Raw genomic sequence first — 70355 nt, 5'->3', positions numbered from 1 at the left:
ACAGCCATAAATCACATTGTTATTCATGAATAATTCCATTAGATGTATTATTTAATGGTGTAAGGTTAGGAAATCCTCTCTCACTCCTCTGGTCTGTGGCTCCCTGAGACCCTCCTGCCATGAAATTATAGGATCAGAGTGACTGGGGTTGGAAGGAACCCTAAAGTTTTGTTTGAAATGCTTTTTTTGTGTCTCACAGATGCAGTTTGACTTCTCCCTCTGCATTTATCACTCCAACATGAAAACAAACGTCACAATAGGACACAAAATGAACAACAGGCACAAGCTGAGATGTCTAAGGTAGAATGAGAGCACTTTATTTCCAAACTCCAGTATTTATAGACTTTCAAAAGTGACCATGGATTGGAGGATGAAGCTGCCACCTCTCCAGCCACAGTGGTCAAACCAACAGTCCATCAATTCTGCCTTCCGCCAGGAAGGAATGCAAAACAATTATTATTCACACTAAAAGTGTGTGAGAAACTCCATTACAAAAAATATAAACATCAGAAGGCTTGGAGGAACTGAGGGGAACCGGGTGACAAACAAACGCCCGCAGCTCTCTGGGTGACACAGGGAATATCTGTGGCTGCCCTACAGAGCTCCCTCAGCTGGCCCTGAGCTCACCAACCTGAATCTCTGAATCTCTGCTCCCACCAGCCCTCCCTGCTGCTCCCGAGCACCTCAGCTCAGCCCAGGTGCGGGTGGTACAGGGGACACCACCCTGGCAATGAACAACCCAAGGGATTCACTTGCTGCTGTCAGAAATTTATTTCCCTCTGTTTTCCTGAAATGAGAAAATTTAGGAAATTAAGAGGAAAAAAAAAAAAAAAAAGACTCTGCCCTAGGAAACAAATCTCTGATAGGAAAAAAGAAGGAAAAATGGAAGTTATCTCTTAATGAATAGAGAAGCCTTATTACTGCAGCCCGTTACAACTTCAAGGTCTGCAGCAGGAACTTCTCCAAGGGAGATAAATATCCCATTAAAGCAGCCCTACATCCCAGAACTCCTGCATTTTAAAAGCACCCTGGAGGCCACAACTTGCACAGTTCTCTCTGCAACTTCTGCTCTCTTCTGAAGCTCTGTCTCAAACAGAAAGAGTCTTTCTAGTCAGGCTTGTTGTGGCTTCAACACAGGCTCCAAATTTTGGCAGAAAAGGCAAATTCTGAGGGATGAGGGTGGGGGTTTGCTGCAGAGAGGGAACATTGGATCTGTTCATGTGAGTCCTGCTGGAGTTTCGTGTTTGTGACGGTGCTCACAGGGGTCTGAGGATGAGGGAAGAGAGGAGGATCTGACTCCATGTTTCACAAGGCTGATTTCTTATTTTATGATATATATTACATTAAAACTACACCAAAAGAACAGAAGAAAGGATTTCATCAGAAGGCTGGCTAAGGTAAGAATAGAAAAAGAAAGAAAGAATAACAAAGATTTGTGGCTCGGCTCTCTGTCCGAGCCAGCTGACTGTGATTGGCCATTAATCAGAAACAACCACACCAGACCAATCCCAGCTGCACCTGTTGCATCCCACAGCAGCAGATAACCACTGTTTGCATTTTGTTCCTGAGGCCTCCCAGCTTCTCAGGAGGAAAAATCCTAAGGAAAGGATTTTCCATAAAAGGTGTCTGTGACAAATAAATTCCCAAACCCATCAAAGCCTGCACTCCTGAAAATATCTTCATTAAATTTCCCTGCATTTCATTAACTATCCATGCACTGTAGGCAGCACAGAGCCCTTTTATCCCTTTTTTAATGGCACTGAAGTGTTAGGACTGTCCCTAACCCTGGGCAGTGCAGGGACCCAGGCTCTCCCACCCTTCTGCTGGGGGTTCCTGTGCTCCCTGTGCCGGGCAATTGGGGCAATTGGGGCAATTGGGGCAATTGGGGCAATTGGGGCAATTGGGGATGAGCAGCAGCCCAGGCCCTGCAGCCTCTCCATGGCCTCACTGGATCTTGGCTCCTGCTCTGCTCCCTGCTGGAAACTGGATGGAATGCTGTTCATGGTGCAGATTTCAGGAGATTTGGGGCCATGAGGTACTTCAGGGGCCCTAAAAAGAGTTTCTCCCCTTTAACCCTCAGCCTGCACTGAGGTTACCACTCAGAACTCCTTGGTTTCTTCAGGAACCCAGATTTTCATCCACTTTTACCAAGCAGGATCCCAGCAGTGCATCTTGTTTACAGACTCTGCTTTTCCTCAAAGAGCTCCAGAGCTTAATCTTGCTTTTCATCCCAAGCTGCAGCAGGGTCCCCAGAGATTCATTAGTGGCACCAAGGAGGCTTTTCCAGCACCTGCTGCTGCTGAAGGAGGCTGGGGAATTTATTTTCCAGTCCTGCCCAGGGTCCAAGCTCGCTGGCACCGCCTCAGAGATGCAGAGCTGCAGTTCTGAGGATTAAATTCTGGGGATTGGACTCTGTTTTGTTTACTCTTGCTTTATCAATCCCAAAAGTTGTTTGAAATCTCAACACGGTTCACTGTTAATCACCACTGAAGCTTTTCTGCCACCAGCTGGGAAATTCCTTATCACCAGATGACACCTTTTCCTCCTTTTTTAACTTTTATTTTTCTTTCTTGTGTGTTTCCAGGATTGGTTTCTCATGGAGTTTGCAGTGGCAGGGTCACATCACACATTTCTGGGGGCACCAGGGGTGTCCCTGGCAGCACACACAGACAAACCCTTCCCACCTCATCCCTGTCCAGCCCCAAATCACAGATCCCCAAAATCTGTGGGTTGGAAAGGACCCTAAATCCTTTATCATTATCATTTTCCTTCCATCCTTTTGGGATGTTCTCCATTAAGAACCTCTGATTGTCCTCTGTCAGAACTCAGTGCATCCCTCCGGGTGTCCAGAGGTGCCGGGGGGCTCAGAGACCCAGAGCACCTGGGGATGTGATTGTGGCCCCTGGAGCAAGGTACCAGCTTTGTATGGGGACCTGAAAGTCACAGAAGTTTAAATAGTAAAATAATAAAATGATCACAGGTGAAAATGTAGGTTTTGGGATTTTTGGAATGGGGGTTATGGGGACAAGATGGAGGGACTTGGGCATGTCCAGCCTTTCTTCTTGTTCTTCTTGTTCTCCATTTTCTGCAGTGCTGTTGGCACTTTGGGGTTGGTTTAGAGTAGAAGTGCACTGTCTAACACAGGTGATGAGTATTGGGAATTAAGTGTAAATATGTTATAGGTAGTTTGTAGTATAAAAGAACAACACAGAGTGCCTGTGGCTGCCCTGCTGAGCAGATCTGGGCTGGGCAGAGAGAAAATTTTATAGATAAGAATTAATAAACAACCTCAACACCGACAAGTGAGGAGCCCAGACTCGTTCTTCAGCTGTGCAGGCTGAAGCAGAGACACCCTGCACATCCGGGGCAGCAATTATCAACCAAAACCCGAGAGTCCTCCTCATAAAATCTGATGTCCTGTCACGAAATCAGAGAATCCCAGCCTGGTTTGGGAGGGAGGGACCCCAAACCCCCCAGTGCCACCCCAGCCATGGCAGGGACACCTCCCACTGTCCCAGGTGCTCCAGCCCCAGTGTCCAGCCTGGCCTTGGGCACTGCCAGGGATGCAGGGGCAGCCACAGCTGCTCTGGATAATCTGCCAGGGCCTCCCCATTTTCCCCTGGTTTGGGGTGAGGAGCATTTACACCCCACAGGAGCAGCAGCAAACCTGAGCACCAGAACATCTCGACCGTAATTAACCTTTTAATTAACATATCCACAACAAATTTACTGCAGAACTCGAAGGCATGTGAAGCACAGCTGTGCTGGCTGGGGGCTGGACGTGATTATTTTGGAGAACAGAAAGCTCAGCTCCCCCTCAACAGATTTGCAGCAATTAAATCTCCACCACTGGCACTTATTTTACATTTCTTATCTCAGGAAATTACTTTTTTTGACCAGTTGAGCTCCTGCTGCTTCTCAGCTGGCCCTGGAATGAAAGTGCAGCAATGTTGTTTGAATCACAAAGCTAAAAGCCACAATCTGGGTTGAATATTCAGGGAGAGGTTGAGTTCCCCAGCTCAGGGGTGTTCCAGGGGCTGGAGCATCCCCAGGGATGGAGATTTCACATATTCCCCATGTGCATCCCTGGATTTCTGAGCCAAAAATCCCCAGAGAATCCCAGGTGGTTCCAAGCACTGCATGGACTCACCCTCAATAGCAAATTCGGGGACGTGGCAGCTCCCCAAAACACCCCAGCCCCACTCCCAGCAGATGCAAATCTCCAATTTACATCAAACACACAAAAGTAATAAAATCCTGACACTTCTGTGCCTCCATCCTCACTTTTTCCCATCCCTGGAAGCGGGCTCCGCCTTTCCAACCCAAATGAAACCAGGGTCTGACAAATTCTCATGTTTAAGTAGATGTTTACTCCAAATTCCCTGTCCTCCTTTCACCTCCTCCCCAGGACCATCCCCTCAGTGCACAGAGTCTGATGTTCCTCTTTTCCTCCCCTTTTAACTCTAAATCATTCCCTCTGGACTCCCACAACTCAGAAATAACAGGAACCAGATGCTGCTTTCTGGTTTTCCTTTCAATTTCCAAATTACTTCTAAATTGTGACCTTGCCTACCAAGATTTTGCCTAAAGCAAGGTTTTATTGCTGTGTTATCAACGGCAGAAAATAAACCCCTCACATTGGGAAAAAGAAACAGACCTTTAATTAACTGTAATGATGGTTCTGGGGGCCATTATCACACATTCCAGCTGCAATAAAAAGCTTTTAAGAGGGTTGACAACAAGTTCAGCCCTTATTCCTCCTCCTTCCCAGCACCCAGGCTGAAGGGAGGAGGAAAACTCGAAAAGGGAAATTTGGAATGTCTCAGTTGGTTGTGCCACAGAAATGTCCTCAAAGTTCTCCCTGCAGCTTTTATCCACTTTAAAATGAAAGAATATCCAATTATTGTTAATTTTGTTTACATCCAAGAGTTTGGTACCATCCCACCTATTCCCAGCTCTGTTGTTTTTCCAGGCACAGAGCAGCAGGAGTTAAGCACAGGAAAAATCCAAATTTCCTCCTGGTGGCAAAGGAATTTCCTGAATTTTCTATTCCATCACCAAGTCTGCAAACCAGAATTGGAGCCAACGTTTCTCCAGGCTGCAGTTCCACCACAGGAAATGGATTTAAATGCCACACCTGGGAATTTGGGTTTTGCATTTAAAGACGCTGTGGTTTGGAATATTGATGCATTTCTCCGATTTCCCTTGGCTTTCCCAAGCAGTAATTGTTCCTCATGTACTTTTCTAATCCAATGATGTCTGCAGTCATTCCAGGTGGGGATGGAGGGATTTATCCCAGCAATACATTCAGCACAGGGCAGGACATGTGGCATCATTGCTGCCACCCCAGCTGCAAACTCCACCCTCAACTATTCCTAATTTGCATCCAAACCTTCCGAAGCAGAGGGAAAGAAATGAGATTTTCAGTGCTCCAGGATGGCTCTGACATCAGTAAGGAGCAAACCCTGCTACTCTGGAAATTAATGTTCTCATTCTGGTTTTGTCTGAGGGATTTTGTCCCAGGGGTTCCAGGATTTGTGTTTCAGGGATCCCATGGTTTTTGTCTCAGGAATTTCAGGGTTTTTGTCTCTGAGATCCCAGGGGTTTTTTCCCAGGGGTCCCAGGGTTTTTGTCTCAGGGTTTTTGTCTCAGGAATTTCAGGGTTTTTGTCTCACAGATCTCAGGGGTTTTGTCTCATGGATCCCAGGTTTTTATCTCAGGGATCCCAGGGATTTTGTCCCAGAGATTTTGTCTCAGGATTTTTGTCTCAGGGATCTCAGGGTTTCTGCCCCAGGGATCTCAGGGTTTCTGTCTCACGGTTTTTGTCCCAGGGATGTTCATGGATCTCGGGAGCTGCAGTTCCCCTCAGCACAGGGGCAGCCTCGTTCTCCCCTAGAAATTAAAAGCAATGAAGGCCCAGCAGAGCAGGAGGGGTTTGTGTGCCCTGGGAAGGAGAGAGCTCAGTCCTTCTGAGCAGGAATGGGAAGTAAATAGAGCTGGAATTGAATCTCTGGGACTTTGAGGCAAATGAGGCTCCTCTCCCTGCCCAGCAGCGTTCCCTGAGTGAATCCCTCCTGCTCCAAGCAAACCCTGCAGGGAGAGCCATGGGGGTCTCTAATCTGCAATATCCTGGGGTTTCCACACTCCTCCACCAGGCCTGGTCAATGTTCCCACCCCCAAATGAGAAATTCCCCCTTTCTGAGCCCTCTGATCAGAGCTCCCCTGGACAATCTGGTTCGTGCCCACCATCCATCTTCCCTCCAGATGAGAAACTGCTCATCAGCCCAGCTCCAAAATCAGATCTGCTGCTCCCAGGGCCAGGGAGGGAGCCAGATCACTGCTGATGGGGCCCTGGGTCCAGTTACAGGAGCCCTGGAGAGGGGAAATGATGGAGAGATGAGAAACCAAAGAGCACTGGAGGGGTGCACTGAGGAGGAGACAATTACAGGGACCAGGATCGATGATCGTTGAGGAGGAGGAAGTTTAAGCCGTGAAACAAAGACACATTTAGAGAATTTTTAGAGAAAAATAATTTAATTAATTTAGAGAAATTTAATTTAATTCGATTTTCCTGTCTTCTAATGATTGGCAATACCTACAGAGCCTTTGGTGGGTGTCCTTCCAGCTAAGGACGAAGGATGGGAAGGAAATGGAAAAGAGAAAGAGCTGAAATCCCAGCAGGGTGGGGTCAAGCACTGGGGACAGGAGACCCCTTTGGAACACCAGCCCCACCAGTGGTGCCAGCTCACAGCACTGGGCAAGGCTGGCACTGACTTCTCCAGATTTATTCCCCTTTTCCATTAGAAAAAGGGTGAATTCAAGCAGAGAAGATGAACTCAGGCCTCCAAAATCCAGAGGTGAAAGTGCTCAGGTCAGTGACAATTCCAGCACTCCTGTTAGGATCAGAACTGATGGGATGGGGATTATTTCCTGATATTTCCCTTTTCAGACACAGCCTGTCCTTTGTTCCGGCGTTTTCCCTGCAGCTGAAACCAAATTCTTGCCTTTGGCTGCTCCTGCAAGGTGAGAAACGCCTTTGGATCTCACCTTGGGCTGCCAGGGGTGCAGGGACTGGGAACTGCAGCAGGGCAGGGGCGAAGCAAAGCTGCACTTCAAGGCAGCCAGAACTGAGAGCAGAAACAAAGGGAAACTGAATCAAAGCTGCCCCTCAAGAATCAGGCCTGGGAAAAAAAAATAAAAATAAAATAAAATTAAATAAAATAGGTGCTTTCAAGCCTGACTAAAAATAGCTCGCTCAAATTTTTCTGTAATGCCTTCAAAGATAGGGAGTGACAGGAGAAATGAGAAATCAGCCTGGCTGTGCTCAAAGCACAGCCTGGGAGGTCGAGGGGAGCATCACCCCAAACAAATCAGCACACAGCAATATCTCCTGCCACACCTCAGCTGCACAGGTGGTTATTCCTTCCCTAATATAACACCTCCAGTTTGGATAGCAACCACAAACTGGTTATTCCCCTCCTCAATCCCCATCCAGCCACAAGCTGGCTCTTTCTTCATGCTCCCCAGGGGTGCTGGGAGCTCTGTTTGCTGCGGCAATTTCACTTTTGCTGCTCTATTTAGAGTTTTAAACCCCGTGCACTCCTTTTAAGTCTCTCCTTCCTTTTATTCCCTCTGCTTTGTTGTTGGTTTATTATTGCAGGTTCAGCCTTGTCACATCCACCTTTTATTCCTCTGTCTCATAAAGTTTTGATTGTGCCGTTGTAGCTGAGAACTTTTCCTCCCTCGTGCTTTGGAAAACTGCATTTCAGGAGTTTATTCAATGTGGGATATGATAGAACCATTCCTGCCAGGGCCGCCACCAACCTGTGTCCCACGTGCCACATTTACACGGCTTGGGAATCCCCACAGGGACAGGGACATCCAGCACTTGCCATGAAGGATCTGCCCTAAAATCCAACTTAAACCTGCTCTGATGGTTTTCTTCATGGAAATCTGAATGATTTCTTCATGGAAAGGGTCGTCAGACACTGGAAGGAGCTCCCCAGGTTGGTGGTGGAGGTGCCCAGGGAATCCCTGGAGGTGGCACTCAGGGCTCTGGGCTGGGGACAAGGTGGGGATGTGTCACCCTGTTTTTTTAACATTTTCTAAGCCTTCTGATGTTGACATTCTTGTAAGGAACTTTCTCACACACTTTCTGTAAATAACTCATTGTTTTGCATTCTTTTATGGAGGAGGAGAAATCTGATGGGCTGTTGGTTTGTCCAGCGTCACTGGAGAGGTGGCACTGTCACCCTCCAATCTAGGGTCACTTTTGGACATCTATAAATGTTGGAGTCAGAAAATAAACTTCCCTTTTTTCTTCACCTTGAGAGCAGCAGTGTGAGCTTGTGTTCTTTGGTGTCCTACAGTGACAGGGACGGGCACAGCTGGGACGGGATGGTCCTGGGGGGCTTTTCCCACCTCACTGTGGGACTTTTCCAGCCCCTCCTGGAAGGTGTCCCAGGGTGTGGGATGAGATGCTCTTGGAGGTTCCTTCCATCCTAAACCTTTCTGGGGCTCTGTGTTGATTTTGGCCTGCAGGACCAAAATAAAGGAGTTTAAAAGGTGAGCAACCCACCTCTCTCCATGCTCTTTCCTTATCTACAGCAGCATTTGTGTCTCTCTCAATCCATCACTTGAGTTCCTTCACCCTGCAGCATTCCAGGCCTGCAGGAATTCCAATTCTGTGGTTCTGACACCTCCTGGGTCCCTCCCTTGGGCACATTCCCCCAGAGCAGCCCCCACAAACAGCCTGAGGGTCTCTGGCCCCCTTCCCACCTGCACACCCCTCCCTTGGGAAGGATGGAAGTTTGACAGGAAAGTCTCACAGATGTGTGTGCTTGGCAGAAAGATTTTTAAATGTAGAGTCTGATGGAGGAATAGAGATAAAAGCAAGTTTTGGTATAGAAGAAAAGAATTGCTGAGCCAGTCTCGCTGGATAACCAAGGAGGCAAAGGCTGTGTTGGTTAGAAGGGGTTTTATGGCTTAGAGCAAAGGATAATCCCATCCCCAAACAAGGAGATGTTTTTACCAAGCACAAAGAGAGCACAGGCAAACAAGTCAGCAAACTGTGCAAGTAGAAAAAAGGTCTCAGAATTTTCCACTGCAAGAAAACTGAAAAACAACTTCTAGCTGAAACTGTAATGTACTGACTGTTAGTGACTGGAGAACAGCGACATGAATATGGTAATTACAGCAGTTATGATGGGCTATAGGTAAAAGTTAAGGTATAGATTGGTTCTGCTGTATGAAAATGCTCAGCAAAGAAAGTATATAATAGATTTATATATATTTGTAATTATATGCATTATAAAATAATGTAACCTAAACTAAGGGTGTCCAGGCCTGCCTGCAGCTGGAGCTGACAGCTGTGGGCACAGCTCTGTCACCCACCACCCTGGACTGATGTAACACCTTGGATGGAATAAACTGCATTTTGTATGCATAAACTGCATTTTGTATACAATAAACTGCATTCTGTATACAATAGACTGCATTCTGTGTACAATAATCTGCATTTTGTATACAATAAACTGTATTTTGTATACCATAAACTGCAGGTTGTATACAATAAGCTGCATTTTGTACACAATAAACTGCATTCTGTACACAATAAACTGCAGGTTGTATACAATAAACTGCATTCTTTATACAATAAACTGCATTCTTTATACAATAAACTGCATTCTGTATACAATAAACTGCATTTTTTATACAATAATCTGCATTTTGTACACAATAAACTGCATTTTGAAGAGCAGCCTGGAGTCCCACATCCCTCCTTTGGGCTCTTAGCCCTGTTTTGGCTCCCTGAGCACCCAGCTCCCTGCAGCCCTGTCTCAGCCTCCTGTGCTCATTTGCATCCCTGCTAATCAGCCCAGCCTGCTCCTCGGGCTGCGGGAGATGTACAACATTAATCAGTTGATTGTTATTAACCCAGTTACATTGTAGCTGTGCATTAATGCTGCTCCAGCCCTAAATCCAGCCTCTAATCAGGCATTACAACACACAGCTCATGGTGTGAGCTTGGCAATAATCCTGTTATTGGGGGATCGGGGCGTTGGTATCGGGACTTTGTGGGATTTCTGCACATTTCAGGGGTGGGCAGAGGGGGTTGGGGTCAGCACTGGGCGTTTAATGGAAAAGGCTGCTCAGGATTTAACATCTCCCCAAAAATCCCAACAAACCTCATACACAACATGCACAGAGGAGAGAAAATCACCAATCCCTCAGCATTTTCCATGTCCAGGACAGAAAATCACCATTCACTCATCATTCCACATCCAGGACAGAAAATCACCCTTCACTCATCACTTCATACCCAGGACAGGACAGAAAATCACCATTCCCTCAGCATTTGAACATCCAGGACAGAAAAATCACCATTCCCTCAGAATTTTTATACCCAAGAGAGAAACTCACCATTCCCTTAGAGCTTCATACACAGGACAGAAATTCACCATTCCCTCAGCACTTCTGTACCCAGGACAGAACAGAAAATCACCACTCCCTCAGCACTTTCCATGGCCACACCAGAACCAGCAGATCCCAGACCGGGTCAGGTTGGATTAGTGTGCCCAGATTGGCACAGGGTGTGCCCAGATTGGCACAGGATGTGCCCAGATGCTCTGGAATGTTCCCCATGGAGCAAAGCCCCCAGCCCTTTTTGGGATGAGATGCTCTTGGAGGCTCCTTCCATCCCAAACCCTCCTTGGGCCCTGTGCTGATTGTGGCCTGCGGGACCAAAGTAAAGGAGTTTAAAGGTGAGCAATCCAGCTCTGCCCATGCTCCTTCCTTGTTTACAGCAGGATTTGTGTCTCTGTGTGTCCATCACTTGATGCCTTTGCCCTTGATCAGTCCAGCTCTGCAGGAGCCCCTCAGAGAAGTGTTTCCCTTTCCCTGCCCACCTGCCCAGGTGTTTGCAGGGAATCCCCTCCCTTGCCATGCAATGCTGCAAACAGGAGGCTCACCTGTAATTTACAGCCAGAATGAAGCACTGCACCATCAGTTAAAATTAAATCCGCTCCATCCTGGCAGGAAATCGATGGCCCACACAAATAAACAGCAGCCTGGGAAGCAGAGCCCTGGCCAGGGAGATTTCCAGGATTGCCTGGGAGCACAGCCCTGCCCCCTTGGAAAACACATAATTGCAGTCATTAGCCCATTATTTGCAAAATTGTTGTAAACACGTTAATAATTAATCGGTATCTGCAGCGTGCCCTCATCAATGTGTGGTTATTAAATCCATTCATGATTCCAAGACGTTCATGGGGATATTTTGCAAATCCTTTTTCCAAGTGTAGCAGAATTATTTTTTCTATATTTTTGTGGTTTTGCAGCAGCTATATTTTTTACCAAAAATAATAATAAAAAGAAGACAAAGCATATAAAGATAATTTCTCTGTAAAATGCCTTTTAATGCATCACTGCTCATTTCCTCAAAGTCATTTTTTCGGGGACTAAGGATGTCTGGTAGCAAAAAAAATTATTTGTGATCAGACTCAGCATCGTGCAAAGCCTGATTGGAGCTGCAGGTGATAAAATGGAAACTGAAATATTTAAAGCAGACTCTCCCAAATCAGGCTGCTCCCATAAATGAGCTTTGTGGGATGTCTACAGGAGGGGAAAAAATAAAAAAAGGAATTAAAAACAGGGCTGACAGTTTCAGTGTGCCTTCCCTTCAGCCTGTGAGGAATGAAGCCAGAAATGCATCCCTGGGCTGCAGCTGGAGGTGCCAGGAGCTGCCAGCAGCTGTGGGGGCTCAGAGCCAGGCTCTGCTGAGCCATGAACACAGATTCACAAATTCATAAATTCACAAATCCAGAAATCCACAAATTCACAAATTCACAAATTGGATTTGGGCTGGGCACCCCAGAGAGGGGCAGGGAACTGCCAGGAGCCAGGGGAGAGAGGGGTGCCCAGGAAAATCTTTATTTGTGGGCACCTGCCACTGTAGGAGACAAATAATACAATGTGGACTCGCTGCTCTTTTCAAGGTAAAAAGAGAGTTTTTAATTTCTGACTCCAACATTTATAGATTTCCAAGAGTGGCAGTGGATTGGAGGGTGACAGTGCCACCTCTCCAGTGACACTGGGCAAACCAACAGCCCACCAAATTTCTCCTCCTCCATAAAAGAATGCAAAACAATGAGTTATTTACAGAAAGCGTATGAGAAAGTTCCTTACAAGAATGTCAACATCAGAACATTAGAAAATATTAAAAAATCAGGATAACAGCACCCTGTGCCAGGCTCCCAGCCTCCTGGGGAACAATCCCTCCCCAAATCCTGCGGCAGTGGAGCTCTGCACTCCATCCATGCCCTGGGAAATCCTGCATCCTCATCTGGGAGAGCACAGAGAAACCCTCCCTGGATGGAAAAATGAGATTTCCCTGTCAGCACACAGCCCAGCCCCAGCAGAGCCCATTCCAGCTGGAAATCTTATCCAGAGATAAAAATTGGGGTTTTGCAGAGCTCCTGGGAACAAAAAGGATGGGAGATGCTGGAACTTAAAATGCTGGAACTTAGAATGCTGCCCATAAAATGGGAGAAATAATTCAGAGACACCCTAAAGCCAGCTTGGCTTGCTGAGGGAAGCAGGGAAATGCTGTGCCAGGGCTGGAGGAGCCTTTCCAGGAGGAAATGCCCAGAAATGCCCCAGAAATGCCCTGGGTTCTGGCAGGATGCTGGGAATCCACAGCCCCGCGGCCCTGCAGGCCCCAGGCTGATTGCAGGCCCTGTGATTTCCCAGGATATCGGATTTTCCTCTGGCTACAGCCAGGCCTGCTCCATGAACCAGTTTGTCCCTCGGAGCATTAATTGTTTAACATCAGACCCTAACGAGCTTTCAGCACCAAACCCAGCATTCCTCTGCCCCCAGCAGAAAAATCCCATTTACAGGAAAAGCTCAGGGCCAGCAGCCAGCTCTGAGGACTGAAATTGGGTTTCCTTCAGCCACTCATTTCCTGAGCCTCCCGAACACGGGCCACGAGGGCATTTTTGTCATTTTTCTGCCCCTTTCTGCTGTGCTTGGCCAAAGCATCTCCCACCCAGGCAGGCTCGGCCCTGCCCCTGCACCATGCTGGAATCGCTTCCCTCTGCTCTGCTGCCCTGTCAGCACCAGAGCAAATTACCAACCTTAGATGAAGATCTGCAGGCCACAACAGTTTAAGTAGAATATTAGTGAAGTTATCACGGGGTGGAAAAGTAGATTTTGGGGTTTTTGATATGGGGGTTCAGGGGGCAAGATGGAGGGAACTGGGCATGTCCTGCCTTTCTTCCTCTTCTTCTTGCCCTCCTTCTTCTGCTGTGATGGTGGCACTTTTGGATTGGTTTAGAGTAGAAGCTCACTGTCTGACATGGGTGATGGGTATTGGGAACTAGCTGTAAACATTGCACGTATTTTTTAGTATAAAGACATAACACTGCCCTGGGGGCAGGCAGAGTGCCTGGAACTGTCCTGCTGGATGGACCTCAGCAGGGCAGGAGAAAGAATTTTATAGATAAGAAACAAGAAACAACCCTGAGACCAAGAACTGAAGAGCCCTGACTCCTTCTTTGAGCACCGGGCTGGGAAAAGAGATTTTCCAACTTTTCTTGGGTTCACTCTAACAAGCTAATGATCCCGACAGTGCACCAAACTCTTTTAGGCATTTTAAATCATCTAAACCCTGAATTAAAGCCTCTGCCCCAGCTGGGAGCTCTCCTGGCTGTGCAGGCTCAGCTCACCCCACAGGATTTCAGCCAGGTGCTGGGTTGGTGACATCCAGCTCCGCATTCCTCAGAGGGGAAAGACAAACAATGCAGAGCAGCATTTGCTGGAGGGATTTGATTGTTTTAATTGGATATTTCCAGCCTTAAAGATTCAATGGTTCTAACTCCTTTTGTCCTGAGATATTAAAGTAGCTTTCATAGAACTCCAGCCTGCTTTGGGTGGGGAGAGACGTAAAAATTCATCCCATCCCATGGCAGGGACCCCTCCCACTGTCCCAGGTGCTCCAGCCCCAGTGTCCAGCCTGGCCTTGGGCACTGCCAGGGGTCCAGGGGCAGCCACAGCTGCTCTGGGCACAATTCCCAGTTCCCAAAATCCCACCTAAACCTGCTCATTTGAAGCCCTTCCCCTTTCCAACCTGGAAATCCCAAGGTAACCCAGGTCCCACCATGGCACAGAGCTCTGGCACAAACCCTGATTTACCCCCAGAGCTGAGCAGGGCAGGATCCTGTGCTCCAGCCCCGCGTTCCTGCTGCACTCTTTGCTGTTCCCCAAGGGCTGTCGTGGTTTATTTGTGCTCTGAAGATGAAGGTGGAGGTTTCAGTGATGGGAAGCCACATCCTCCCTCCCTTTGAGCTGCTCCTGTCCCCTGCTGTCCCCCAGCATCCCAGCTGCTTCCCCATGCACACCCAGCTCTTCCCCGGAGCTGGGAAAACTTTTCAGGTGCAGCTCTTGCATTTGGCACAAACCATTTGGGGCAGGCAAAGCTGTTTAAAAATTCAAATGAGGTTTTCAAATGGCGTTTGAGCTCAGGAGTTCGGAAACATTTCCTGAAACACAGGAGCTGGTTGCAGAGAGACTGGAAATGAATTCCGGATGAAAGTGAAGCGGGAGGAGAAAAAAGACCCCTTTTAACACAAAACATGTTTTGAAAATTACCATTTCAGGGCATGAATCCGTGTTGCATTTGATCTGGAGTTAATGAGGTCTGCTCAGGTACCCAGCTGCCACAGAGCCGTGCAATCCCAGGATCATTCAGGCTGGAAAACAGCTCCAGATCAGCTGGGCCTGGTCTCACCTTGTCCCAGCCCTGAGCTCCGGGTGCCACCTCCAGGGATTCCCTGGGCACCCCCAGGGATGGGCACTGAACCCTCCCTGGGCAAGGAGGGCTGCAAACAGCGCCTGAGCAGCAGGGAAAGAGCCCAGAAATGCCAACGGGGGCGGCTGGAGGAGCTCCCTCCCTGCTGGAGCCTGGGGCTGTCCAGCTGCAGCCCATTCCCTGTTCCCTGGGCACAGACACGCCCAGGGCTGGGCACACAGCCTGTGCTCCCAGCAGAACCAGGGACAGGATAAGTTCCTGGAGGAGTTTATCAAGGAATTTATCAAGGAATTTAACAAGGATGAATTCCTGAGCTGGCTGTGCCGCCCCTGGGCTGGGCTGGGGTGGCACCAGGAGATGTTTGGGGCACAGAAGGTCCCTGTGCCAGCCTGGACATCCTCTCAAAGGATAACAAAGTTCTGGAATGTTCTGCCCAGGGAGGTGGTGGGGTCCCCATCCCTGGGTGTGTTTAACAAAGCCTGGATGTGGCACTGGGTGCCAGGGTTTAGTTGGGGCGTTTGGCTGGGTTGGACTCCGTGATCCTGGAGGTCTCTTCACCTCAAGGGCTGAATTCACTCTCTGTTCTCCCCCTGAACAGACCAGGTGCAGTGGTTCTGTCGAATCCACCCTCTCCCAGTTCCCATTATCCCAGGTTGTTCCCAGCCCCTCCAGCCTGGCCTGGGGCAGATCCATTCCTGCAGTTTGGAAACCTTGGGGCAGAGGATCTCCCTTCCACCAGCCCCTGCATCCTCTCCCGGAGCTTCCTACAAGAACTCTCAGTTCCCATCCTCAGTAAAAACAGAGATACCGTGGTGCCCAAATTTGTTTGATAATTGCATTTTCTCATTACCCTCCCATCATCCCGGGTGCCAGCAGTGTCCAGGCTGTTTGCACTCGCTGTGACACTGGCAGAGGATAACGGAGATGGCACAGCCCACCCCAGAGCCGTGCTGCAGCTCCTCCCCGACCCTGGCATCCATCCCAGAATCTGCTTTGCTGGGTGCTCCCAGGGGCTCAGGCTGTGCTCAGGACGGGGACACCGCTCTGGTGACACTGAATGCTCCCCACCACAGCACAGCCACCAAAGCCACAACATCAAATAATTCTCCCATTTGGAAGGACTTTCCCAAGGAGCACAGCTACAAACAGCCAGGTACAGGAGGTTCTGTGCATCCCTGGGCGTTGCCAAAGCCACATCATTAAATAATTCTCCCATTTGGAAGGATTTTCCTAAGGAAGACAGCTACAGACAGCCAGGTTTGTAGGACAGGAGGTTCTGCGCATCCCTGGGCGTTGCCAAAGCCACATCATTAAATAATTCTCCCGTTTGGAAGGACTTTCCCAAGGAGCACAGCTACAGACAGCCAGGTTTGTAGGACAGGAGGTTCTGCGCATCCCCGGGTGCTGCAAAGCCGCGAGCGCAGCTCTGCCTCTCCACATCCCTCAGAGCCATGGAGCGCCAGACTGGTTTGGCTTGGAAGGGACCTCCCAGCTCATCTCATTGCAGCCCTGCCACGGGCAGGGAGCCCTAAAAATCCCTAAAAACCCACTTTAAAAATGCTGTGTGCAGCCCCACCTCCGGGTTCAGATATAAAAGGGAGTTTGAGTGACTCAGTCCAGGCGAGCTTTGCCCTCTGCAGGTGTAGGAAATCCTTTCCCACCGTGTTTTCCCACTGAACAGCACCTCTGCTTCCAGCAGCGATGGCATTGACAGGAATTACAGAGAGCACAGGCGGGAGAGCTGCTCCCAACTCCCCGAAAATTCCTCCCGTGCACAGAAGGCTCCATCTAGTGTCACACGGGCGTATTCCCGGGGAAAAAGAGGGGAAAAAGAAGGAAAGGCGGGGGGAAAGGCACTTGGTAATAATTGCTGTGGGTTTGTAAGCTGCCCTGGCAAAAAAAAAAAAAAAGAAATCAAGCAAAAAAAAGTATTTTCCTACCGTGCTTTGCTGCCCACAGACGGTGAATGCCAGATCTTCCATCATGGCTTTGGAAAAGGGGGGGACAGGACACAAGGAATGGCTCCCAGTGCCAGAGGGCAGGGCTGGATGGGATATTGGGAGTTGGGAATTGTTCCCTGGCAGGGCTGGGTGGGATATTGGGAATTGGGAATTGTTCCCTGGCAGGGCTGGGTGGGATATTGGGAATTGGGAATTGTTCCCTGGCAGGGATGGGATGGGATGGGAGATTGGGAATTGTTCCCTGGCAGGGCTGGATGGGAGATTGGGAATTGGGAATTGTTCCCTGGCAGGGCTGGATGGGATATTGGGAATTGGGAATTGTTCCCTGGCAGGGTGGGCAGCCCTGGCACAGGTGCCCAGAGCAGCTGTGGCTGCCCCTGGATCCCTGGCAGTGCCCAAGGCCAGGCTGGACACTGGGGCTGGAGCACCTGGGACAGTGGGAGGTGTCCCTGCCATGGCAGGGTGGCACTGGGGGGATTTGGGGTCCCTCCCACCCAAACCATTCTGGGATTCTCTGATGGCTCACCCTGATCCATGAATTCTGCTGCCATCATTAACCACCCCAGGATCTGCGCTGTGACCAACCAGGCCCCACATCCAGGAGGGATCTGAGCCCCCTCGGGGGCAGAGCTGGCACTGCCAGGCTCAGGCTCTCAGTGAGGGCTCAGCCCAGGCACCGAGGGCAGAAGTGCCAGCCTGGTTCTGCCAGAGCCCGAAACCCCTGAGGGTCTGAGGCCTCCTGACAGCTCCAGCCTGCCCAGGGGGAGCATTCCCAGTTTAACCCAAACCTTCCCAGCGGCAGGAAAGCCTCGGCTCTGCCCTTCCTTCAGAGGCACCTGTGGCACCCCTGGGGTTCAGAGCTGCTCCCTGGGGCACTCACACTGAACAGCAACCACAGCTGCTATTGCCATCATCACCATCATCATTATACTACTACTATTGTTATTACTATTATGATTACTATTATTATTATTACTATTATTACTATTATTCCCAAGCTTTTAATCTGAGAAATGGCTGAAAAGTCCAGGTTTGCCTTGGGAACAGTAACCAATGAATTTAAATTGAAAGTTTAAAATTAATTAACAAAGCCCAACAAAGCCACGTTGGACAGCTCCTGTGAGATTTGGGGGGTGTTGGGCTCAGGAGCCCCAGCCCTGTGGCCCCTCCTCTTATCCCTGTTTCCCACCCACCCCACAGCATTCCCTGCCCCGTTATTCCCTGTTATCCCACCCCACAGCTTTCCCTGCCCCGTTATTCCCTGTTATCCCACCCCACAGCCTTTCCTGCCCTATTATCCTGTTATCCCACCCCACAGCATTCCCTGCCCCGTTATTCCCTGTTATCCCACCCCACAGCTTTCCCTGCCCCGTTATTCCCTGTTATCCCACCCCACAGCCTTCCCTGCCCCGTTATTCCCTGTTATCTCACCCTGCAGCATTCCCAGCCTGATTTCCCTCCTTATCCCACCTCATCCTCCCCCTTATCCCCCCGAGCTCCCCCTCAGCGTTCCCAGCCCCAGTATCCCGTTATTCCCATTATCCCAGGGCCGTCCCTGCTGCGGCATCCCCAGCCCCGTGTCCCACCATCCCGTCCTGTGGCATCCCCAGCTCTGCTCCTGTGCCCTGCCACCATCCCATTGTCCCGGGGCAGCATCCCCAGCCCTGTTATCCCATTGTCCCATTATCCTGGGGCCTTCATTCCCAGTCCCATTATCCCACTGTCCCGTTATCCTGACACAGCATTCCCAGCCCTGTTATCCCGAGGCAGCATGCCCAGCTGTGTTATCCCATTATCCCATGGCATCATCCCCAGCCTCATCCCCAGCTCCACTATCCCTCTGTCCCACTCTCTATCCCATTCTCCCGCTATCCCATTATCCCACTCACCCGTTATCTTTCTATCCTTCTACCCCACTGTCCCTCTATCCCACTCTCCTCTTATCCCTCTGTCCCATTGTCCCTCTGTCCTTTTCTCCCTCTATCCCTCTCTCCTGTTCTCCTATTAACTCTCTGTGTCGTTGTCTCTCTACCCCATTATCCCGTTATCCCTCTGTCCCTCTATCCCGCTACACCGTTATCCCTCTGTCCCGTTATCCCTCTGTCCCTCCGTCCCGTTATCCCTCTGTCCCTCTGTCCCGTTATCCCTCCGTCCCTCTATCCCGCTACACCGTTATCCCTCTGTCCCTCCGTCCCGTTATCCCTCTGTCCCTCCGTCCCTCTGTCCCGTTATCCCTCTGTCCCTCCGTCCCTCTGTCCCGTTATCCCTCTGTCCCTCCGTCCCTCGGTCCCGCTCCGCGGTGCCAGCACCGCCCCGTGGCCATGCCCGGTGCTGCCGCCGCCAGGAAAATGCCCGGGATTGGTTTTCCCCATTAAATACCCCCTCATTAAAATAATGAACTAACCCCAATTTCCCCATTAAATACCCCCTCATTAAAATAATGAACTAACCCCAATTTCCCCATTAAATACCCCCTCATTAAAATCATGAACTAACCCAAATTTCCCCATTAAATACCCCCTCATTAAAATCATGAACTAACCTAAATCTACCCATTAAATACTCCCTGATTAAAATCCTTAACTAACCCAAATTTCTCCTCGGCCAGGCAGAAGCCCTCAATCAATCTTCACACGCGGCCAGGTTAATTTTTAATTTAAATCCCAGGTATTGATACTTCCCTCTCAAACCTGGAATTTTTCAAGGAGGTTGGAAGGAATTTCTTATCCCAGCACTGAGGAGGTGACAGAGGTGACAGATACCTGCCAGAAAAAGTTATTTCATATATTTAGGAGCACAGAGGGTTTAATCACTGGCTGTTCCTCTCTTCCTTAGGAATATTTGGGTTTTTTTTCCTAATATCCCAACATTAAATTGCAGGGAAAAAAAATAATCCAGCTGAAATGTTGGGACAAACAAGGGAAATATTGCAAAATGAGGAGGGAAATACAGACAAGGCACCCACAGCTTCCCTGGGCACCCTGTGCCAGGGAACAACTCCTTCCCAATATCCCACACTGGAATAAATAAAAATACAAATTATTAGGAATCAACTGCTATTCCCTGCTGCTCTGCTGCACGTCTGTAAATCCATTAACAGGACTCCATAAACCCCAAATAAATTCCACTACACTGAATTCTGAAGGAAAACGAAATAGCATTTGGTATTTAGTATTTAATTAAAGCTTCTAACTCCTTATTTCACCACAGGGGTGCTACGTTTTGCTGTAATAAATTATTTTCTTCCTACTGACAACTACCTGAATGCATTTGCAATTCACTTAAGAGGATTAATTAAGGCTTGTTTTCATGACAAGGATTTTTTAAAGCAATTAAAATCGGGTTTAAAGTTATAACACATATTTGATAGCAATTATTAAAACTAATCCTAGGAAATTAAATATCCATCCCTAGGAATCCTGTAACACGTGGAAGGACCTGCTTCCCTGCAGCCAAGCTCCTCCAGGTTGGGATAAGCTTACCACTGGGTTAGGTTTAGTTCTAAGACTTGGATCACATTTAGGATTGAGGGGAAAAGCCCCAAAGCTGCTCCCCAAGCCTCCCAAGCTTGAGGTTTCCAAACGGTGTTTGAGCTCAGGAATTGGGAAACATTTCCTGAACCACAGGAGCTGGTTCCCATGGCCAAGCTGTGCCCGAAGGCTGCACCTCACCTGCAGCGTTTCCAGGCACACCTGGGAACGCCAGTCCTGCTCCTCCAAGGAGAGATTCCTGCCAGGGTTCGGGGCTTTGGGATTTACCAGGGACTGATCCCGAATGCAGTGCCCTGATCCAGCAGCGCAGGAGCCCTGGAGCAGCCCAGGAAAGCTCTCCTGTCCCCGCAGGATCCCTGAGTGTGGCACCCAGGACATTGCTCCGGCTGCCCCGGGGGACTCCAGACCCTGGCACAGACTCACAGACACACCTGTGCCTTGGATTTCAGCCCCTGGAAACAATTCCCAACTTTGTGTGAGGAGGTACAGGCCACAGGGGTTTGAGTAGAATGACAGTGAATTTGTCACAGGGTGAAAATGTAGAATTTTGGGGATTTAGAATGGGGGTTCAAGATGGAGGAATCTGGGTGTGTCCTGTCCTCCTCCTTCTCCTTGTCCTCCATGTTCTGCTGTGATGGTGGCACCTCTGGATTGGTTTAGAGCACAGACAGACTGTCTAACATAGGGGATAGGGATTGGGAAATTATTGTAAATAATGTACAGGCAGCTTTTAGTATAAAAAGCTAACACCAGCCTGAGGGTGTGGAAAAAGTAGGGTTTTGGAAAAGTACAATTTTGGGGTTCTAGAATGGGGGTTCAAAGGCAAGATGGAGGAATCTGGGTGTATTCTGTCCTTCTTCTTCTTCTTGTCCTCCATCTTCTGCTGTGATGGTGGCACCTCTGGATTTGTTCAGAGTAGAGACAGACTGTATGACATAGGGGATAGGGATTGGGAAACCATTGTAAATAAAGTACAGGCAGTTCTTATTACAAAAAGCCAACACCACCCCATGGGCAGGGACTGTGCCTCAAACCAACCTGCTGGACAGATCTCAGCAGGTCAGAGAGAGAATGGAATAGATAAAGGAAAATAAACAACCTTGAAAAGCAGAACTGAGGAATCTCAGCTTCTTCTTCGGCCATGGGGCTGGGAAAAAAGAGACTTTGTAATACCTGGGGTCATCTCCACCTGAAACCTGACAATTCACCAGCATTTCCAAAACCACTGAAACCTTCCCAAAACCCCCCATGTTAGTGACTGAGCACCCCAAATCAGCAATTAGTGTGCCCACTTAACGAGCCTGCAGAGGACAGAGCTGCAGGTCATTAATAACTCCCTAAAGCTGTGCTGGCTCAAGGCTCCCAAAGTGTTCTTCTTGTTCATTAGACATGGAAACAATTAATGGGGGCAGGAAAAGATATTGCTTCATTAATATTCCCCTAAAGAGAGCTGAGCCCAAAAAAAAAGCAAGTTCCAATTTCACCTGAAATAATTCTGGGATGGACAGGGGTGAAAATAAAGAAACCCCAACACCACAGATCCTGGAGCACTGAATTTTAATTGACCTTTTTGTGTCCCCAGTGAAACCATTTTCACAGAGAGAATATTTGTGTTTATTTCCTGTCTGCTTCTCCTCCTGATGCTCCTCAGGGTGCAGTTGTCTATGGCTCCAGGAGAATCTCTAAGTGTTCCAGGCTGTTCCAGGGATTTCTCTCCCCATCAATTCTCCCCCTTCAGCACAGGCAGCAGCTCCCCACTTTCCTTCAGCTCCTGAAAGACACAAAGGGTGTGTTGGGATGACCCAAGGGGATTCCAGCAGGAAATATTCCCTGACAGCCTCAGAGAGCTCCCTCCTGGGCAACACTCGGAGATTTAGAAAGGATTTATAAATCCTTTCTTCACTAAATGTAGTGAAAAAGACAAATCAGTGGACAATCACACCTTGAAAGCTCTGCCTGGTGTCCCTGATCTCCTGCCAGGTGGAATTCCAGACATTCCAGGCACAGAACTCCCCAACGCCCCAAAGGAGGAACTCACCAGCCATGGGTGGGTTTTGTTTTCCCACCCCAAACCCCAACAAGAAACTGAAACTCCTCAGGATCCGAGCCTGCCCTGCCCATGCTGGGGACTGGAGTTCCCACTGCAGGGCTGGCAGCTGCCTCGGGAGCAGCAGGACACAAGGTGCAATGTTCTTCTTGTGCCACCTTGCAATCAACAGCTCCAGTTCAATACCCACACTGTGCTGCATTCAAAAATGACATTTAAACCACTGACAGCAATCACCCAACCCATACAAGTCATGAACTCAAACAGCCCAAGGATGCAAAGAGAGAAATTACATTGAAATAGCAGAAAAAAGGATTTTACAGCATCTCACAATGCCCAAGACTCCCCTTCCTGAGCACTGAAAAAAATCCCACGCTTCTTAAATTATCTATTGATTTAACCCCTACACTTGCTAAATAAACAAATAAAATTAAACTCTAAATTAAGTTAATCTATATAATATAAACAAAATTAATCTATATAATCAAAGCAATCCCTACACTTGTTAAATAAACAGAATTAATGATGTACCTTAGGTTAAATTAATCTATATAAATAGAATTAATCCATATAATTATAGTAATTTATATAATCTATATAATTTAAGTATAATTTATATAGATTAATATAAATTAATCTATATAAATAGAATTAATCCATATAGTTAATCTACATAAATAAAATTAATCTACAGAATTTAGGTTAAAATAGTATCTATAAATTAAATTATTATTTATATAATAATTTCAATAATAAATTTATATAAGAATTGAAGCAAACCCTACACTTGTTAACTGATTAAAAATTTTGATACTTTAAGTAAAATGAATCTATATAATTGAAGTAAAGTTAATTTATATAAATAAAATAAAGCTATACAATTGAAGTAAAATTAATCTTTGTAAATAAAATTAATCCATATACTTTAAGTAACATTAATCTATATAAATAAAATTAATCTATGTAATTGAAGTAAAATTAATCTTTGTAAATAAAATTAATCTATGTAATTGAGGCAATCCCTCACACTTCTTAAATAAATCAAACAAATCTATAATTTCAGTAGTCCCAGGATTTTCAGAATTAAATGGGATTTATTGATTGGGCATCCCCAGGAGTCCCAGAGTCTGAGGAATTGGCTCTGAACCATCCAGGAATGGGCTCAGGAGGATTTGGGAACTCTGGGGCTGCTCCAACAACTCCCAGAAAATTTCCTTTTCCCCAGGAATGTTTCCTGGTAAAAAACCAACATCAAGAGAAAATTAAGGATGAGAAAAATGCAAAAAAAGAGGTGAAAATGAGCTTTCTCCAGTCACTCATTGGAGAACTAAAGCTCCTTTCCCTGGAAAAGCATCCTGGGGTGGTTGCAGGGGTTCAGTGGGGGACAGGCAGGAAAATTCCAATAAATGGAATTTTTAAATCCAATAAATGGAGTTTTTATTGCAAATAAAACCAGCTCCTACCTTGACAATGTCCAGCCCCCCCACCAGCTCCCCCTTGACGTAGAGCTGGGGGTACGTGGGCCAGTTGGAGAAGGACTTCAGCCCCTGGCGCACCTGGCAACCAAACAGCAATTAATTAATTCACTGATTCATTAATTAATGCTGGCCAAATCAAAGCTGGGAACCAAACAGGAATTAATGCTGGCCAAATCAGACATGGGAAATCAAACAGGAATTAATGCTGGCCAAATCAAATCTGAGAATCAAACAGGAATTAATGCTGGCCAAATCAGACATGGGAAATCAAACAGGAATTAATGCTGGCCAAATCAGACATGGGAATCAAATGGGAATTATTGGGAATGCCGGCAAAATCAAAGCTGGGAAATCAAACAGGAATTAATGCTGGCCAAATCAAATCTGAGAATCAAACAGGAATTAATGCTGGCCAAATCAAATCTGGGAATCAAATGGGAATTATTGGGAATGCCGGCAAAATCAAATCTGCGAAATCAAACAGGAATTAATGCTGGCCAAATCAAAGCTGGGAAATCAAACAGGAATTAATTCTGGTCAAGTCAAATCTGGGAAATCAAACAGGAATTAATTCTGGTCAAGTGAAATCTGGGAAATCAAATCAGGAATTATTGGGGAATTCTGGCCAAATCAAATCTGGGAAATCAAATCAGGAATTATTTGGAATGCTGGCCAAATCAAATCTGGGAAATCAAACAAGAGTTATTGGGAATTCTGGCCAAATCAAACAGGAATTATTGGGAATTCTGGCCAAATCAAATCTGGGAATCAAACAGGAATTATTGGGAATTCTGGCCAAATCAAACAGGAATTATTGGGAATGCTGGCCCTGGAAAGGCAGCAGGGAATGGGTCCCCAGGGAAGGGCAGCTGCTGTTACCTCCTCGTCCTCCAGGATGTCAAAGGTCTCGTAGTCCACGCTGGGGAGAGGGAAAAAATGGGATATTCATTAAAAAAATGGGATATTCACGTTATTCACACTGCAGCTGGGAAGAAATGCTCAAAAAGCAACACAGCCCTGCAACATTTGTAAAGAAACTCAAAATTCTCACAAAAACGGCAAAAATTACCCCCAAAAATATCTAAAATCTCAAGGTTTTTTAAAAATCCATATAATGCTGGAAAAACCCCTCAAAGTTCTCCAAAAAATCCTCAAAATTATCAAAAACTCCTCAATGTTGTCAAAAATCCTTCAGAATTCTTAAAAAAACCCTCAAAGTTCTAAAAACTCAAGATTTTTTTAAAACCCTAAAAATTTTCAAAACCCCTCAAAATTCTCACAAAAAGTCCTCAAAATACCCAAAAAAACCCCTCAATCTTGAAAAAATACTCAAAATCTTAAAAAAAACCCTCAAAATTCTCACAAAAAGACTTCAAAATTTTAAAGAGCCCTCAAAAATTCCTCTAAATTCTAACGGAACTCTTCAAAATTCTCAAAAAAAACCTCTTACAAATCTTGAAGGAACCCTCAAAATTCTTTAAAAACTCCTCAGTAATCTCAAAAAGCCCCAATAAAATTCTCAGATAACCCTTGAACTGCTTGAAATCCTCTTGAAAAATAAAAACTTAAATTTGAGGAATAATTCCACTCACATTTTCTAACACATTTTCCATAAAATGCAGTTTTTACCCCAAAACTGCCCCCCAAACTCAAACCCCATTACCTACCCAGTGTTATTCATGATTTCTATGATTTGCTTGCTGAAGCCACATTTTGCCATCTAAAACATAAAACACAGATATTAAATGTCTCTGCTTTTTTAAATCCATGGAATTCCAGCTGCACTGCAGCAATTCCCGATTTTTTGCTGGATGAGCCACTCCCTAATCCCTTTTCCATCCTTTACCTCCTGATTTTTATGGATTTATGGAATAAATATGGCATCAATGCCTGGATTCACCATAATAAACAAGAACAGCAACTTGTCATATTTATTATCATTAGAATTAATTTAATTATAATTAATTTAACTGCAATTAAATTCATTAAAATTAGAATTGTAATGAATTAATAATTCATATCCAGTGCAAACTCTTAACATGAGGACAAAAAACACACAGCAATTTTTAGATATTACTAGGCATTATAGATATGTATTATATAAGGTACCTAAGATATCAGATATATCTATTATAATATCCAAGCATTAGCTATTTCTATCAATATTTATATTAATAGATATTAATATCTAATAGTTAGATAATATTCAGTAATAATAAAAACTAGGGGTTGTTCTGTGGCTTATAGAAGCATCAGATAAAAAGATAAGTAACTATTGCAGCAAGACTGATTTGAATTAAGGAAGGACAAGGTAAAAATTCAGTTTTTATTTTCTGAAAATAAATATAAAATAAAATAAATAAATAAAGAAATAAAATAGTAAATAAAGAAATAAAAATATTTCTTTTTATTTTAACATTCCATGTTACCTGTTTGTTTCCCTTCATGAAGAGCATCACAGGAGCTTTGTTTATCAAGGATTTAAGCCTGGAAAAAGACATAAAATACCTTGGTTATCACCCCAAAGAAAACGCAGAATTGGGAATGAAAACTCAAACTGATAAATCTCCAAGAATTCCACCCTGGGATGGGAATGCACTCCCAGCAGGAACCCATCCCACACGGAGCAGGCTGGGGAAAATGGCACTTAACCCTCCCCAGAGGTGCTGCTGCTCCTAAAAACATCTCATGGACAACTTTAACCTGAACAAAACCCAAAGGGAACTTTAAACCTTTTGGGAAGCAGAGGATGTTTCCCGTTCCCTTCCTCCCCTCAAAAGTTTGTGCCAAGCAAAACAATTCTGTGTAAATGGGGTCACTGCCTGTGCAAACTTTCATCAATAACTGACCAAAAAATGTTTAATTTCTTAACAAACTCCTTAAAAAGCACAGGAAGGGGCTAAAAGGCTTTAAAAGTACATTTTTGAAGGCCACCAAAAGTAAGTTTTTAAAGATGAGCCCATCTCATCTTTATCTCCAATTTAATCTCTGCTGAAAGCATTAATTGAGGTTTGTGGCCTCAGTGAAACAATCTCAAAGTAAAGTAACTCAAGCCTCAGGACAAATTTGGAAGGAATTAATAAATCCCTAGAACTTACAATGGTGGGATTATTATTTATCTCCACTTTTACATGGGATTTATTAATTTATTTCTGCATTGCACTGAGCAGGGAGAAGAACCAGGCAGGGATTCCCTCCAGTGACACCAGAGTTGGGAAATCTGTAGCAAATAAAGCCAGAAAAGGCTTAAAAAGATGATTTTCCCAGTTATTTTTAAAGAATAAATTCCTAAAGAGAGACAAGAAGGAATCTATATCTATATATCCCACTATAGATACAGATATATAAATATATAAGTAGATGTATATAGATATATAAATATACAAGTAGATATATATATAGATGTATAAATAGAAATATGGAAATATAGAAATAGAGATATGTGTTTATAAATATATACACAGATATAGAAATATAGAAATTCAGAAATATAGATACAGAAATATAAAGGCATATCTATAAATATATAGATACATTTAGATATATAAATAGATATAGATATATAAATGCATAAATAGATATACATATAGATAGATATATATCAATATATAAATAGATTCTTGCTATAAGCAGAAATTACACCACAAATATAAGTAAAAATTCTTGGGCTTAAATATGCAAACCCCAAAAGACATTGAAAAACTGCAAGAATTCTGTAAGTAAATACATTCTTGAGGCACTTCTGATAAAGCAGGAATTCACAGAGGGTTTCCCCTTATGAGCATAGAAAAAAAGTCAAAATTGTAATAATTCCCCCACCTGTCCTCCAGCTTCTGGCCCTTCGGGCAGATTGTGTCCAGCTCTCCTGACGCCTCGAGCTCCTGGGGAAATTGGGAGAAAAAAGCAAAACTGAGTTGGAAAAAGCCGGACAAGGCCATTTCTGGCAGGCCAACGAGGAGGGAGGTTGAGCTGTGTCACCTTGACGATGTCCAGGCCCCCGATGAGCTCGCCCCTGACGTAGAGCTGGGGGTAGGTGGGCCAGTTGGAGAAGGACTTGAGCCCCTGGCGCACCTCCTCGTCAGAGAAGATGTCAAAGCTGCTGAAGGCCACGCCGTGCTTCTGCAGGATCTCCACTATCTGCCTGCTGAAGCCTGCAGGGGAGTTCCATGGGCTCTCAGCACGGCTGGGCTCACCTGGCAAACAGCTGGCAAACAGCTGGGCTCACCTGGCAAACAGCTGGGCTCACCCTGGCAAACAGCTGGCAAACAGCTGGGCTCACCCTGGCAAACAGCTGGGCTCACCTGGCAAACAGCTGGCAAACAGCTGGGCTCACCCTGGCAAACAGCTGGGCTCACCTGGCAAACAGCTGGCAAACAGCTGGGCTCACCCTGGCAAACAGCTGGGCTCACCTGGCAAACAGCTGGCAAACAGCTGGGCTCACCCTGGCAAACAGCTGGGCTCACCCTGGCAAACAGCTGGCAAACAGCTGGGCTCAGCCTGGCAAACAGCTGTGCTGACCCCACCCTGGCAAACAGCTGGGCTCACAGCTGGGCTCACCCTGGCTCCCAGCTGGGCTTACAGCTGTGCTCACTGCGGCTCACACCCATGCCCACCCTGGCTCCCAGCTGTGCCTACCCTGGCTCAGGGCCATGCTGTGCCCACCCTGGCTCACACCCGTGCCCACCCTGGCTCCCAGCTGTGCTCACTGTGGCTCACACCCGTGCCCACCTTGGCTCCCAGCTGTGCCCACCCTGGCTCCCAGCTGTGCTCACTGTGGCTCACACTCGTGCCCACCCTGGCTCCCAGCTGTGCCCACCCTGGCTCAGGGCCGTGCTGTGCCCACCCTGGCTCACACCTGTGCTGACCCCACCCTGGCACAGGGGGGCACAGCCCAGCCCTGGGTGCCAGGCAGGGCCAGCAGGCGGGCAGGCTCTCTCACCGCAGCGGGGCTCCTTGGGAGAGCCCTTCATGAAGAGCATGCAGGGGGCGGCGTTGATGAGCCCCCTGAGGCGGGCGTGCAGCTGCTCCTGGGCAGGGGCAGCGCCCCCGGGGCCGGCCGTGCCCACCGTGCCCGCCGTGCCCGCCGCGTGCCGCTGCACCTTCCGCGTCAGCTCCGGGGCGTGCGCGCCGTCCAGGCGGTCCACGTTCTGGGAGTTCTGCAGGGAACAGCAACACGGGCTGCCTTCAGAAAGGGATAAACACTGCACACACAGACTGCCTCCAGAGCAGGGATAAACACTGCACACACCAGAACAGGGATAAACACTGCACACACAGACTGCCTCCAGAACAGGGATAAACACTGCACACACAGACTGCCTCCAGAACAGGGATAAACACTGCACACACCAGAACAGGGATAAACACTGCACACACAGACTGCCTCCAGAGCAGGGATAAACACTGCACACACAGACTGCCTCCAGAGCAGGGATAAACACTGCACACACAGACTGCCTCCAGAACAGGGATAAACACTGCACACACAGACTGCCTCCAGAGCAGGGATAAACACTGCACACACCAGAACAGGGATAAACACAGCACACACAGACTGCCTCCAGAACAGGGATAAACACTGCACACACGGGCTGCCTTCAGAACAGGGATAAACACAGCACACACAGACTGCCTCCAGAACAGGGATAAACACTGCACACACCAGAACAGGGATAAACACTGCACACACAGACTGCCTCCAGAACAGGGATAAACACAGCACACACAGACTGCCTCCAGAACAGGGATAAACACTGCACACACAGACTGCCTCCAGAACAGGGATAAACACAGCCTGCAGGGCAGGGGGAAACACAGCACACAGCCTGCAGGGCAGGGGGGTAAATACAAAACACACAGAGACTGCAGGGCAGGGGAAACACAGCCTGCAGGGCAGGGAACAGCACACAGCCTGCAGGGCAGGGAACAGCACACAGACTGCAGGGCCAGGGGGAAACACAGCACACACGGCAGGGTGGGCTAAACACAGCCTTCAGTCCAGCCTGGGCTAAAGCACAGCACTGTCGCAGATATCTTTTTATGAAAATCCTTTCCTTAGGATTTTTCCTTCTGAGAAGCTGGGAGGCCTCAGCAACAAAATGCAAACAATGGTTATCTGCTGCTGTGGGATGCAACAGGTGCAGCTGGGATTGGTCTGGTGTGGTTGTTTCTGATTAATGGCCAATCACAGTCAGCTGGCTCGGACAGAGTCTGAGACAGCTGCCTTTGTTAGCATTCTTGCTTTTCTATTCTTAGCTTAGCCAGCCTTCTGAGATGAAACTTTTCCTTCTATTGTTTTTAGTATAGTTTTAATGTAATATATATAATAAAATAATAAATCAGCCTTGTGAAACATGGAGTCAGATCCTCATCTCTTCCCTCAACATAAGACCCCTGCAAACACGGGGGCACAGCACTCACAGCCTTCAGGCCAGCCTGGGCTCAAGCACAGCACACACAGCCAGCCAAGCCTGCCTTCCAGGGAGGGGCTGTGCTGCCAGGCTCGTGCCTTTCTGGTGGAAATGATGCCCGAGGGATTTTAGCTTTTCTGGTTTTCAGATCCTGTGCTGCATTAGTGCCTAATTCTGAACTCCATACAAAGTGTAGTTAACTGTCCTCACATTTTGATCAAACCAAACAATTCCCCCAGGCCTGAAACTCAAGGACACCCTACAGCCTCAGCTCCAAAAAGTATAAACAGGAGTGAATTGGGAGGAGCACACTGGGGGTAAATAACTTCATCACCTGAAGCTGAACTGAAGCATTAACCCCTGATACACAAACAGACCAAACTCATACCTGCCTGACAGACCCCTGAGCATGGTCCACCCTGGCGTAGCCTCTGAGGCTCCGAGTGCCCGAGGTGCACCTACTGAAGGCCTTTAATAAACACCCACTTTATCCTCTCAACCTTGTCTAGCCTCTGTTCTGGGCAGCCACTGCAAGGCATCAGTAACAGCACCGAGTCTGCCTCTAGAAAAACTTATTTCATAAAATATTATCCATTTTATCATCACAGGCAAATAGCACCCAAACAGAACTGTTATTTCTGTTATTACCATATTTACTTTATTTACTTGGGTCTTTTCCCCTACCTCAATACAAAGAAATGCTGCTGTAAATTTTTTGACCCAAGTACAACAAGTGAAATAAAAGCTATGTATGAATCCCGAAGCACTTAAGCAAGCCCTGAACAATTGCACATAAAGTGCAAAAACCATGTGTATTTCCATTTTTAGGTTCCACTGGATAGAATTCAATCAGTTACAGAGGTGTTTCCTCACTGAGAAAGCTCCTAAGGTTCTGGTAGAGTATTACACAAGTATAAGTATTAAGGGTCCACATGGATTCTATTTTTTCTTAAATCCACTTTTCTTAAATTCATTTCCTCTTAAATCCATTTCCTCTTACCTTAAAGAACAAGAACGTTGGGACAGAACTAATTCCATATTTTTCAGACACTTCAGGCACAGCCTCAGCTTCCAGCTAAAAACCAAACCAAAAAAAAAAAAACCTGGATTATTTCCATAATCTTCTTTCAAGTTTCACTGCGAGTGTCAATCCTGGAATGTTCTCCCTGGCATTTGATCCATTTAAGCAGGATCTGCTGCTGAAGTCTGGGAGCCATTTGCATTTAAATGAGACTCTCTGGGCTGCATGGCCCCGCTGAACTCCACGGTGTCAGAACAGCCTCAGAGGTTTTTATTTTGTTGCACATTTCAAAAGACGCCCGGAGGCTGCGAATAAAATTTTTGGTGCACTCCTGACCCAGTAAATTCTCCCTGCTGTGCAGCTCCTGCTATATTGGAAGGCATAAATCACTGCCCAGTGATGTCACAACCACAGAGGTGCTTTTGTGCCCCTTTGGGGGGCTCTGCATCACCCCTGACACCACAGCCCCCCGTAAATCAGGAGGGGAAAGGAGCTGCTCCTTCAGCTGAGGGTGATTTTCAACTTCTGCCAGGCTGCTGAGTGCCCAGCCTGGGACTGCTGCTCCCACTTTCATCACAGAGGGATTTGCTGTGAACATTTATCTTCACTGGCTCAGATTTTGAGCAGCTCCAGCTACGCAGGCTCCTAATGAACCCACTAATTAGAGAGGCAAAGCAGGAGCATCACAAGTGAGCCCCAGCCTCCTCCTGCACATCACCACTCCAACAGAATCAACTGCAAAACTGCAGCTAGAAAATGAAAGCTTACATCCAACTGAAACTGAACTGAAAGCTTATACATAATTGAAAGAGAATAGGTAATTCCAATTATTGATTCTTTTTCCAGGGGCAAATGATGACTTCCACCACTAATACTAATTTTCTTTCCCAGTAAAATTTCCTGCTTGGGTATTTACGTTCCACATAACACAGAAGAGATTTCATTTCATATTTCAGGAACTTGCTCTCATTGGCACAGCTTCCCAAAATGTTGTTTATGAGTGCTTGGGATATGAACACATTCATTTCAACCAAGCATCCAAGAAGGTAACAGGTGCTTGCCAATTCAAAGGCAGGCTGGAATACAAAAATCCCACCAAGAACTGCCAAAATCAAATATATTCCTCTGGAGGAGCTCCTCCCTCCAAAATGTACCAGTAAAATTCACCCAAGAATTTCCATCAGCTCATTTTCTCTGAGCAAGAACACCAGTAATATTAAAATTGCTGGGAGGAGGGAGTTGGGAAAAGAAGTGCCACCACCTTGGTTTCACAGCCCTGGATGACTTTGGAACCTCATTATTAAAATATAAATTACAGCTGAAAAATAAAGGTCATAAATAAATGATATAGGAATAACAAAAAGGCAACTGAGAGATTCCAGACTTTGTTGGGCTGAGCAAAAGCTACTAAACTCTAGACAAATGTAAGCATCTTGAATCTGCAATAAGTGGAAAATTAGTCTTTTGAAGCTCTAAGTCATAAAGCACCATTAAAATAATTCTGACCTGTTTTACAAATACCAACTGAGAGGAATCATTAAAGAAACCCACACACACATCCTAAAGGCTGTAAAAATCCCATTAAAATACTCACACACAGCTGGCTGCTCCCTGCCCTCATCGTGCCACAAGTGCCTCATTAACCAGAGAAATTTGGTTTAAAACCAACAGCACGTGGATGAAGGGAATTCCTTCCTCTGGATCCCAGTGGGATGTGCAGAGGGTCTCACAAAGCAGAGTGACAACCCTGCAGGGGCTGAACTCACCTTCCTGAAGGGTCATTTTAGCCACAGGAACCCTGTGGTAACCCTGAGATCCCTTTACCAGGAACATCCCCAAGGCTGGGCACCCTGGGACAGGGGGAGGTGTCCCTGCCATGGCAGGGGTGGCACTGGGTGGGCTTTGAGGTCCCTTCCCACCCAAGGCATTCCAGGATTCCCAGTCTGAGCCATCCCTGACAGCAGCAGCACTTTGGGATAACACTGGATGGGCTTTGAGGTCCCTTCCCACCCAAGGCATTCCAGGATTTCCTGCCATGGTAGCACCTCTGGGATAACCCTGGATGAGCTTTGGGGTCCCTTTCCACCCACAGCATTCCAGGATTCTCAGTCTGAGCCCATCCCTGATGGCAGCAGCACCTCTGGGATACCAGATGTGAGAGGGGCATTAGAAATGTGAGGCCCCAGAGGCACCCCAAGGGCAACCTGCCCCTGTTCTGGAACATTTCCCTGCCCCAGGGCTGTCCCTGCTCCCCCAGGGCTGTCCCTGCTCCCCCCAGGGCTGTCCCTGCTCCCCCCAGGGCTGTCCCTGCTCACCTGCACGAAGGTGACCTGGCTGTGCTCCCGTGCCAGCGCTGCCATCACCTCGTTCATCTGCGCGCACTGCGGAGCCCACGGCGCCCAGAAGTGCACCACCACCAGGGACCTGGGGAGAAACAGCACTCCTGGGGACAGCTGCCAAAAACACCTGCATCAGGGAACCCCTGGGGCTGGGAGAGGCCTCCAGAACCACCATCCAGGGGCCCGACAGCCACCTTGTCCCCAGAGCCCTGAGTGCCACCTCAGGAGTTCCCTGGACAACGCAGGGATGGGCACTCCATAAAAACCCATCAATCCCCACCACCTGCTGCCCAGAGCAGAGGCTGGGCAGAGTCACAGAATACAGCAGGGATTGATTCCAAGCATCTCCTCCGTGGACCCACCTTGGGCAGCACCAGAGCCCAGCCAGGGCTGCCCCCAAGATGAACCAAAATGGCCCCAAAATGCACGGCCGGGCACGGGCTCTGTCCCTGGGATCAGCTCTGCTCCATTTGCACCTTGCAGTTCATTGTCCCATTCCAGCTTTAGCCCTGCAGTCCCACCCTGCTTGTTTTTCTCTCTGCAGCCCACGGGGTTTGTGCTCCTGGGCTGAGATTTGGGTCATTTGTCCTTGGTGCCCAGCTGGAGCAGGAATTGTTTTGTGTCCCTGCTCTGTGCACAGAGCTCAGCATCCCTGATGTGAGCCCAGCCCCACACACTGAAGCAGCACAGAATGTGAAACATAGAAAAGCCAAACCTGAGGCATCACCTGAGATTAAAAAACCCTTTAAAGCACAGCCAGGAGTTCTCCTTTCCCAGGAACATTCTGAGCCCATGCAGCACAAAGCCTGTCACACTGCAATGTTATTTTTCTGCTGGCATTAGCTCCAACTCCTTATTGCAGTTTGCTGGGATGTTTGGGATTGGCTCCACACAGCATTTAAAGGTGTGACAGAAATCCCATCCCACTGGGTACCAGCTCCCATGGGATGACAGCAGTGACAAGATATTGGAATTCTCAATTCCATTCTCCATCTTCACAGAGGTCAAACCCACCAGAGAGTGGGAATAAGGAATTAAAGATTCAATGTACTGATATGAATTTACTTAGAAAAACAGAGAAATCAAGTCACCCATCCCACAGCAGCCACTTAATGTCTTTTATCCCTAAATAATGGAAATTCATTGTAAATTGTAGCAGCACAAGATCCCTGCTGGGATTGCCCAGGACAGGGCTGGGAGCAGCCTGGGACACTGCAAGGTGTCCCTGGATGGGCCTGCAGGTCCCAGACCAGCCTGGGGTTGTAGGAAAAGCAGAGCCTGTCATTAATCACAGAGCACAAAACCAGATTAATGAGACTCTGGACGGGAGATGAATAATTCAGAGCCACTTCTGTGTCAATGAACACCCAAACAATGGTGTTCCCATTGAAACATCACTGCTGTTCCCATTGCTGTGTCACTGCTGTTCCTATCGCTATGCCACTGCAATGTCACTGCTGTTTCCATTAATTAGCCACTGCTGTTTCCATTAATTAGCCACTGCTGTTCCCACTGCAATGTCACTGCTGTTCCCTCTGCAATGTCCCGCTGGTTTTGGTGACACTCCAGCGCCTGGAGGACAATCCCAGCTCTCAGGGCAGCTCTGGTTTATGGGATTTTCCAGCCGATTCGCCCAATTTAGCCCCAAATTCCCTGCGATAGGAGCTGCTGTAGGGTGGTACCTCCGAGAGCTGAGCCAGGGGAACGCGGGGCTGGCAGAGGCCGAGCAAAGCCGAGCCTAAGCCTGGCCAAAGCTGGGCCAAAGCCGAGCCAAAGGCCGGCCTAAGCCTGGCCAAAGCCCGAGCCTAAGCTGAGCCTAAGCCTGGCCAAAGCCCGGCCTTTGCGCAGTTTGGGGCTCGGTTTGTCCCCGTTTTGGGGTTTTTATCTTCCCCTCGCAGGTTTTACCGGGCGCTGCGGCAGCACCGGCCCCTCCCGAGCTGTGCCCCGCGGGGACCGGGAGAGGACGGCGGAATGGCACCCAAAGAGGGACCCAAAGAGGGGACACCGGGATGGAGAACCCGGGCCGGCACCCACAGAGGTGACACCGGCACGGCCCCAACGGACGGGGCCGAGGGACTGGACAAGGGCATGGGGAACCCAGGATGACATCGAGGGACGGGACACCGGGATGGGGAACCCGGGCTGCCCCCACAGAGGTGACACCGGCACGGGCCCAACGGACGGCACCGAGGGCCGGCAGGCGGAGATGGCCCCCGTGGAGGAGACTGAGAGACGGCACGGCGGGACGGCAGCCCCGGTAAGGGACACAGGCACGGGCGCATTCCCCCCCTCTCCCCCGGTGTCCCCTCACCGGTCCGGGCGCTGCAGCAGCTTCTGGAACTGCTCCACGGAGCCCGCGGCCGCCACCGCGCCCGCCATGGCCGGGACCAGCCAGGGACACGCGGGGTCAGCGCCGGTCACGTGGCGGCAACCGCGGGTCACGTGCGCCCGCCCTGGGCACGCGCTTCCGCCTGCCTCACGTGGCCCGCCCGTGTCACGTGTCATCCCCGCCCTGCGTACCCTTCCCGTGTCACGTGTTCCGTCTGTGTCACGTGCTCTCCCCGTGTCACGTGTGCCCCGTGCCGGCCGTGCCGTTCCAATTGTTAAAAACGCGTTAAAAACTGTTGTGAAACAGTTGGTAATTGTGAAAAATGCGTATTCTATGGTTGGCTTTTGGCAGATATTCAAATGAGTATTATATGTGTTGTGTTAGAAAGTGATGCTGTATTAATTATCTTAAGTAGTGTGTTGAATATAGTTTTAGGTTATAAGAAATGGTAAAATAGAAACGATGCTGTGTAGGATACTTTATTTCCCAAAGAAAGGACTCGCAGTGAGCCAGCAGCCACAGGACACCTGAATCTTTCAGAGAAAGAGCATTTATTGCTCCATTATCAGGAGAAATGAACTTCTTCCCGCCTTGCTCAGCCCTGCAGACGCCGTTAGGTTTCAGAGGAAGGAGCTGACGCTGCCCAGACAGAATCCTGTGTTTGAATGGGATTTATGCATCATGGATGAGCTGTATGCATATGCAACAGGCCGTTGTTTTTAGGGTTAATCCTCTGTTAACGTGGGGCCTTTTTCGGGCCGTGCTGCCCAGAAAAGGTACCTGTACGTCCATAACTCTTTGTCTGTACTGTCTCATATTGTCCTAATCCAAATTGTCCAAAATTTTTCTTACTCTGATTACCTCCCCACCCTGCCAGGGAACAATTCCTGGTTCCCAATATCCCATCCATCCCTGAGGCCAATCCCGGGAATTCCACAAACAAACCTATTTTCCAGCGGGAAACCCTTTTGCCCTTGGCGTTCTCCACCCCACAGAGCTTTGCTGTGGACATTCCCCCTGTGTCCCACCAGGCTTCCATGGAAAATTCCAGGGAATTCCTGCTGCTGCACCGGCTCCTGGGGTTGGGGCTCTTTTGGGATTCCTGTCCCAGTCCCGTTCCCGGTGAGTTCCAAGCAAGCAGGGTGGGTTTGGGCTGTGAAGAATTCAGCACAGGCAATCCCAAGGCTCTGGGGGCAGGCGTTACGGGGTGGATGCCCACGCTCCGTGCCACGGTTCCGCTCAGAACGGAACAGACGGAACCCCCGGCAATAAATCTGCTCCCTCTGCGCCCACGTCAGCTCCAGCTGTGCCCCGTAAATCAGAGCCGAGCCCTTTGCAGGCTCCCGGGCAAGGGAGAGGCGGGAACGCCGCTCCAAAGGGACGGGACGGGGAGCCAGGGCAGAGCTCAGTCTGCCCCCACCAGCTGCAGTTCTGCAGCCCAGACGGAGCCTGGCTCGGACACTGCAGTATTGGAAAAAAAAAGCTCCCAATATTACCAGTTAGATAGTGCCTGGGCCAGTCTGACCCTCGCTGCTGGGCCAAAGGCAGCAACTGCGGTGTGTCACCCCAGAGATACCTTGGTGTGTCAGCCCAGAGATACCTTGGCTTGCTGGTGGTTGCAGCTGGGCACTGAACAAGTCCAGACTTGTTGGAACCCCGTTACCTCAAGAGGAATAGCTTCAGGTGATGGTGAAGAGAAAAAGGAGAGGATTCTGCTGGAGGGTTTAATGTCCAGAGGTTTATTCCATGGTTACAGAGGTCTGAACGTGAGGACCTACTCCAACAGAACCCTGACCGCATGCTCTGATGACCTTTTTAAGCTCAGGGACAGGGGGAGGGGAGGTACAGGTGAGCCACCCAACCAGGTGAGAGGGGCAGGGTCTCAGGGGGGGATGACACCCAGACAGGCCAATGACCCCTGGGCATAGGGGCATCCTTTGAACTTGACCAACCACACGACGCCTTGCTGGAATGTTCAGCCTGATGGACAGGACTCACTCAGCATGGGGGCAAGGGGGAAGGGATAGACGTATAGGGACACCTGGGGAAGTGACCTGGAAGGCCAAAATAGGACATTACAGCACACCACAACACTGCAGGGAAGCTGCAAGGACTCGGCGTGGGCAGTCTGGGCTGGTGCTCACAGGGTCCAGGGGGAGGGAGGACACGAGGATCTCACTCCACGTTTCACACGGCTGGTTTGTTATTTTATGATACATAATATTAAAAAAAAACTATACCAATAATATAAACATATTATTATATATTTATATAAAATTATATACCATATATAAAGCTATAATAATAGTATAATATATAAATAAACACAATAAACAAGATATAAAATAAAGTATTTTTAATATTCTAATTTAATATTAATATATTAAATATTAGATATTTAATGTATTTATTAATTATATTTTCATATTATGTATTTATTATTATATATTTCATTATATAGAATATTAAAAACTATGCTACTAATATTAAGATAATTGAATATAAATATATTGTATATAAATAAAAATATATATTTTATATAAAATATATATATGAAACTATAATAATATATAAATATAATTAATATATATAATGAATACATATAATAAATAATATATAGACCTATAATAATAATATTTTAAAATACTATACTAAAAGAATAGAAGGATTTCATCAGAAGGCTTGAAAGCAAAGGAAAGAATGGAATGATAATAAAATCTTGTGAGTGGCCAGGGAGTCCGAGCCAGCTGACTGTGATTGGCCATTAATTAGAAACAACCCCATGAGACCAATCCCAGCTGCACCTGTTGCATCCCACAGCAGCAGATAACCATTGTTTGCATTTTGTTCCTGAGGCCTCCCAGCTTCTCAGGAGGAAACACGCTAAGGGAAGGATTTTCCAGAGACCCTGTCCGTGCCAACAGGCGGGGGTCCGGTGTGCCCATGCCGTGCTCCGGTCGGGGCCGGGCTCAGCGCTGCGCCATGGACGGGCAGCGGCCGCCATCGGCCCGGCTCGTGTGGGAACCGGCAGCGCATCCCCGGCCGGGCCGGGGGTGGATCCGGGGATGGATCCCGGTTCTAGGGGCGGGTGCCGGTGCCGGGGGTGTATCCAGGGGTGTATCCAGGGGTGGTTCCAGGGGTGGTTCCAGGGGCGCACCGCGGGACCGCGTTACAGGGGCGGATCCCGGGGTGGATCCTGGTTCATCCCGGTTCCCGGGGCGGTTCCGGGGGCGGTTCCGGGGGCGGTTCCGGGGGCGGTACCGGGGGCGGTACCGGGGGCGGTACCGGGGGCGGTACCGGGGGCGGTACCGGGGGCGGTTCCGGGGGCGGTACCGGGGGCGGTTCCGGGGGCGGTTCCGGGGGCGGTACCGAGGGCGGTACCGGGGCGGTTCCGGGGGCGGTTCCCGGGGCGGTTCCCGGGGCGGTACCGGTGCCGCCATGGCCGCGGTGCCGCTGCGGGGCCGGCGTGCGGCGCTCGGGCCGGGGGCAGCCGGGGAGCCGGAATGCGTGAGTCGGGAACGGGGATGGGCAATGGGAAATGGGACCGGGACCGGGTATCGGGTATCGGGCAGAGGCTGGGGCAGGCCCCGGTGCCCGTGCCGGTCCCGTCGCCGCCCGGGCCGTGTCGCGACTGTCGCGGGCGGTGCCGGCTCGGGAGCGGGCACGGCCGGGCCAGGGACTGAGCTCAACAGGCTTCGGGGTTTTGCTTTTTCTCCTGATTTTCCATTCTTTCTTTTGACGCGTTTTCTCTTTCCCTTTTTATTCCCCCCTCCTTTTTTTAATGTCTTTTCCCCTTTCTTCCTTTTCCTTTTTTCTTTTTGAATTCTTTGGTTTTTCCTTTTTTTGCTTTTGAATTTCTCGTTTTTCCTTTCTTCCTTTTCCTTTATTCCTTTTCAATTACTGTTTCTCCTTTTTCTTTCCCTTTTTTCTTTTTCCTTTTTTCTTTTCACTTATTTTCCCTTTCTTTCATTCCCTTTTTTTTTTTTTTCCCCTTTGGTTTTTGGGGTTTTTTTCCTTTTTTTCTTCCCGGTACTTTCCCTTTTTTTTTTTTTTCTTTTTTTATGATCCTTTTTTGGTTTTCCCTAACTTACTCCAGCTTTAAATTCTGTTTCTGTGCTTCAGTAGTCTGTTAGTTCTGTGCCAGCACACCCTCTTCCTGGAGGAAGAGATGGAATGTTGGGATTCCTTAAACAAAGTTTGGGGAAGAACATCCCAAGTGTGTGAGTGTCTCTCTGGAATTCAGGCCCTAAATCTGGGTCAGTTTGTAATTCCCATGCTTGTGTTGATTTGCTGGGCAGTTCCAAGGAGCCCTGGGGTCCCTTTCCACGGACGTTCTTCTGGAGTTTCCACTTCTGTGTGGATTTTCTGTGGTGTTTTCCGTGGATTTGCAGTTTAACCCGCCCAGTGCCAGCGTGCTGCTCAGAGCAGCATTTTGGGGAGCCCCTGGTTCTGCGAGGGGTCACAGGGCCCTGGGAGGGCTCAGCCCAGCGCTTGGGCTCTCAGGACAGCCCTGCACCCCTCAGTGCTGGGCACAGCTCCAGGAGCAGGGAGTGCATGGAGGAGCACTGGGAAAAGGCGCCAGTGTTCGGGGAACGCACAGATCCCCTCTCCAAGGGTGTTCCCGTCACTGGGATCACTTCCCCTTCTGTTTCCTGGGTTTAATCACTCCTTCAGCACAATTCCTTGGATCAGCACCATGCCTAGTCCTGCTGGGGTGGAGGCTCAGAGATGCCTTTGCCAGGGATTGCATGAGACTGGGGCACACAGAGAGGTGTGAGACACAGAATTCCTACCAGGTGCAGAATGTCTGCTCTTTGTGGGGCACACAGAGAGGTGTGAGGTGCAGAATTCCTGCTCCCAGGGGCACACTGAGAGGTGTGAGGTGCAGAATTCCTACCAGGTACAGAATATCTGCTCTTTGTGGGGCGCACAGAGAGGTGTGAGGTGCAGAATTCCTACCAGGTACAGAATATCTGCTCTTTGTGGGGCGCACAGAGAGGTGTGAGACACAGAATTCCTACCAGGTGCAGAATATCTGCTCTTTGTGGGGCGCACAGAGAGGTGTGAGGTACAGAATTCCTGCTCCCAGGGGCACAGACAGGTGTGAGGTGCAGAATTCCTGCTCCCAGGGGCACAGAGAGGTGTGAGGTGCAGAATTCCTGCTCCCAGGGGCACAGACAGGTGTGAGGTGCAGAATTCCTGCTCCCAGGGGCACAGACAGGTGTGAGGTGCAGAATTCCTGCTCCCAGGGGCACAGACAGGTGTGAGGTGCAGAATTCCTGCTCCCAGGGGCGCACTGAGAGGTGTGAGGTGCAGAATTCCTGCTTCCAGGAGCACACAGAGGTGTGAGGTGCAGAATTCCTGCCAGGTACGGAATTCCTGCTCCCAGGGGCACAGAGAGATGCGATGTACAGAATTCCTGCACTTTGTGGGCACAGAGAGGTGTGAGACACAGAATTCCTGCTCTCCCAGCACGAGGGGCAGTGGGAACCCCAAACCTTGGGGCTCTGCCCTAGTGCCCCATTGTTCTGGTGTTCTCCCCAGTGTCTGTGTGACCCCTGGGAGGCCCAGCCTGTGCTGCACAGAGCTGCCAGCGCTGCCTTTGCCGTTGCAGAAGCGGCTGTGCAGGCTGCTGGACACCATCCCAGGGCAGGCTGCTGCCCAGCTCAGGGACTGTGCCATGGACCTGGATCCCAGGCAGAAACTCCTCCCTGACTCTGCTCCCTGGGCTGCAAAGGCAAAGCAGAATTCTGTGGTGAGTACCCACTGCCCATGGGTTGGCTGCAAAATAATTTCTCAGGTACATTTTATCATAAAACTGCAAGTAATTGCCCTCTTTTTTCCTTTTCCCTCTCCTTTTCCCTTCCCTTTTCCCTTCCCTTTTCCCTTCCCTTTTCCCTTCCCTTTTCCCTTCCCTTTTCCCTTCCCTTTTCCCTTCCCTTTTCCCTTCCCTTTTCCCTTCCCTTTTCCCTTCCCTTTTCCCTTCCCTTTTCCCTTCCCTTTTCCCTTCCCTTTTCCCTTCCCTTTTCCCTTCCCTTTTCCCTTCCCTTTTCCCTTCCCTTTTCCCTTCCCTTTTCCCTTCCCTTTTCCCTTCCCTTTTCCCTTCCCTTTTCCCTTCCCTTTTCCCTTCCCTTTTCCCTTCCCTTTTCCCTTCCCTTTTCCCTTCCCTTTTCCCTTCCCTTTTCCCTTCCCTTTTCCCTTCCCTTTTCCCTTCCCTTTTCCCTTCCCTTTTCCCTTCCCTTTTCCCTTCCCTTTTCCCTTCCCTTTTCCCTTCCCTTTTCCCTTCCCTTTTCCCTTCCCTTTTCCCTTCCCTTTTCCCTTCCCTTTTCCCTTCCCTTTTCCCTTCCCTTTTCCCTTCCCTTTTCCCTTCCCTTTTCCCTTCCCTTTTCCCTTCCCTTTTCCCTTCCCTTTTCCCTTCCCTTTTCCCTTCCCTTTTCCCTTCCCTTTTCCCTTCCCTTTTCCCTTCCCTTTTCCCTTCCCTTTTCCCTTCCCTTTTCCCTTCCCTTTTCCCTTCCCTTTTCCCTTCCCTTTTCCCTTCCCTTTTCCCTTCCCTTTTCCCTTCCCTTTTCCCTTCCCTTTTCCCTTCCCTTTTCCCTTCCCTTTTCCCTTCCCTTTTCCCTTCCCTTTTCCCTTCCCTTTTCCCTTCCCTTCATTTTGATGAATTTGTGTTTGTTTTTGTTCCTCAGGTTTTGGAAAACCATGGGAGCAAAGGCATTTCCCAACCCTGCCCAAGATGTGTTGCTGGAGAATCTGTAAGTGTGGGGCAAAAGTGACTGGGGCTTGTTCCCCATTAAAACATGAAGTTAATAACCTCCACAATTGCATTGCTCGGGGATAAAGTGTGGAAATTAAAAATAAAGGAGATGGATTTAGCATTTCAGCAGAGCACATATTAATATTTCCAGCAGCAGTTGGAAAATCTGGAAATTCTCAACACGTTTTTCAAATTCTCTCTGAAAAGCAGAATTTGGGAAGTAACTGAAAGAAACAATAACATATCACTTTCCCTACCCAGTTTTACTTGTCCTTGATTTACTGGATCATAACAAAATACTCAGGAATCTCATTCCATCTCCTTTTTTTTTTTTTGTAATTGGATATTTCCTTTCTGAGGAATAGATAAAGTATTGAAAATATTGCTCCTCCCAGAGCCAAAATGAGGAAATGCTGGATGTTCATAGCAAAATCTCTGATTTATGGAATTAAAGGCAAAGTTTCCATCAAAGTTTCCATCAGGAGCTGTGACTGAGCAGACACTGATTGTGTTAGTTTATTTCCATTCATTTCTAGAGGAAAAAAAGGGAATATTTGTGGTGGTGCTCAGCGATTTCAAATAAAATTTGAGAACGAAGAGTGAGGAAAAGCCTTTTTGCCAAGCTCCTGTGTAGTGACCTGAGGTTTTCTCATTGCAGGGCCACTTCAGTCACATCCTGGGCTCCTAGAACAGGAGAGGAGCAGAGGAGCAGCTCTGATTTCCTGCTGGGGTCCCCAGGGTGCAGCTGCTCAGGGTCCTGCCTGCCTCAGCATCCCGCCCTGGGCACCAACCCTGCACCTGCCCCCCTGCCCAAAACCCTCTGCTCCTCAGGGAACTCAGAATTGTCCATAAAGGACAAGGAAAGGATTGTTTCGTGTTTAGGTAACTCAGCATTTGTCTGAAAAGGACAAGAAAATTATTATTTCATATTTTGGTAACTCAGATTTTTGTTTAAAAAGGACAATGAAAAGCTGATTTCATGTTTAGGTAGCTCAGAATTCATTTTAAAAGGACAAAAAAAAAGGCAGATTTCATGTTTAGCTCAGAATTTGTTTTAAAAGGACAAGGAAAGGCAGATTTCATGTTTAGGTAGTGCAGAATTTGTCTAAAAAACCAAGAAAAGGCAGATTTCATGTTTAGATAACTTAGAATTTGTCTAAAAAAGACAAGAAAAGGCAGATTTTATGTTTAGGTAGTGCAGAATTTGTTTTAAAAGGAAAAGGAAAGGCTGATTTCATGTTTAGGTAACTTAAAATTTGTTTTAGAAGGACAAGAAAGGGCTAATTTAATGTTTTACATTGATTAAGTTGAGCTGGCTGTGGGCCCAGGCTTCACCTGGGTCTGGGCCAGAGCTTGTGTTGATTCCAAAGGTTTTCCCAACAGCCCTGACCCCCTTGGAAAAGCTCTTTTGGAAAATCCTCCTTGTGCAGGGCTGCAGGCAGCAATGGGAGGACACAAATTTTCATTTTTAAGTGGCTTTGCAGCTGTGAAGTCCAGGAAAAATCCCATTGAAGCTTCCCTTTAAATCCCAAAAAAATCTGTTTTAAAAGGCTTGACCTCGTCACCCAGCAGGCTTTTACTGGCACAAATCTAAGGACAGGTTAATTAACCTCTGAAAGGTTAATTTTGGGGTTATCAGATTGCAAAATCCTCAGGCAAAGGTTTTTTGCAGTCCTTGAAACCTTCCCATGTTGTGTGTGGAGTTGGAGTCAGCACTGAGTTGAGATATTCTCATTAAATAAATTAATATCACATAAATACTGAGTTTAATTAAGTAATACACGAGGTTATAAATCTAAAAGCAGACCTGCACTTAATTAGCATTCAGATTTTGGTTTAAAAAATAAGTTTCCTCCAAGCCAATAAAAATTTTAGTTAAATTAAGAATAAATACTTTCAAGTTAGTATTTACATACTTGATCCGGGGGTCAGAATTTGTGGGGAATTCATTTTTATATCCCCCACTCTTGTCTTTTAAAAATCCTGGTAATCAAAGCAGTATTTTAAAAAACAAAGTGGATAAACAGCAGTTTCTATGCAGCAAAAGCTGAAATATCTGATTCAACGTAAAGGGCTAAAAGGTTTAGATCCTGCAAAATCACTCAAAACCTCAGGTGTGACAAGTCATGATTAGGACTGGTCAAAAATTGGTCAAATATGGTCAAAATTTCAGGTGTTCAAAGAAGGAAATACCAAAACTGGACTCAGAGTCTGTGATGGAAGAGTTTCCTGCCGGAATACATCAGGCAAAAGTATGGGCTTAAGTTTAAAGCACAGGGAGAACACGGATTATCAAAGCAAAAAGTGGTTTTGCTTTAAATAACTCCCATTTTATCGTGTTCAGGAGTTCACAGATACCTGTGTCAACATTTCCTCTGTTTGCTTTACACTTGGATCTGGGGTGAAACCAAGAGCCAGCTGGTTCCTTTCTGGTTTTCCTTCTGCTCCTGCTGGGGTTTGTGGCAAGAATTTAAAATGCTTTTAAATTCTCCTGCTTTTCCAGCATTTGTTGGAAGTGTCATGGTGAATCCTAGGGCTGGCTGCAGCAGAATTTTAATGGGATTTTTTGGAACTTTTATTTTATAACCAGAATATGGATGCATATTCAGTGCAGGTCTGCTTTTAGATTTATTTCCTCACGTGTTACATGAGCAACTCAGTATTTGTGTGCTGCTCATTTATTTAATGAGGATTTCCCATTGTTTGTGGCAAGAATTTAAAATCCTTGTTTGGCATTTAAAATGCCAGTGTTTGTGGCAAAAATTTCAAAATTTTGACTATATTTTGACTAAATATAGTCAATATTTCACACCTGAAATTTTGACTGTATTTACCCAATTTTCGACCAGTCCTAATCATTACTTGTCACACTTGAGTGATTTGGCAGGAGCTAAACCCTTTCAGCCCTTTACATTTCCTCTCAGATGTGATTCCTGGCTCCCTGTTTTCCAACAGGGCAAGGAGTGCTTTTTTTTAAATCAGTCAGCAAATTGGAGTTTAATTGTCTGCTCCACTGAAGGCTTTTAATGGTGATACTTTTTTAAATAGATGTGTTTGTAATTTATTTTGGGATTTTCCAGGATCATTAAGCTGGCGCAGGCTGGGGCAGTGAATATTCCTTTCAAGCAGATTTGTGTCAAATCTGCAGTGGAACCACAGAGTTATTTTTGTATGCCTTGTAGAACTCTGAAATTTTGTTTTCATGATGAAAAAATATATATAAATTTTCTATTTCCTGCTGCTGTGGTTTGTACAAAGAATAACCAGTGATGCTTTATTTACCTTTATATAGAGAGAAAGGCCCCTGGCCTGTTTTTAATTCAGGTTTAAAGGATCTAATTCTTATTTTTAACTTTGTATTTTGTAAATTGTTCCTTACAAAAGCAGAAGCATTAAACACCACTTTGGCTGCAGCATAAAATTGTCTGGTTGTGTCATTCCATGAGTGATTTCTGAGGAATAAAGGTAAATAAAACCTCTGATGAGGAGAATAAATATTTTATCATGAGAATAATAAGAATTAGGAGAATAAATATATTATTTATGTCATGTAAAATCTTTGTAGTAGGTTTAGGTGCTGACTTCATTAATTTGATGGTAATTACAGGTCCACTTGGCATCTTGACTGCCAAAAGAAGATGGAAAATCAAAATATTGGGATAAGTGGGGTTTAAAGGCAACCTGGATTTGATAAGCCAAGACTTGAAATAAATACAGTTAATATATTTAAATATATATATATAGAGTTATATATATATATATGTAGTTAACTGTGTCTATATATATATATACACAGTTAATATATTTATTTTTGTTTATTTTAGACGTTATAATTTATTGAATAGATTTCAAATCCATGGTGTTTATGTCTAAATTAGTTGCTTAAAACCTCAGCCCTCTCCTGGGAGCGTGGTGTGATACCCCGATTCAGAGTCCCACATAAATAACTCTGCCTTTGCCTTGATTGCTGCAGGTAATTACCAATTAACACTCACACTGGGCATTTCCTCCCACACCCAACTTGCACCCAGGTGCCTGTGTGCCCGCTCTGGGGCTCTGAGCAGCACCAGGGCTGGGGCTTTGGGCAAAGGGATTTTCCTGGGAATTCCTGCACGGGCAGGAATTGTCATTCCCAGGGGTGCCCGGGGGCTTGGCCAGGGCTCCAGCAGCTCCCCCAGCCTGGGGACAGCAGGATTCCTCAGCCGTTCCTCTCCCCTCCCGAGCTGTTCCCAGCTCTCCTCAAGGAAGCAAAAGAAGCAGCTGCTGCAATGTTTAAAAACGCAGAAAAATAAAAAATGCCAAGAAGAAGCAACAGAGTCACAGAATTGCTCAGGTTGGAAAAGCTCTGAGCCCATCAAATCCAACCCTTCCCAGCCCTGCCAAGGCCACCACTGTCCATGTCCCCAAGTTCCACCTGCACAGGGCCGTTAAACCCTCCAGAGATGGGCACTCCAGCCCTTTCCAGAAGGAATTTCCCCAAGATCCACCCTGAACCTCCCCTGGCACAGCTTGAGGCTGTTTATTGTCACAGAATTCCAGCCTGGTTTGGGTTGGAAGGACCTCAAAGTTCATCTTTTTCCACCCCTGCCATGGCAGGGACACCTCCCACTGTCCCAGGTGCTCCAGCCCCAATGTCCAGCCTGGTCTTGGGCACTGCCAGGGATCCAGGGGCAGCCACAGCTGCTCTGAGCACCTGTGCCAGGCCTGCCCACCCTGCCAGGGAACAATTCCCAATTCCCAATATCCCATCCATCCCTGCCAGGGAACAATTCCCAATTCCCAATATCCCATCCAGCCCTGCCAGGGAACAATTCCCAATTCCCAATATCCCACCCAGCCCTGCCAGGGAACATTTCCCAATTCCCAAAATCCCATCTGAATGTACTCATTGTTAGCTTGAAGCCATTCCATGGGTCCTGTCCCTCCATTCCTGTCCCCAGTCCCTGTCCAGCCTGTCCCAAGCCTGGAGAAGCCGTGCCTGGCTCTGATGTCCCAAACTCTGCTCCTGACTCCCCAAGGCTGCTCCTGCCCTGCTTCTCCACCCCACGGGTACCAGCACAACCTCCATGGGCACATCCTCCATCCCTGGGGCTCTTCCCTCCCCTGAGGATGGGCAGGATGGGCTGCCAGGGCCTCCCTGGGTGCTGCAGGCCCTGTGCTGGGGGATGTTTGGGTGTTTTGGTGTGATTATGGTGTTGTTATTGCCACGATCCCGAAATCGCCGCGTGATATTTGCTTGCAACACAGGGTGTCATTCATGAGTTATACATAAATGGCAGCTTTACATATTTAAAAGGAACATGGACTGCTTCATATCTGAAGTATGGTTCCCAGGGGAGAACACCACCATTTGATCTATTTTTGATTAAAATGTAAAAATTAAAAATTAAATCAAATGGTAGTCAAATTCCTCGGGGAAAACATACTTCAGTTATGAAGTATTCCCCACAGTAACCTTGAGAATCTTACAGCTGTATTGTCTCATCTGTAGGTGGTCTTTTTATGTCTCACATAATTAAAATGAATTGCTGGTGGAGAACCCCTACTACTGCATACAGATTTATGAACCTGGAGGCACCTCCAGTGCCAGACAAACAGGGACAGCCCCGCTCCCTCTGCAGCTGTGCCGTGCCCAGGCAGCCCCTGGAGCCTGGGATTTGCTGGGAATCTGGGACTGGGGGGCAGAGATCCTTCCCTGAATGCAGAGGGGATAAAGCCAGGGGAGAGCAGGGGCTGGGGAAGGAGGGGACAGCACCCCTGAGGTGGGACAGTGTGGGAGCATGGGGGGTAGGACGGTCATGAGAGATCTCTGAGGCCAGGGCTGGAACTTGGGGTTTATTGCACAGGGCCCTGCTGGGATTTGGGGTTCAGTGCACAGGGCCTGGGTGCAGGGCCTTGCTGGGATTTGGGGTTTATTATAAAGGGCCTGGGTGCAGGGCACTGCTGGGATTTGGGGTTCATTGCACAGGGCCTGGGTGCAGGGCCCTGCTGGGATTTGGGGTTCATTGCACAGGGCCTGGGTGCAGGGCCCTGCTGGGATTTGGGGTTTATTGCACAGGGCCTGGGTGCAGGGCCCTGCTGGGATTTGGGGTTCATTGCACAGGGCCTGGGTGCAGGGCCCTGCTGGGATTTGGGGTTTATTGCACAGGGCCTGGGTGCAGGGCCCTGCTGGGATTTGGGATTCAGTGCACAGGGCCTGGGTGCAGGGCCCTGCTGGGATTTGGGGTTTATTGCACAGGGCCTGGGTGCAGGGCCCTGCTGGGATTTGGGGTTTATTGCACAGGGCCTGGGTGCAGGGCCCTGCTGGGATTTGGGGTTTATTGCACAGGGCCTGGGTGCAGGGCCCTGCTGGGATTTGGGGTTTATTATAAAGGGCCTGGGTGCAGGGCCCTGCTGGGATTTGGGGTTTATTGCACAGGGCCTGGGGGCAGGGCCCTGCTGGGATTTGGGGTTCATTGCACAGGGCCTGGGGGCAGGGCCCTGCTGGGATTTGGGGTTTATTGCACAGGGCCTGGGGGCAGGGCCCTGCTGGGAGCTGCCAGCCACACCTCAGAGCAGGCTGAGAGAAGAGAGGGGCAGAGAGGATGAGAGGGTGAGAGAGTAAAAGGGTAAGAGAGCAAGGTTCCCGTTCCAATACCATAAATCTTCTTCTGTGCTGAATATTCTGATTCTCACTAACCAATCCAGTACAAGATACAAATCCTATAACATTTACAAACAGCCCATAAGAATCATTACATTACCATACTGTGTTACATTTTAAACCCTACAAACTCCTCTTTGGGCCCCTTCTGCCAAGCTGTAGGGTCTGCTCTGACCCTTGGGCCTGTCTGCAAGCAGAGGGTGTTGTTCCATCAAAAGGGGATCACCTTCAGCTGCCCACACCATTGTTTTCCTGTTGTTCAGTAACTGAGGGATCTCAAAGCTTGCTTTCATTTCAATCTCACTTATAGTTTCCATATTCTCAAAATCTTTTGCCAGGCAATCATATTGATAAGGCTTTCCTGTTTCATCTTCCCCAACAGGACAGGACCTCCCAGACCCCTGGGCCCACCCTCTCACTGCCCCATCCCCACCACGTCCTACAACACCAGCCCAGAGCTCTGAGTGCCACCTGCAGGGATGGGCACTGCAACGCTCCCTGGGCAGTTCCTGAGCCCCCTTTCCATGGGGAAATTCCTGCTGTGCCCACCCAGCTCCTCAGGGATTCTGTAGCCCCTTCCCAGCTCCATTCCCTGCCCTGGTCACCCTCCAGCCCCTCCATGGCTCTCCTGCCAGAGCTGGACTGAGCCCTTGAGGTCCCTGTGGTGGCACAGGGTGACAATCTCTGCCCTGGCCCTGCTGCCACAGGACTCAGTGTTTCAAATACCTGAGGAACCCTTGCTGTACTAAGCAATGGCTAAATGTCACCAGAACACAGTTGTGAAATTGGATTTCCCAGGAAAATGTGCTCTACACAATCTAATGCAACTTATTTCTAGCAAGCTGCTTTATCAGGCTGCCTTGGAATATGGGAATGTATATTTGATAAGATTAGAGAATCGTGGGGATCAGGAAAAATAAGACTCTAGACTTTGCATTCCCATTTTCACCCAGCTGAAGGACAAACATGTCATTTATTTTGTGTTTGCTTGTGATTCTCATGGTCCTGCTAATGTACCCACAGCAGTGGCTTGTGACTGTGCATCCTGCTCAAGCTGTGACTAAAACTTCCCTAACAACATTTCCGTAAAAAAGAAGGGTATGGAAGCGAAATGCTGGGATTTACAGAGAAAACAAAACAATCCTGACAATAAAAGTATCAAGTGGAAGAGTTCCACGGAGCCTTGCAGAAACATTTTGTAATAAGCGGCAGGAGTGTTCAAATTTCAGTGTAATACTTGAAAGGAAATGTCTCTGATCTTTGAGTTTCTTGGGAGAGGGGAGTTTTTAATGTATAATCAGACTAAAATCCTCCTGTAATTGCACAGTGAGAGGGCTCTGAAGTTTGGGGAAGGCTCAGATGGAACACAGACCTACAGCAGCAGCCAGGGTTTTCCTCATCTCTGGAGGAGTCCAGGCCTGTGGCATCAGCCCGAGGTGTCCCCAGGTGCAGATCCCACCTGGAACCTCTCCCCAGCAGCTGTGCTGTCACCTGTGCTGGCCACTGATGGCTCTGAGCAGGCACCGTGGTCACTGATTTGTGACGGTGTTCACAGGGGTCCCAGGGTGAGGGAAGAGACGAGGATCTGACTCCATGTTTCTGAAGGCTGATTTATTGTTTTATGATATATATTATATTAAAACTATACTAAAAGAATAGAAGAAAGGATTTCATCAGAAGGCTGGCTAAGAATAGAATAGCAAAGAATGATGACAAAGGCAGTTGTCTCAGACTCTCTCTCCGAGCCAGCTGACTGTGATTGGCCATTGATTAGAAACAACCCCATGAGACCAATCCCAGCTGCACCTGTTGCATCCCACAGCAGCAGATAACCATTGTTTGCATTTTGTTCCTGAGGCCTCCCAGCTTCTCAGGAAGAAAAATCCTAAGGAAAGGATTTTCCATAAAAGATGTCTGCGACACTGATGGATGAAATTCTGCCAGGATTTGACCCCCCAGTTTCTTCCCTCTCCAAGCCCAGCCATGCTCCAGCTCCATCCAGCTCCTTGGGAAGCCTTTCCTCTCACACCATTAATGTTTACCTCTTAATTACATGGAACCCCAAACTGGTTTGGGTTGCAGGGACCCCAAATCCACCCAGTGCCACCCCAGCCATGGCAGGGACACCTCCCACTGTCCCAGGTGCTCCCAGCCCCAATGTCCAGCCTGGCCTTGGGCACTGCCAGGGATCCAGGGGCAGCCCAGTTTGTGAAAACTCAGCACTAGGAAATTGCTGCACCCAGGAATGGGCAGTGGGGTTCAGTAAAGCTCTGCTGGGTGAGAGGCTGGCCTGAAAGGAGCAGAGCAATGAGCTCATACAGGGGCAATCGTTCAGGGCAGTGCCACAAACACAGTACCAGAGTGGAAAGGAATCACTGTTTCCATGGGTTTATGCTGAAAATAAAAATGTCTGGTTTTACCGTCACTACATCCTCAGCAATTCAGGTGTAGCAAAGTCTGAACCTGAAGGGAAAGCCAGATAGCAGAAGTTCTGTGGAATTTGTGGCCTTCAGCTCAAGGACGGCAGGGATGGATGGGATTTTGGGCAGGAATTGTTCCCTGGCAGGGTGGGCAGCCCTGGCACAGGTGCCCAGAGCAGCTGTGGCTGCCCCTGGATCCCTGGCAGTGCCCAAGGCCAAGCTGGACACTGGAGCTGGAGCACCTGGGACAGTGGGAGGTGTCCCTGCCATGGCTGGGGTGGAAAAAGATGAACTTTGAGGTCCTTCCAACCCAAAGCAGGCTGGAATTGCAGGAATTTCAGACTCACTGGGCCCAAGAAGAGGATCTGTGTGGAGCTCCCCTCACCGTGTGGTTGGGACTGACTCAAACACAAAACTTGGGTTCCTTCTACAGTAACAGTGGCAGGTAAAGGGAACTCCATGGCTTTTCAGGTTCTGAAGAGCAGATGATTCAACAGCAGGATGAATAAATAATGAAGGAAAGTGAGATTATAAATTGTACTTCCTCATTTGAAAGGCCTCGTCTCCCGATCCATCATTATAAATGCGTTACAAACTCCGGGTCATTTACAAAATAATAGAACGCTTTAAGATTACCCTTAGCTTTATGTAAATGTAACTTTAATATTCTATCTTCATTAATTATCTAATCTTGGGAGCAAATAAACTCCTGACACAATTCTGTAGCTATTTTGCCAGCAGGATTTCCTTTGAAGTCGGCGGCGGTTGTAAGAGGAAGTGGATGACAGGACTGAGCCTCACCAGCCCTTTTGGAAGAAAAGGAACTTACACAGTAGCTGAAAATCCAGACTTCCTATGGGCACAGAGCTATTCCTGCGCTGCCACACGTTCATTAGTGCCAGAAAAGTGGCACTTTATTCCCGCTGCTCCTGTTCCAGAAGCAGGGAAGGGGTTTGCTCCCACCTCCTCCCAGTCCTGCTCTCCTCCCTTGGCTCCCAGCGCAGAGCCTGGCCCTGAACGAAGACCCAGAGGGGCTCAGGGAGCTGCAGCTGGACCTGGTGTGTCTGTAGCTCTGTTTTCCCCCCAAAGCAGCTTTGCACCTCATCCCTTTGCCAGGTGGGGCTGGGTAAGCTCTGCGGAGCAGCGTGAGCATCACCAACGATGTCACACAATCCCAGGGTGGTTTGACTGGAAAAGGACCTCAAATTCCACCCCTGCCATGGCAGGGACGCCTCCCACTGTCCCAGGCTGTCCAAGCCCTGTCCCTCAGGCCCTGGGTGCCAGCCTGGGCCCAGGGAAGCCTGTGCAGCCCCCATTTGTACCCCTCAGTGTCCCATCCCCATGGTAATGCAGCCCGCCTGTTTTCCACCTTCGTTTGAGTTTCACCCAGCTCCGTGCATATAAATGCTCATATTAAAAGGAATTCATTAATAACTTACATTTAGTTTCTTGAGAGCAGCAAGAGCAACATCAGTGCACGGGATAGGAGAGTGCTGGGTTCAGAATCCCCACCCGGCCCAGGCAGCAGCAGGGCTGGTACTGCTCCCCCCAGAGCTCCTCAACTGAGACACAAAATCCAGGTGTGAGCTTGGCATTCCTCAGCCCCAGAGCTGCTCTGTGCAAGGGAGGGACGGATATTGCAGGCTATCACTGTCATCAATAATCCCATCCATGCCTGTCGATTATTTCACTAATTACCTCTCCTAAAAAGACTGCTGAGCATGATTACAAACGTGGCTTTGTTTTGATTGTCTGTTTTCCTGGCCAGTAGCAGGTGCCTGAATTCCTTGACTTTGTTTAACAATATAAATAATATTCTCTGTGCTTTCCCAATGCCTGGAGCTGACCCTGGGAGTACAAACTGAATACAAAACCTGATAAACTCATCTGCAAACTGCTCAAAGTTCACAAATTAAACCCCATTTGCATACAAAAAACTCATTGAAAAGAACATTGAGGGCCAGATTCTGTTCTTTTGGTTTCCAACGGGTTCCAGGCTTATTCCTGGGCTGGTTTCTGGGCTGGTTCCAGGCTGGTTCCCAGGATGGATCATGGGCTGTTTCCCGGGCTGGTTCCAGGCTGGTTCCCAGGCTGGTTCCCATTCTAGTTCCCATTCTGGTTCCCCAGCTGGTTCCCGGCTGGATCTCAGCTGATTCCCGGGCTGGTTCCCTGTTTGTTCCAGGCTGGTTCCCAGCCGTTGCTCCACAGGCAGTAACTCATCACTGCCACCACAGGAAGGAGCTCCAGCACTGCTCGTGGAGCATCGCCCAGCCCTGTGTCTGCCTGGGCTCACATCTGCCCGTGCTGCTCCGTGTGCTCCATACCTGCTGATACCTTCAGTTCCAGCCCTGCTATTCCAGGTTCTGCCCTGCCCCAGGGTGCCCCTGCACCCCACACCCAGTGCCAGCAGCTGTGCCCACAGCCCAGCACACACAGCAATCCTTTTCCTGCACCCCACACCCAGTGCCAGCAGCTCTGCCCACAGCCCAGCACACACAGCAATCCTTTCCAGCCCCAGAACCAAGGACAGCGCTGCAGCCTCAGCCCCAAAAGTGCCCAGAGCAGGGGATGGAGGGTGGGACTGCGTCCCTGGAGCTGGGATTGGGCACTGAACCCAGCACGGAAATGGAGCAGAACTGACCAAAGTGTGAGAGATCCTGAGCCGGGGCCCAGCTGGGCTGGAGCCACTGCCCAATAATTCCTGTGAGGGAATTATTTCCTTTTAATAAATCCCTGTTTTATTCTTTAACTCTGTACAGCCTCTGCTCCAGGGAGCTCTCAGGTATCCCCTTCTTCTGAGCATCCCATTCCCACAGGGCCGAGGTCCTGCAGGGAGCTGGGCCCCCTCCTGTCCCCACAGCGAGGGGATGGACAGAATGGATGGGATGGATGGGAAGGGATGGGATGGACAGGATGGATGGGATGGACAGGATGGATGGGATGGACAGGATGGAGAGGATGGACAGGATGGATGGGATGGATGGGAAGGGATGGATGGGATGGACAGGATGGATGGGATGGACAGGATGGATGGGATGGATGGGAAGGGATGGATGGGATGGATGGGATGGACAGGATGGATGGGATGGACAGGATGGATGGGATGGATGGGAAGGGATGGATGGGATGGATGGGATGGACAGGATGGATGGGATGGACAGGATGCAGCTCAGGGCTGCAGAACCTTGCCTGCTCCAAGCCTCCCTCCCAGGCTGCCTGTGAGTACCCCAGCATGTCTCACAGCAGGATTTGCAATTCTGAGCCAGCCTGAAGAAGACATAAAGTTCTGTTTTATCAGCAGGGAGAGCTCCCAGCGTAACCTTTGCAGCAGCAGCAGATCAGCTGGGTTGATCGACCCTTCAGAAGGCTGGGGATGCTCCTGACACAGCTCCATCCTCACCTGGGGTGTGCCAGGTGCATGAACTCTGGTTCACAGAACAACCAGGCTGGAGAGACCTCCAGGATCATCCAGCCCAGCCCCAACACCCCAACTAAACCCTGGCACCCAGTGCCATATCCAGGCTTTGGTAAACCCTGGCACCCAGTGCCACATCCAGGCTTTGTTAAACACACCCAGGGATGGTGACCCCACCACCTCCCTGGGCAGAACATTCCAGAACTTTGTCACCGCTTGAGAGGATGTCCAGGCTGACACAGGGATCCCCAGGGCTGGAAGGGACCTTAAATCCCACCCAGAGCGACCCCTGCCATGCCCAGGGCACCTTCCCTGTCCACGGTGCTCCCAGGTCTGTCCCAGCTGGATTTGGACACTGCCTTTGCCCACAGGTGTGAGAGGGTGAGATTTGCTGATTTACAAAGCAGAAGGTCAGGGGAGCTCCTGGGGGGCTCCTGGGGCTGCCAGGTGGCTCAGGGACCCCCATCCCTTCCCAAATCCCCCACCCTGGGCACACCTGAGTGCTCCCAGAGGCTGCCCCAGCCTCATGCCCTGCTGTCAAAGCTATTTAAGCATCTTTTCTCATGTCTCTGTTGAAGAACAAGTATTATCTCCAGGAAAAAGTGTCCCTGGCTGCCTCCCAGTCACCTCCTGCCTGATACCAGGAGTTACAGAACACAGGCAATAGGAAAAGAATAAAAATACAGCAGATAAGTGGGCTTTGTACACAAATTAAATTAAATTAAAGTATGTTCACAAAATACACAAGTGGAAACCAAATGGTCTTTGGCCCTAATGTGTTACAAAGAGAATTTTGGTTCCAGGACACCCCCAAAGGGGACAGACCTTTATTTAGGCAACCCAAAATGCCCAAATGCAAAGCAAATTTAAAAACCAATTACTTAAACCAACGTTTCTCACTTTTTTTCCCCAATTTAAATCATGATTAAAAGCAGCTCCTTGGCTGATTTCAGTCAAACCACCCAGTCTCTCTCTGCTGATCTCAAGCTGTTAAATAAGAAACAGCAAATCATCAATAACCCATCTGTGTCACAGCTGAGGAGCAGCCCCACAGGGCAGGAGCTCCCTGGCTCTCCTGTGGCAATCCCTGGGTTCTGAGGGATGAGGAGCCCAGAGGAAACCCTAAAATGGAGTTTGTCCCCCCAGGTGTGTGCCAGGAGCCAGAAGGGAGGGCAGGGTGCTGAGCAGGCATTTCCACTCCCCAAAAAGAGCCCAAATCACCCTTGAGAGGCACAGGCAGCAATTCCATTGCACAAAAATTGAGGGTGGGTATAGGGGAGAGCAGGGTTAGGAGTGTTATTGCATTCAGTGGGGGGATTTTGGTCCATGCAGTTATTAGGGCAGATAGCTTTAGGACTTTGGTTGTGTTTAGGGTGAGGAAAATTATTGCAGTTATTATACATTATAGGTAAAAGCTGAGGAGGGAGAGTTTAGGGTTGTAGATGATAGTGATTGCTATTCAGCCTAGGTGGGAGATGGAAGAAAAAGCTGGGATTTTTCAGATTTGTGTTTGGTTGAGTCCTATCCATCTTCCCAGGGCTGCTGAGAGCATAGCCAGGATAGTTAGGAGTGTAGGGTTTCACAAAATATCTTGGTTTGGAAAGACAGGAGTCTGCTAAGGAAGGCAGGAGCCTCCCCTGAAATGGAGAATGTAAACCCTCCCCACCCCTCCCAGTTGCTGTAAATTTTAAATTAAGGGGCTCTCAGGCAAAAATATGGGAGCAGGAAATAACAGTTCTTTAATAGGGAAAGGAAACAAAAAAAAAAAAAAAAAGGATAAAATAAACAATGCAGTGCACTAGAACAACACTGCCAGAGTCAGAACCCAACCTGACACCCTGTGGGTCAGGGTGCTGGCGGCAGTCCCATTGGAATTGTGGCTGCAGTGTCAGGGGTGGTTCTGTTGGAGCAGGGATCCTATAGAAGGATGTGTTCTTCCTCTGAAGATCCAGTGGAAGGAGAGGCAGCTGCTGTTCCTCTGGGAATCCCGTGGAGAAAGCCGTGCTGGTGTCTCAAAACCTCTGGATTGTATCTGGGCAGCAATGCTTGGCTCCTCCCCCTGGATTATATCTGGGCAGCAATGCTTGGCTCCTCCCCCTGGATTATATCTGGGCAGCAATGCTTGGCTCCTCCCCCTGGATTATATCTGGGCAGCAATGCTTGGCTCCTCCCCCTGGATTATATCTGGGTAGGAATGCTTGGCTCCTCCCCCTGGATTATATCTGGGTAGGAATGCTTGGCTCCTCCCCCTGGATTATATCTGGGCAGCAATGCTTGGCTCCTCCCCCTGGATTATATCTGGGCAGCAATGCTTGGCTCCTCCCCCTGGATTATATCTGGGCAGCAATGCTTGGCTCCTCCCTCTGGGCTCACATCTCCCAATGGGATGCTGTAGTTCTTATCAGCCGTGCAGGGACATTCAATAGCTGTTATCAGCAATGTCCCCTCCCGAGGGAGGTGTGAATGTGGTCACTCAGAGAGAGAGATAAGGCAAACTGCCCAAATGGCAAAGGCAATCTGCCATACAGATGGTGATTGAAAACACCTTGCATGGCAATCTTCAGCACAAAATTTCCCAAAAATTCCTGCGGGTGCCAGCCCTGCTTTGGGAAAACCCACCCAGGATGGGGACCCTGCACCTGCAGAGCGTGGCAGCCGGCAGGTCAGGCGATAATTTAGGGAAAGCCCTCTGAGATCACGGAGCCCAAGCATTCCCAGCAGGGCCAGGATGATGAAAGGAGCAGGGAAGGGCCTGTCAGGCAGAGGAGGAAGAGCGGGGCAGCCCCGGGAGGCAGGCTGGGGGTGCCGGGGCTGCCTCGGAGCCGTTCCCCACGGCTGGGGAATTCCCTGCCGGCTGCAGCTCCCCGCTTGTCTAATTGTCCTTGATGGATTTGCCGTCCCCCAGGAGCGCCAGGCAGACCTCGCAGCTCCAGATGTCTGAATATTATGCAGGAAGCTGGTAAACAAATTCCTCCTATTTTTCCTGCTAGCAATTAGGAACGTAGGAAGAACACATTGCTGAGCAGGCGAGGGATGCACGGCAGATATTTCATATGCATTTATAGCCACTTAACGCCTCTGGAAGGGTGATAAACACCGACTATAGTAAATCTGTTTGATCGACCCTTGTTGCTACAAAATCCGGGAAAACTCAAAATAAAGGGAAAAAACAAAACAACCAAATGTTGAAATAAGAGTTAAAATTGGGATAAATTAGTGATTACAACTTCTTTCATGTTAACTATCAAGCACTTGGGTGACAGAGCAGCTCTGCCACTTCCCCGTAGCAGGTTTTTTAGGTGATTTTAACTTTTCGCCCCAATTTCAGCAGGAGAGCAGGTCCCTGCCTGGCTCCTGTGCCTCCCCTCTCCGTTCATTTCTCTGCCTGCTCCAGCAAGCCTGCCCTGGGAGGGATGGCTTAGGTGGCTTCAGGAGCCTTTGCCAGCATTAATTGTTATTATTTTAGAGCCCCACAGGGTGCAGACTTGGAAAAGGAGAATTTGTTCAAAAGATTGGGAGGGAAATTAAAAAATCCAGCACCATGGCAGTGCAAAACCAGCCCAGGGACAGAGCTGGGAAAGCTGGACAGGGAATTACAGAGCTGGGAAAGATGGACAGGGAATTGCAGGGCTGGGAAACCTGGAGAGGGAATTGCAGGGCTGCAGCTCACAGGGGGAATGGAGGGATGATGCTCCTGGAAAGCACAAGCCACACAGCCACATGCTGGAATTCTACAAGCTGCAGAAATTTGGGAGCAATTAGATGCATTTTGTGGTGAAAGGGAGCTTTATCCAGCCCAGCTGCTCTGAAGTTATCAGTGTCGTGGTGTTTTCTGGGAGAATTAAGGTTGTCTCTGTTTCAAACCAAGAACTGAGCTGAGATCTCTTTTCGAGGCTAGAAAGTCCCAATAACAGCTGTGCCAGGGTGGGTTTCCCATCCTTTTAGGCTGGATTTTGGTCTGAGGACAGATAAATGGCTCTGAAGTAGAGGGAAAACCTACAGGGAGATGGAGGCAGTTCCTCCTCTGCAGCTTCAGGGTGTTCAGTGTTCCCCAGGCCTGTCTGAGGTCCCAGGGCTCTGTCTGAGCATCCCCAGAGCCAGCAGAGCCCCTGTCCCTGCTGCCCAGCCCACCTGGGACCCTGGGCACCCCCTCTGAGCTGCTGTCCAGCCCCAGGGGCACCTGTGCAGGTGGGACCCCCATGCCCACCTGGCCCAGCACCCCGAAAGTGCCAGGGCCCCCCATGCCAGGAGCTGCAGAGGGCCTGCAGGGCCCTGCTGGCCATGGTGCCATCACCCTCATCACCTCAGGGCATCTGAGCTGCTCACTGAATCATTCTGTGCCCTGCTTTTGTGCATCTTTGCTCTCAAAACTAAAGATATTCTCCCTTCTGACACTTCTGGGCATTGCCCTGCCCAAGAAGGGGTCCCAAATCCAGGTGCAAGAGGCAAGGCTGCTGCTGCACCAGCTCCTGGCCCCTTTGTGAGGGGTTAGCCATCCTTTAGCCATCATTTAGCCACCCTTTATCCATCCTTCATCCATCCTTTACCCATCCTTTCCCCATCCTTTTTCCATTCTTTAGGGGTGTCCCAAGCCCAGGGCAGTGTTAAGGACAGCCAGGGCTCCCAAGCACAGCCCAAAGGCAGGTGCTGCACTTTGCAAAGCATCATTTTCACCCCATTTTACATTTTTTCTCCCAAATGAAGGTGCTGGTGAGGCCCAAGCTGGCCCAGAGCATTCTGGCCTGGCTGTGTTTGTTTTGGAGCCTGGCAGGAAGGCTTTGGTGCCACCTCTGCTTAGGGAAAGGGTGAGGAAACCCGAGCCTGGCCTTTTCAAGCCTTCTCAAGTGAAGGTTAAAATAGCCCTGGGCCCAGAGCAGCTGAGATGCTCCTGTCAGACCAGAGCTGGGAGAGCAGCACGAGGATGGAGCCATGGTGTGACAGTGCTCACAGGGGTCCCAGGATGAGGGAAGAGACGAGGATCTGACTCCATGTTTCACACGGCTGATTTATTATTTTATGATATATATTATATTAAAACTATACTAAAAGAATAGAAGAAAAGGTTTCATCAGAAGGCTGGCTAAGAATAGAAAGAAAAAGAAAGAAAAATTATAACAAAGGTTTGTGGCTCGGCTCTCTGTCCGAGCCAGCTGACTGATTGGCCATTAATTAGAAACAACCCCATGAGACCAATCCCAGCTGCACCTGTTGCATCCCACAGCAGCAGATAACCATTGTTTGCATTTTGTTCCTGAGGCCTCCCAGCTTCTCAGGAGGAAACATCCTAAGGAAAGGATTTTCCATAAAAGATGTGTGTGACAGCCACTGAGCCAAATGATGTCTCCATCCCACAGCACCCCCAGGGGGCTCAGAGCCCCCGGTGCCCCAAACCCCAGCTCTGCAAAGGGGGTTTAAAATCCCTTCCCATTTCTGTTAATTTCTGCAGCAGAAATAACCTGCAGCCCTGCAAAGTGTCCATTTGCTGCCTGCCTCCCTCTCCTCTGGCTCAGGTGTGTGTGGAGCCCAGACCTGTTGGAGGACTCAGCTCTCTCCTGCTCCTCGCCACGATGAAGGAATTAAATACAAAATCTTCTGTAGGAAGCAATTGTGAAGTGTGGAAGTTTCTAGTCAGGCAAATAAATTGGATTTAAGTATATTACAGTCATAATCTTTTTCTGCCTCTCTCCAGACAGCCTTTGTACATGGAGAAATGAGAATGTATTCTCAGACAAATCTTGACCTGAGGGAGAAGGCTGCGGGAATCTGGATTTTCAATAACATAAGACAATAAAGCTCAGACTCCTAACCTGCCGCAATATGGTAAAAGTATAAAGAGCTTAGCAACTAATAAAAGAAAAGGGTCTTCCAACTCATATTTGAAGATCTAGACCCCCAAAAGGACACTTCATAAAGATCATAATGGGTTAGTCAGTATCTAACAGATACCATGTACCTTGTTGACCAATTGTCTGACAGTTGTCTTCTGCAGGCCTGGATATTAATAAGCCTCGTGTTGATTTCCTTGGGGTATTTTTTCTTCGTAATTGTACATCTCCTTGTTGTGACACTGCAGCCTGCTATGTATTTATTTAATGCCATTCCTACAGAAAAAAAAATTAAAAAATAAAAAATATCAGTGTATGTACAGCATTGTTTCCTGAGATGAGATGCACACACTGCAAATTTCTTCCCCCTCTGAGGCTGCAGAATCAAAGCCAGGCAGAGGGAGAGCTCCTGGACTTGGGGCAAAGAGGAAACCCAGATGTGTTTTCCCCTCAGGTATGAATGTGTCTTACTCCCTGCCTTACACAGGGAATACAAAGGGATTCAATTATCACCGCATTTTGATTTCCAATAATAACAAAAACTCCTTCTGGAAGGGATTCCATTAAGTAATGTTTTGACAGATAATGCTGGTGCAAAGTAGCTGTCAGTCAGTCAGGCAGCCAGATCAAGGGCAAGCAGATGCACCAGGCAGGGAACAGGGAGGCTTAGGGAGTGAAAATGGAGCCTGCCACAAACTCCTCTCGCTAACAAAACAAAACAAAACAAAACAAAAGAAAACACAGCAAAGGCAGCCCGGGGCCCCATCCTGCTCTCAGTGCCAGGGCAGCTCTGAGCGCAAGGAAAATGTCCCGGGGCTGCCTGAGAGAGGGGCTGCGTCTGTGCCCAGTGTAGGGTGCTGAGGGCACCTGTGCCAGCCAAGGTACAGGGTGAGAGGGCACCTGTGCCCAGGTACAAGGTGTTTGGGGCATCTGAGCCCAGTGCAGGTTGTTGGGGGCACCTGTGCCAGCCCAGGTAGGAGCAGGTGCCACACTGGCACGGGAGGGAGCAGAGCTGGACTCCAGGCTCCCTGCAGGGTTTGGCCAAGCCTCCCTGTGCCCTGCTCCAGCCCCAGCCCAGCTGATGGCCAGGACATCCTTGAAAATCCCAGGTTTCCCCAAAAGCTGCTTTGCTTTGCCACTAAACCAGGCTCGGGCCCTGTTTGCTGCGGGGCCCCTCTCCCATGGCCTGGAGAATCCCAAAGGGGAGCTCCATCCCACCATCCCAGCATGGAACCCTCACTGGGCTGGCTGGGAGGGACCCCAGATGCCCCCAGGGCCACCCTGCCATGGCAGGGACACCTTCCCCTGACCCCAACGTCCAGCCTGGCCTGGAACTTCACTCCCCTTCCCCGCCCTCACCCCAAAGTCTGTCCTGTGATTAAGAACTTTCCTTTTGCCCCGAGCGCTGCACAGAACCCCGCACAAACGCTTTGTCACATCCCCCTTTCACCAGTAACTCCCCCTGCCTGTGCTGGTCCCCGTTCCCCTCCACAGGACCTTGGGGTCACTCCTGGCGCTGCTGCCCTACAGGAATTCCTTTGGATTCCTCTCCTGAGGCTTCCCGTGTCCTGCCCCCAGCGTGGGATTCCAGGGATAAATGGAACAGCACCGTGGAGGCACAGCCTGAGCTGGAAAAGGCGCAGGAGAGCACTAAGGAGAATGTTAAAATTACCAATATTTTGATTTATGGCAGCGTCCAAAGCCACAGCAGAGTGTGATGTGAGCCTGATGCAGATGGGGCTGCTCCAATCCTGATCCTGGCACAGCCCAGGATAACATAAATTGTTACAAGATAAATAAGAGAAGTGTTTCAAGGCATTTGCTGAGGGGCCAGATTAAATTACAATTAATTACATTCTTTAAAATCTCCAAACTTTCCCTGCAAGTCCTGAATGAGCTCGTTGAAAACTTTTAGCTATAAACTATATTTGAAAGGCATTCAGCTTTTAAAAAATAGATTTTCTTTTGTCCACTGCTGAACTTCTCCTGGAAACTGAGCCCAAAGTTTAATATGGGATTAAGAGAGAAAATAGCCAGGCAGAAGATTCTAGAATTCTCTCTGGAGTTTCATGGGTCTGACATGGCAAACTCCAGCTCCTTCTCCCAAAACAACCCCTCCATCCCACCAGGGTTAAGAGATGCCTTAACCTGCTCTGGAGGAAATCTTCAATTAAAGTGTTTTAACTGAAATTTCTCCATTTCTAGGTAAAATTTCATGTGGGAAGGAAAAATCAGAAAAAAAAAAAAAGCAGTAAAAGTTTTTCTAAGGAAGAAATGAAGTGAGGAAGGGATCTCATCCACCAGCTCCATATTCCTCCAGCACCTTCCCCACCAGTGATGTGGGTAAAAATACCAATATTTATGGGAGATACATATTGGTATTTATTGGTATTGGAGATAAATATTGGTATTTACGAGTATGGGAGATAAATATTGGTATTTATCGGTATTGGAGATAAATATTGGTATTTATCAGTATTGGAGATTTATCGGTATGGGAGATAAGTATTGGTATTTATAAGTTCTGGGGTGTTATTTTGAGGTGCTGTACTCATGGGAGAGTGCTGCAAATTATGGGACAAGGCAAAGGAATAATCCAGCTGGAGAATCCCAACAAAAACTGCTCCAGGACTGTGCGAGAGCCTCGAGGAAAATGGGAAATGCTTCCTTTAAATGGATTATTAATACACACTGAATTGTGTTGCCACGCTCCGGGAAGGGTCAATAGAGGCGGGTTTGGGGTATCTGATATCAGGAATTTGTTCCGGGATTAGTGGCAGGAGGATGCTGTGCCCTGGGGGCCCAGCAAGGACAGCTCGTGGCCTTGGCCTCCGGGGAGCTGCTTTTTTATTTGGCTTTTTTTAAACCCTCGGGCAGGGTTCCGAGGTAAGAGAAGTGGAACTGAACTTAACGAGCAGCTAATTTTATCCTTTGTTTTGCCTGATAAACATCAGCTCGCAAAGTCGGAGCTGAAAACTGCAGCCACGCTTGGGAAGGAAATAACACGGTGTATTTATAGTAAATAATCCTATTTTAGTCATTTTGCACAGAACGGTAGCTGAAAGGTTTGGCTTCATTCCCCCGCTTCACCTGAAGCTGTTTAGCTAAATAAATTTCCATAAACACCTTGGGCTGAACAAACACTAAACGAGGTTTATTTTCACCCCAAAACTCATTTGGACACAAGAGCCCAGAGCAGCCACCCCTCCATGGAAGCTGGGCTGGGCACACACAGGATTGACACAAACACTCTGCCTGGAATGTGAATTTTAATGCCACTAAAGTGCTGGGAATGAAGAAAATTCTGCATGAGAATTTCACTCGGGGAGCCTGGGATGCGATCGAAGCTCCTCCTGTGGCTGCACGAGGCAGAATTTGGGGGAAATTGGGAAAAAATGGGCACTGCCCATCCCTGGCAGCGCCCAAGGCCAGGTTGGAGCAGCCTGGGACAGTGGCAGGGGTGGCAGGGGTGGCACTGGGTGGGATTTGGGGTCACTTCCAACCCAAACCGGGCTGGGATTCTCTAAAAACGCTGAACCTTCATCCCCTCAAAGCCTCCAGCAGCTCCTGCAAAGCAGCACTGCTGGAATTTGGTGTGCCCAACTTTGGGAATGCTCCAGGCTGGAGCACGGGCACAGACAAGCACGTTCCAATGCCCCAGCATTGGATCTAGCATTTATTGCAGTATTATCCCTCTATTTATCATTTCTTATTATATTATCACTCTATTTCTCATTTCTAATAATAATATCACCGTATTTATAATTTGTTAAGATTATATCACTGTATTTCTCATTTATTCCAATATTATCACTGTATTTGTCATTTATAATAGTATTATAACTGTGTTTATAATTTAAGATACTATCATTGCAATTATCATTTATTCCCATATTATCACTGTGTTTATCATTTATTGAGTTATTATCACTGTATTTATCCTTTATTCCAGTATTATCACTGTATTTCTCCTTTATTCCCATATTATCACTGTGTTTATCCATTATTTCAGGCCCTGCAGGCTGCCTGTCATCTCTGACACTTTCCTTGACCTGCACCTTTCACATCTCTATTTTCAACCTGGAATTTACCCAAACCCAGGGGTTTGCTGTCCCTCTGAGGATGCCAAACCCCACCAGGGTGCTGCAGTGGGAAAAGCCCTTTTCCCTTTTCCCTTTCCCCTTTTCCTTTTTTCCTTTTCCCTTTCCCTTTTCCCTTTTCCTTTTCTCCTTTTCCCTTTTCCCTTTCCCCTTTTCCCTTTTCCCTTTCCCCTTTTCCCTTTCCTGTTTCCCCTTTTCCCTTTCCCCTTTTCCCTTTCCCCTTTTCCTTTTTTTCCTTTTCCCTTTTCCCTTTCCCCTTTCCCTTTTCCCTTTCCCTTTTCCCTTTTCCCTTTTCCCTTTCCCTTTTCCCTTTCCCTTTTCCCTTTTCCCTTTCCCCTTTTCCCTTTCCCTTTCCCCTTTTCCCTTTTCCCCTTTCCCTTTTCGCCTTTCCCTTTTCCCTTTCCCTTTCCCTTTCCCTTTTCCCTTTTCCCTTTCCCTTTTCCCTTTTCCCTTTCCCTTTTCCCTTTCCCTTTTCCCTTTCCCTTTCCCCTTTTCCCTTTTCCCTTTCCCTTTCCCCTTTCCCTTTTCCCTTTTCCCTTTCCCTTTCCCTTTCCCTTTCCCTTTCCCTTTCCCCTTTCCCTTTCCCTTTCCCTTTTCCCTTTTCCCTTTCCCTTTCCCTTTTCCCTTTTCCCTTTTCCCTTTTCCCTTTCCCTTTCCCTTTTCCCTTTTCCCTTTCCCTTTTCCCTTTTCCCTTTCCCTTTCCCTTTCCCTTTCCCTTTCCCTTTTCCCTTTCCCTTTCCCCTTTTCCCTTTCCCTTTCCCTTTCCCCTTTCCCTTTCCCTTTCCCTTTTCCCTTTTCCCTTTCCCTTTCCCTTTTCCCTTTTCCCTTTCCCTTTCCCTTTCCCTTTTCCCTTTCCCTTTCCCTTTCCCTTTCCCCTTTCCCTTTCCCTTTCCCTTTTCCCTTTTCCCTTTCCCTTTCCCTTTCCCTTTCCCTTTTCCTTTTCCCTTTTCCCTTTTCCCTTTCCCTTTCCCTTTTCCTTTTCCCTTTCCCTTTTCCCTTTCCCTTTCCCTTTCCCTTTCCCTTTCCCTTTCCCTTTTCCCTTTCCCTTTCCCTTTCCCTTTCCCTTTCCCTTTCCCTTTTCCCTTTCCCCTTTTCCCTTTTCCCTTTCCCTTTCCCTTTCCCTTTTCCTTTTCCCTTTCCCTTTTCCCTTTTCCCTTTCCCTTTCCCTTTCCCTTTTCCTTTTCCTTTTCCCTTTCCCTTTTCCCTTTCCCTTTCCCTTTCCCTTTCCCTTTCCCTTTCCCTTTCCCTTTCCCTTTTCCCTTTCCCTTTCCCTTTCCCTTTTCCCTTTTCCCTTTCCCTTTTCCCTTTCCCTTTCCCTTTCCCTTTCCCTTTCCCTTTCCCTTTCCCTTTCCCTTTCCCTTTCCCTTTTCCCTTTCCCCTTTTCCCTTTTCCCTTTCCCTTTCCCTTTCCCTTTTCCCTTTTCCCTTTCCCTTTCCCTTTCCCTTTTCCCTTGTCTGTGTCCCAGCCCCGGAGCTGCAGCTGGAGCCAGGGGCCGGGTTTGAGGTCCAGCAGCTGAAAGCCCTCGCTGGAGGAGACAGAGGGGAGCAGCCTGGTGTGCTCTTGCCATGTGGTAATTTTCCAGATAAATGGACAGTTGCTTCAGCAGCTTCCCTGTTGAAGGTCAATGATCCATATAATGCTGGCAATTACAGAAGTATTTCCATTGCAGACTCGGTGACAAATTTTCAGTGCAAGACAACAGAGAGGCTGGAGCAGCAGCAGCACCAGGAGGGGCTGGGGATGCCACAGCACAGCTCCTGCCTGGGCTTTGCTGGAGGAATCAGCCCACCCTGCCCAGCTCACCAGGTAATTCTGGCCCTGTTTCCTCTTATTTGGGCATCTTGTAACCCTCGTTTAATCCTAAAATTGAGTTACCACCTTCTGGTTTTCACACACCCACTTTTCCTGCCTCCCTGGTCAAAGTTCAGCACTTTATAAAGATCCATAGCAAAGTTCAGCTGTTTTATAAAGATCCTCTAGGGCTGAAAGAAAGGGAAAATGTATCAAAAAGTGCTCAGCAATTGGAAAACTTGGGCTCCCAGCACAAGCACTTCTAATTGCATCCCAAAAGTGGGCAGGAGGCATTTTGGGGAGTGTGTCCTGCTGCTGCTCTCACAGCTGCACCCAGAGCTGGCTGCAATCACAGCTCGTGCTTCAGTCACTGGCTGAACATTCCCAGAAAAATGTGGATTGGAATAAAGAATTGTTCTGTGTAATGAGCTGTGCATGAAGGCTCTGCTGACAGGACCTGAGGGAGCAGCAGGAAGTGGTGCCAGGGGAGGGTTGGGGTGGATTTCAGGGAAGGTTCATCCCCAGAGGGGGCTGGCACTGCCCAGGGAATGGGCACAGCCCTGAGGCTGCCAGGGCTCCAGGAGCCTTTGGACAATGCTCTCAGTGGGGCTTTTGGGGTGTCAGTGCAGGGCCAGGAGCTGCACTCCATCCTTGCGGGTCCCTCCCAGCCCAGGATACTCTGTGATTCCATGAAATAACAACTTGGACTTATATAAAATAGCAGCAGGAAACAGGAAATAACAACAGGATTCCATGAAATAACAGCCTGCACCACGGCACGGGCTGCTTGAGCATCCCTTGCACTCCCAAAAAGCACAAACCCTCCCTGCCCAGCATCCCAAAAACCAACACCAAGCCTTGGGAAAGGTCTCTGTGCCCCAGCTCAGGGCTGGTGAAGGCAAAGAGGCTCCTGCAGCTCCAGCCCCGGCTGTAACCCCCTGTAAACACCAAAATGTGCCACACACAGGTGCCTCAGCCAGGCAGTGCCCACCTCTAACCACAAACACCCTGGTGAGACCCTGGAAGGCTTCAGTGACTTCTGGGGGAACACACGAAACCCGAGGCAGTGCTTCCCCTGGGGATTGCGCTTCTGCTCCAGTTCCAGTTTGCTGCAGCTTTTACCCATGGTGTGCAGACAGAACTGCCATTGCATTCCCTCCAAATGAGCAGGAAACACCCATAAAGAGCAGCCTTGATGGTGATGGTGAGCAACCCACCAGGGAAATGCCCATAAAGAGCAGCCTTGGTGGTGATGGTGAGCAACCCACCAGGGAAATGCCCATAAAGAGCAGCCTTGGTGGTGATGATGAGCAACCCAGCAGGGAGGGACTGGGAGCTGCTCAGGAACCTGCCTCAGAACTTCAGCACATTCTGCCAAAAAGGAAAGAGAGGAGAAGGCAGAGTGGAAATGCAGGATTTGAACCTTCATGTAGGGAATGAAAGGATGTTTGCAGGGACACCAGCAGCACAGCCATCCCTCCCTCCCCAGCAGCAGGAGCACTCTGGAGGAGCCAGGACTGAGCCTGCCTTGTGCAAATAAGTGATTTTGGAGGAGAATAATTAATAAAGGGCGTGGGTTTGAGTATCTTGTGAGGACAGTGGCTCATTTATGAAATTTGCATTGATAACCCACAGCCTTGGAACAGCTGGATGGCTCTTGGGTCACAGCCTGGTTTGGGCTGGAAGGGACCTTTGGGACCACCCTGCCCCAACCCCTGCCACAAACAGGGACCCTGCCTGCCACACCAGCTTGTGCAGAGCTTGCAGAATTAGCCCCAGCTCGTGTTTCTCAGAGAGATCAGGAGGGGTGGGGCAGTCCAAGGCCTGAGCACCTCAACCTCCTCCACCCTCAGGCCCCTCCTGCCCACCAGCCCCACAATTCAACATGAAATCAAAAATTAAAAGGAAAGATTTCTCTGTGACAGCGTTCACAGGGGTTTCTGGATGAGGGAAGAGGTGAGGATCTGGCTCCATGTTTCACAAGGCTGATTTATTATTTTATGATATAGATTACATTAAAATTATACTAAAAGAATAGAAGAAAGGATTTCCTCAGAAGGCTGGTTAAGAATAGAGTAATAAAGAATGATAGCAAAGGTTTGTGGCTCAGCTCTCTGTCCGAGCCAGCTGACTGTGATTGGCCATTAATCAGAAACAACCCCATGAGACCAATCCCAGCTGCACCTGTTGCATCCCACAGCAGCAGATAACCATTGTTTGCATTTTGTTCCTGAGGCCTCTCAGCTTCTCAGGAGGAAAAATCCTAAGGGAAGGATTTTCCATAAAAGATGTCTGCGACAATTTCTCCTACAAGACCCCAAATAATTAAGTAATGATTACATAGTGTTGGACATCAGGAAGAATTTGCCCATGGAAAGGGTGGTCAGGTGTTGGCAGGGACTGCCCAGGGAGGTTTGGAGTGCCCATCCCTAGAGGTGGCACTTGGTGACAAGGTGGGGATTGGCACAGGTTGCACTCCATGGTCTGGGAGGGCTTTTCCAAGCCCTGGGATTCTCCACAGCTGCCTTCCTGCACCATGGCTGAGCTCCTGGGGCTCTGCTGCACTGCACAGTAACAGATGTGATGTCCAATCCAGCACAAGCAGGAAGTTTTTGGGGTGTTTGGTAGGCCTGTCATCGGAGGAGCACTTGGAGCTGCATTAACTCCCAAGTTTAGCAGTTTTTAAATCACTGCTTGATGGCTGATCTCTCATTGCTGCGCAGAGCAGCTCCAGCCAGCAAGCCCTGTGCGTGTGCTCCAAGCCCCTGAGGAAGGGACAGAACCATGGGAATGAGAAATTCAGCGTCTGATGTGAGCTGGGGCAGCTCATGGGAGCTCTGCACCCTGGCTCTCCCTTCCTGAGCTGCAAACAGCCTGGACACAAAACCTCCTCCCCAAAGCCTCCCCCAGCCCTCCCCACCCTTGGACACATCGTGGAACTCCACACTGCCTCAGAAATTGCAGAAAAGTTGTCTCTGTGGTGATTGACTCTCCCCACGGCCTCTTGTGAAATTTTTTTCCAAGTTCCAGCTGGTCACACAGGGTTTGGTTCACAAAAGTGTTGCACATTATTAGATTTTCTGATAAAATGGGCTCTTTTGTGATTCAGAAAGCCTCTGCTCCTGCAGACAACTGGCGTGCTCTTTGTTCTTCACCCCAGAGAGGAGGCAGCCAAACTGCAGTGCACTCGGATGGAAAGAGGCATTCCCGATCAGAAATGCAGATGGAGCATCCCTTGAGCAGTGCAAACAAAGCAGCCCCCAAGTTCGGGAAGGGGCTGGAAGCACAGGGCAGGGCTCGGGTGGGGTTTGCTGCCCCCATCGTCACCCTCAGGGTGACAGCTCAGCCCTGCCCACCCACGGGATGTGGTGCCAGGATCCTGGCTCTGCATCCTGCCCTGGGTTGGAACTTGCCACGTTTAACCGGTGATAAAAGCTGGTTAAGGGAAGCAGAAACACCACTGAGCTTGGGAGAGATCTCCAGGATTGAGTCAAAACTGTGCCCATCCCCACCCTGTCCCCA

General features: G+C 48.5%; 2 protein-coding genes across 3 annotated transcripts; one reads left to right on the top strand and one right to left on the bottom strand.

The window, feature by feature from the left end:
- Positions 1–21863: 21863 nt before the first annotated feature.
- GLRX3 (glutaredoxin 3) lies at positions 21864–35975 on the bottom strand. Of its 2 annotated transcripts, none has more exons than XM_058810488.1 (11): positions 35868–35975; positions 33533–33641; positions 31197–31271; positions 28726–28942; positions 27765–27937; positions 27606–27667; positions 26216–26273; positions 25454–25506; positions 24666–24705; positions 23772–23864; positions 21864–22032 (listed from the first exon to the last, which is right to left on the bottom strand). In XM_058810488.1, the coding sequence occupies exons 1-11, from the start codon at positions 35933–35935 to the stop codon at positions 21982–21984; spliced, it is 999 nt and encodes a 332-aa protein (XP_058666471.1). In that variant the 5' UTR covers positions 35936–35975; the 3' UTR covers positions 21864–21981. The 2 variants fall into 2 exon arrangements, with proteins under 2 accessions (XP_058666471.1, XP_058666472.1); XM_058810489.1 differs by lacking the exon at positions 35868–35975 and adding an exon at positions 33919–34094 and having other exon boundaries at positions 21866–22032.
- Positions 35976–39291: 3316 nt separating this feature from the next.
- On the top strand, positions 39292–46285 carry C9H10orf143 (chromosome 9 C10orf143 homolog). The gene is made up of 4 exons (XM_058810265.1): positions 39292–39392; positions 41500–41640; positions 42572–42637; positions 43298–46285. Exons 1-4 carry the CDS (start codon positions 39324–39326, stop codon positions 43325–43327), a joined length of 306 nt encoding a protein of 101 aa, XP_058666248.1. The 5' UTR covers positions 39292–39323; the 3' UTR covers positions 43328–46285.
- The last annotated feature ends 24070 nt before the right edge of the window (positions 46286–70355 follow it).

This window comes from Ammospiza caudacuta, chromosome 9 (genome assembly GCF_027887145.1).
Source record: "Ammospiza caudacuta isolate bAmmCau1 chromosome 9, bAmmCau1.pri, whole genome shotgun sequence".
In the NCBI taxonomy this organism is placed as follows: Eukaryota; Metazoa; Chordata; class Aves; order Passeriformes; family Passerellidae; genus Ammospiza; species Ammospiza caudacuta.
Note: the sequence above shows the minus strand (reverse complement) of the source record. Positions and strands in the feature narration are given on the sequence as shown.

Coding starts and splice junctions, on each gene's coding strand:
- GLRX3 (XM_058810488.1), bottom strand. CDS start 35,935: ATGGCGGGCGCGGTGGCGGCCGCGGGCTCCGTGGAGCAGTTCCAGAAG. Junction 31,272..33,532: donor GCCAGGTCACCTTCGTGCAG/GTGAGCAGGGAC, acceptor TTTGGTTTTTAG/CTGGAAGCTGAGGCTGTGCC. Junction 22,033..23,771: donor GGGGGCTGGACATTGTCAAG/GTAGGAGCTGGT, acceptor TGTGTCTTTCAG/GAGCTGAAGGAAAGTGGGGA.
- C9H10orf143 (XM_058810265.1), top strand. CDS start 39,324: ATGGCCGCGGTGCCGCTGCGGGGCCGGCGTGCGGCGCTCGGGCCGGGG. Junction 39,393..41,499: donor CAGCCGGGGAGCCGGAATGC/GTGAGTCGGGAA, acceptor TTGCCGTTGCAG/AAGCGGCTGTGCAGGCTGCT. Junction 42,638..43,297: donor GATGTGTTGCTGGAGAATCT/GTAAGTGTGGGG, acceptor TTCTCATTGCAG/GGCCACTTCAGTCACATCCT.